Source organism: Fundulus heteroclitus, unplaced genomic scaffold, assembly GCF_011125445.2.
Source record: "Fundulus heteroclitus isolate FHET01 unplaced genomic scaffold, MU-UCD_Fhet_4.1 scaffold_67, whole genome shotgun sequence".
NCBI classification, from domain to species: Eukaryota; Metazoa; Chordata; class Actinopteri; order Cyprinodontiformes; family Fundulidae; genus Fundulus; species Fundulus heteroclitus.
This window is the reverse complement of record NW_023397110.1, coordinates 1,792,863-1,864,951: the sequence shown is the minus strand read 5'-3', so window position 1 is coordinate 1,864,951 and position 72,089 is coordinate 1,792,863. Positions and strand designations below refer to the sequence as shown.

The 72,089-nt window shown below is 40.1% G+C and overlaps 1 pseudogene; it reads left to right on the top strand.

Moving 5' to 3' along the window:
• Positions 1 to 45,722: 45,722 nt before the first annotated feature.
• On the top strand, positions 45,723 to 49,135 carry LOC118561574 (annotated as a pseudogene).
• Positions 49,136 to 72,089: the final 22,954 nt, after the last annotated feature.

Below are 72,089 nucleotides of genomic sequence, written 5' to 3'. Positions count from 1 at the left end.
AAATCCGTAAGAGTCTGGGATAAATTACACTCTGGTAGGGACGAGGTTAAAGCAGCACCATAGGAAAGCCTGGTGGAGCTTGCTACGATGGTGGAGAAGGGAATGGAGGTGGGTTGAATCCAGTCATCAGAGTCCAAACCAGACGCGGCACGCCACCGCTTGCTCGCTGAGCAGAAGGCCGAGACGAGGATGTGGAGTTCTTTTAAGATGAACCCAGGATGCTGATTGGCTTTGAGGCGGAGCAGTTCAAAACTGATTGGCTTGAGTCGGAGGCGGATGAGTCTGATTGATGGAGGTAGGCAATAGAGTTTCTTCAGTCTGATGATGAACCGGCAGAGGAGTGACAGCAGAGGGAGGCTTAAGTAGGGAGGCTGGCAGGTGAAATGAGTCTGACTGATTAAAGACCCACAGGTGTGACCGACTGCAGAGGGAGTAAAGGAAAAGCTAAGTGAGGGGGAGGAGGAGCTGAAAACTAACAAAAAATAAAGTCATATCATAACTAAAACCCTAAAAAGGAGGAAAAACTGAAAACAAATAGTAAACAAAAGCCAAGTCAAAACTAAACCCTGACACTTTTGAAGTATACATTTAAAATGTTCAAACAATGCACTTTGCTACCATGCTAACACAATAAGTTAAAAATGCCAGTATAGAAACACTTGCACATATAACATTAAAATCTTGAATCAAAACCATAACTGTCTCCTTCCACATGGGGTATGGTTTCCAGGGCTGACATTGGTATTTGTGAAGCACTGGTCTCAGGTGACAGACTGGCGACCTGTGCAGGGTGTACCCTGCCTCTAGCCCAGTGTCCGCTGGAGATAGGCACCAGCACCCCGCGACCCCATAGGGATAAAGCGGATCAGAAAATGGATGGATGGATGGATGGTCTCAGGTGCTCCTGCCACTGCTTGATGGATAATGCACAAGGTATCTATTAGAAAGACAGACAAATAACAGCTAGGCCAGAAAATGTAGCATCAGAGAAACATTTAATGATCCATCCAGTGAAAGCAGGAAAAGGCTTCTGTTCCTCAAATGACATGTAATATGGACATGGGGAGGAATTGTATAAATTAACAGATTTAAAAATGAAATGCATTACACAAAGCTGTTTCAGCTTTTCATGAAATTCATTGTTTTGAGTCTATAAAAGCACAGGATAGAGAATCTACTACAAGAGGAAGATGAGGCTCTATAATGGCTCGCTCCTCCTGTCTGGCTGGTTTTGACACGCCTTTCATTTGCTTTCTTATACCCTCACTGCTTTTTTGCCACCTATCTTTCTGTTTGTCACAGATGCATAACTCTAACAATCTATTGTCCATCAGAACCATCTTCAAATATTTATTTTTTCTCAAATAACAAGCTTTCTCTGCACCTCTGTTGTTCATTTTTGGGTGGTTATTTTGACCCCACTTCAATCTTTCTATCAAAAATGTTCTTTACCAGGCACCACAAATCAATTTGACCATCAAAAAAATAAAAGAAAACAATAACATCTGGTGCTGCTGCAATAATTTTCCTGAGGAAATGAGATCCAAATTATAGCAGCATCCCTTTTTCGATGTAACAGCTTGTCGCTTAGACATAGATGGAATTAAAGGATCTGTGTTTAGTAAGGGTGTAGTGAAATCTTGTTGGATGAGATCCCAGAAAATTAAAAATGTCATAATATATTTTTAAAATTGGGTCTGTTTTGAGAAGTGATATTTAGTTCATGTCCACACTTTGTCAAGTAAAGTATTAAGCTATCTTGTGAGACCCTAAAATGAGTGGTTTAAACTCTTCTAGACTCATATAAGTGTAGTCAAAAGGATTTCCTGATTTACTCTGTTGTTGTAACAGGGCTACCTGCTTGATCCTGCCAGTAGCATATGCTTGTCTCAAAGATTAAGCCATGCAAGCCATGCAACTCATTAAATCGCTAATGCTGATTTGATATCGGGACAACAGCATTGTTTTGTTTTGTTTTTTTGTCATTGAGGAAGCCTCTCACACTTTTAAATAATTTGTTTGGGAGTATTTTGAGCACTCAGTGAAAAAAATAAAGATTGCCTTACAAGATAAGAATGATTTCTGAGCACAAAATACAGTTAGTATCTGCTTCTTCGCTTGCTATCGGCACTAGATTAAAGGGTTATTTAACAGTTTGCTAAAGGACATGGGCTGCATTTGACCATCTGGAACAAAGTCTAAGATACTAAGACAAATTTTATTTGAAATTAATAATTGTACACTGAAAATAACTCATTTAAAACAGTTTAGGAAACATGTATTGCATTTATGAAGGGACACAAAGGCAATGTTTTCAGGGCTTTTTGGTAATAGAACCACCTTAGAATTGGAAAACAATAAAACCCAAAATGTACTGTATGAACTCATAAAGTCTAGGACAGGGAACTCTATATTGACTGCAGACTTTTTAAAACACATTCTTTGATTTGCTAAACCTTTTCCCTGTTTATTAAATAAGAAATGGGGATTCTTGGTGATCTCAAAATATCGTGTAATTTTCAACTTATTCTTTGCAAACCCAAAATTCTTTATTGTTTTGTCTTGTGAACTAGCTGGAAGCTATCCTTACATCCCTAATGATTAGCCATTAACAGTTCCACTGGCCTGCCTGTTTTTGCCCACCCTACTCAACTCCTCCCTGCATATTTTCGCTCACTTTAGTAATTCGACCGGCCTAGAAAGCCTCTCTGTCTGCTTAACTGTATGTTGGGAGAGAGACAGAAGTGGAGAGGCAGAGCCATTTAGCTTGTGAACGTCAGGCCTCTCAGTCGAGGGAGCTTCCAGGGTTTCCTCGGGGTCCAAGCTCCGAAAAGTGGCCACAAATGCCAAACTATACCACTGCCCTCTCCAGCTGGAGGATTTCAGACACTATTTAAAAATTTAGATTAGATCTCTTACCTCAATCGTGGCAAGAGCGAGTAAGGAGAACACATTAATAAAAAATATTTTTAACTGCAGTAAAATTACTTTACTGGTTTAATTTCTGGGCTTAATCTCCAGCTAAACCAGGAGAGCAGAGCCTGCTTAAAACGTTTCCCGGGATCAACTGTCTGTAGAGCGCCAGAGCTCAAGAACACTGTGGTTTCGTCCGGGGAATTTTAGACAAGTTTTTAATATTTAAAGCTTTATATTAGATCTTTTGGGTCAGCCATTGCAGGAGTGAGGAGAACAAGTTTGTATTTTAAAAGATTTTGAACAGCACTGATATTTTCTTGTAGGTCTGATTGCGTGCTTTCTACCTCTCTGCAGACGGCTCTGTCAGTGGATGGAGCATGTGGCTTGACCGAGCACAAGCTACTTTCAGTGGTGCAACTTTGAGAAGCTCCCCTGGGTGCTCTGAGTCTTTATAAAGAAAAACCAACCAGCAGCATGGAAAATCTAACAGCTGCTGCCTTCTACCATAAGAGGTGGATGCATGGACATTTCAAAACAGCTTTCAGTGTGAAATGAGAGAAAGCCTCGGAAAATCTACAGATCTGATACAGCACGTCTGGGAAAGTGTCCTTTTTCTTTTTTTTTTTACCCGTCAGGCGTGGTTCATGGTTTGAATATAATAAAATAATATTTCTGATTGACCCATTCTGTTCATAGTGGTCCTTAATATAAATGTCGTCACGCTTCAGTTTACTTGGATATCCTTGGAGAAAACCTTCTCATTTCACTAAAAAGAGGGGTGTTCACTCAAAACTCCTCGAGTCAGCTCACATTGGCTTTTCTCCTCAGCAGAGTCGCAAAAACCCGGGCTGGCCCTGGAAAAAAAACTGCTCCTAAAACATTCAAAAGTGAGCGGCCGTTACTGTCATATCTGGGTTTTGTTTTGGTTTATTTATTATTTGATCAGCTGTTCCTCTCTTCCACCTCAGGTTTTGTTTCTGTTCTGTCTTGTTTTGGATTCTTCAGCTTATGTACTGTTTTAGTTTATCCGGTCTTTGTATTAGTTCTGATCTCCCTTCTGTGCTCTGTTTAGTCTTAGTTTTATCTTCTGTCTTAGGTTTGTTCTTCATGGTTATGTTCTAGGGTTGGTCTAGTGTCTGTTCCTTTCCACGTGTTTTCTGTCAGCTTGTTTCCTCCTGCACCCTCTTCCCTCCTTCTGATTACATCCACCTGTTTCTGGTTAATTGGCTCACTCTCTCTCCTTTGTTCTCCTGCCTTTTTAAGCCTCCCTTCTCTGCCACTTCCCTGCCAGTTCATCGTCAATTCTAGTCATGTCAATTGTGTCTTTCCATGTCAAGTCCCCGGTGAGTTTAAGTTCCACATTTTTTCCTGTAATTTCTACCTCTGGATCATTTAAGTTGCCACCTCCTGGTATGAGTTTTTGAACTGACATTTTTGTATCATTTTTGGATTATGATTTTTGACCACTGTTTTGCCTTAATCTAATCATTAAATCCTGCTTGATCTCAAACCTCTTTGTCTGGTCGAATTCTGGGTCTTCCTGTCTCTGAGCTTCATGACAGTTACGAGCCAGTGGAACTGGCGCTGATGAGTTTTAAGTAACACTGACGTTTTAGTTGAAATGGGTCTGAAACTAGTGTTTGTTGTCGTTATCAGGCATTTTATTTTTATGCCACAACCACATAGTCAGTTACGTGTAGACAATGTTTAATTCCTCTCTGTAGGATTTGTTTTTTCTTTTTATAAATTCTTTATATTGTTTTTTTGTAGCATTAGTGGTTAAAAGTAGGCTGACAGGAAAGGGGTTTGAGAGAGGGGGGAAGACATGCGGCAAAGGATCTCAAGCCGGAACCGAACCTGGGTCAGCCGTGTCGAGGACTAATGCCTCCAGACATGGGTCGTGCTCACTACTCCTGCGCAATCGGAGCATGCCCCAGGATTTGTTTATTCTAATGTAATGCTAAATGTTTACTAACTTCAGTTGACATGCTGAAGATCTTGATAGGTAGTGACTATTTTTCTAAGCTTTTCTTAGTATTTACATAAAGTATTTTTTTATGTAAAGACATAACCAACTAAAGGTAATGTGTTAAAAACAAAGATTTGATGGTTAAATTTACCAACTTTAAATGTGAAGCAAAATGTGAAAAATACTGGCATGCCCGTATCACATTCTTCAACTTTTAAGTAACTTAAAAAATGGTTTCTGATTAATTTCACAGATTACCAGAAGATTGTGGCTATAAAGTTACAAGTGCTTTGCTTTATAAAATATGATGTGTTTACAAAACAACCTAAATATGCTCAAGAAATAAGTGTTTTTATATTATTTATTAATATTCAGCATTTCTTAACAGGCTTTCACATACAGTTTCTGAATTTTACCAAGTCAGCTTAAAGCATTTATGCTTTCAGCAACACAGGTACTGCTAAGATTACAGTTGGCTAGTATATTTTGATTCCTTTTCCAGAATACATATGGATATCTTACAAGCAACGTATATTTGCTCTGCCTTTTCAATAATTTTAAAATAATATAAAGTAAAGATGACTGCCACAATGCATAGCCACAATGTGCATCTGCTTTCACTCAGGTGTTCTAATTGACAAAAAAGCCCAGCAGTGTCTGTTTCCCCTGCCTCAATCTCTTGGATATTTGTTCCCAATCTCTTTCGCAATCTCTGGCCTGCCCATCCATCACACAGGAAGCAAGATGATTGGCTGCATTGGACTCCTTCTCATCACAACATTCTCTGCATGGTAACTGTTACTGAGGAGAGAGAAAATTACCAAACTCACTGAGATACAATTCGCTAAAAATAGCTGCCATCAAAAATCCCTGCTGCTCATTACTACCCGTCTTTGTGTGTTAGAGGTGCACATCGTGCACATGGGTGTGTGGGAATATGTTTATGGGGTAACGAGACAGAATTATGCAGCCTATGACTGTGGGAGTGTAGGGGATGATACATGGCAAGAGAGAAAGGGTGACTGACAGACCAACAGAAACTGTAAATGGCTGATTGATTTTATGATTGATTTACTCCCCCCCTCCCCCAGCCCTGCTGTCTTCAATGAGTAAGCAGCATAAATCAGAGCTGCAAAAAGGTGCATCACTTTGAAAGGTTCTACCAGGCCTTTGGGTATTTCAAGAAAGATAAAGTTACTAACATCTTAGGTAGACCCAACTGCATGGTGGCAAGTCAACTTTAAAAATACACGGATTAAACACAAAGTGTGTCCAAATGTGTGTATGTGAATGTGTGTGAGGAAATAAGAGAGCCCAGGAAGCCAGTGGCCATGAGCTTCTTTGAAGTGCTCATATATACAGATTTGACCTATGGGGCTAAAATTGTATTTTGGTACCCGCATCTGTCGACCTGGAAGGAAAGCTGAAATGTAATATTTCTGAGTATGTGTATGTTGGTGTGTGTGTGCATCCTTGTGGTGTCTGGGTCCAAATTCAACAGCTATGCTTAAAGCTTTTTTTTTTTTTTTTGCTTCAGTTGCTTTCTCAAATACTGAGTAGTAATAATTTCTGAAAATTAGTTTGCTGTTGTAGGAAATAACTCCCCAACTTTGAAGGCCAATGTAATGAAACATGATGCATTCCCTTTTTGATAAAATCTTATTTTATTGTGCAATCATACACTGGTTATCATTGTTATTGATCAGTGGTTTTTGTTACCCTGCAGAGGGGCCTCGAGATGACAAACCAAAAGCAGGGGAAACAAGAAAATGACCCAATGTTACAGGAAAATGGAAGTGCAACGTAAGAACAGCAATTTATTGCATCAAGTAGAAGATATAATTCGCCTTTCTGCTCTTGGAGACACATTGGGAGAAAGAAATGGGAGGATCATATTACACACAAACACAAAACAGATCAAACTAAAATGAGGGTTTTAGCAGGGAATTTGTTTTCCCTCTCTCTCTCTCTGCTTTCTTTTAAGTCTTTTGTGTGAAGTTGTGCACTTTCACAGTTCAGAGAAGCATTGAACATTTCCGAAACAAATGCATACTCAGTATGAGGGATTGCTGCAAAGTAAATGACACAATGAAAGTGCCTGTCCCCTGCCACATCCAGGAGGAGTGAATGTTGCAAATCAATGACTTAATTCAATGTCCTACATTTGTTTAAATAGAAAATGTTTTATCTAATTTGAATAATAAACTGAACTTGACTGCATTGGTTGAAAACTATAATCGATCACAATGTATCCCCCTTACTTGGAATCTGTTAGTAATATATGGTTTGATAAAACATTTTTGTAAAGTGTTTTGTGTCATGTTTTGAACAGGCACCATATAAATAAACTGAATTGTATTGCATTCAACACATAAACAGCAGTGAAATAGAGTTGCTCAAATCAAGTATGTTGTCCTAACATTTCTCATTCCACTTTAGGGAATCTTTGGTGCACAAACACTAATGAACTCTTTTTGTAAATACAATATCAATATATATTGACATGCTGCTTTTGCGTCCTGATATATTCTCCCCTCTCAAAAAAATTATAAACAAATAATCAGCAGAAAATTCTGCCAGCTGGAATCCTCAGTGATTATTTAACTGCTCTGGGCTTAGCTTGGCAGCCTGTGTCGGGAGGGATGAGGGAGGAGAGGAGACGAAAGGGGGAGGAGAACAGAGGAATTAGCTAGGGATGAGTATATGTATGTGTTGTGTCTGTGTAGTGCTGTAGATGGATGTTTATGTGAGCGTTTGAGCTTACATGGATGTGTGCACACATGCTTGTAAATGTTCTAAAAGCAGTAATGTGTGAAAATTCTCTAAGCACATCTATGAGCCGATTTTAGAGTGTCAGATCTGCTTCCCAACCATGAGCAATAGCTCATTCAATCTGGAAAGTGAATAGTGATTTTGACTCTCTAGATCAGGCCCTGGCATGCTGGAATTTATTCTGCTGGAAACTGCTACACATTATGTAGAGTGCAGAGGCACCAGAGGATAAATACAATGCATAATTATCTTTCAGACAAAATTTGATAAGGTTGCAAACTGTACAATTCCTCCAAAATTAAAATCAGACATTTTAACACCTACGTAGATATATTTCTTTGTTCTATTTAGGTATTGTTCATTCATGCATGCTTCCTTTAGTGCAGAAGACTTTTAGGGCCATTCTGGCACTTGAATTTAATACAGTTTATTTTATTTTTTGGTTCCCCTTCACAACACGTCATCTCAAACCACTTTACAAAGTAAATTCTATCAAATCATACAGACAGATAGGTTAAAAGGTTTTCTATTTAGGGAAACCCTGCAAAATGCATCAAGTCGTTGATTTGCAGCATTCACTCCTCCAGGATGAACATGTAGCGACAGTGGACAGTTAATTGCATTGTCTCGTTTACTTTTCAGCAATCCTTCATACTGAGCATGCATTTCTTAAGGAAGTTTTTTAATGCTTTGATCTGTGAAAATGCACTACCTGATATCAAAGACAGACAGGGAGAAAACAAACTCCCTTCTAAAACTCTTATTTTATTTTGATGTGTTTTGTGTAGCTCAGGTTAACCTAAGCCACTCTAAGTTTAAGCTTTAAAAAGTGAATGCTTTAAGCCTGGTCTTTAAAGTACACAGGGTTTCTGTCTCATGGACTAAAACTGGGAGTTGGTTCCACAGAAGATGAGCCTGAAAACTAAAATATCTGCCTCCCATTTTACTTTTAGAAACTCTAGGAACCACCAGTAGACCTGCAGTCTGGGAGAGGAGTGTTATTTTGCATTGAAAAATGTTGCTAAAAGTTATACAAGAAGATACAACAATTAATAATTAATGCATTAAATCTTAAAGAGAAATAAACTAGATAAAATCAGACGAAGTTAGAAACATTTTAATATAAAAGAGAGAGTAGGTTTAAAGTAATTGTTAAAAATAATAAACTGGACTCACAAGTGGTTCAAATAACACAATGAGAAGTAATATTAATAAGTATGTATTATTTATTTAACCAAACTTATTAGTCAAAATGCAGGAGAATGGCAGGCTTTTTAATCAGGTCAGTTTATTGATGTAATCCTGTTTTAAAATGAATTTACAAGAAAATATCACATTTTTATATAAGAATATACAGTTAATTGGATCCATCCATTGTCTATAACCACTTATCTGTGCAGGGTCACTGGGGGTTGGTGCTTATCTCTGGCACTCATTGGGAGAAAGACAGGTTAAACACTGAACAGGTTGACAGTCCATCACAGGGCAACACAGATCAAACAACTATGCAGTCACACACTCATACCTAAGGGAAGTTTTGAAGTAAGGTACCGTTCACATTTGAACTGATATGGTACCATTAATCCGTACCGGTACTTAATGGTATCTATTTTCTTAACTTCGTGTGTTTATGTAGTACAGTAACTTTATTAATATTATCTCTTAAATTTTCAGTTTCTCAATATATAAACTTATTTGGATCTGCTAATGAACTGCATTAAATAATTTATGAATTTTAATACAGACATGAATCCACAGCATATAAACCTATTTTTTTAACAAAAAAACAGTATTCAGTTGCACTCAGTGAACGAGGTGAATTAGGGATTGAAGCTGTGTATGAATAAAATTCAGGGAACTGTTTTAGTGCAATAGTTTGAGAAGAAAAAATATATACAAACATATTTTTCTTTGTAATTCAGGGTGGGATACATTTCCAATGAGGGAACACAGAGAGGCTCTCCTCTCTGCTTTCTTTGCTCTGACTAAAGGCGAGTTAGACAGCATTTGTGGGAAGAGACTCACAGCAGCACTCGGTACTCTCTCAAGACAATAACTGCAGAACAATTAGTGCTTTCATGGGAAGATCTCTTAATTAAACCGATAAGAAAATATCAGTGCCGTTAAAGGTCTTTTAAACTATAAACTTGTTCTCCTTGCTCCCGTAATGGCTGAGCCAAAAGATCTAATATGAAGCTTTAAATATTAACAACTTGTCTAAAATTCGAGGACAACACAACAGTGTTCTTCTTGAGCTCTGGCACTCTACAGACACTTGATCTGGGGAAACGTTTGAAGCAGGCTCTGCTCTCCTGGTTTAGCTGGAGACTAAGCACAGAAATTAAACCAGTGAAGTAATTTTACTGCAGTTAAAAATTATTTTTATTAATGTGTTCTCTTCACTCGCTCGTGCCACAGTTGAGGTAAGAGATCTGATAAGTAACTCGTGATCTGATGATCGTGACCATATGAAGGGAGTTTATTTTTCTATTGATTTTCCAAAACCTGGAAGGACTGTAGAGAAATGTCATTGTTGGATACAAGCTTGTATCCGAGAGGGCTTTACTATGGAATCTGACCAAAGACACCCAAATGTGGTCTCAACATTTCCACTCTTGTAAGGAGCCAACACTTGAACATCCAGACCTGAAACCAGCCACTGCAGCACATCTGTGCAGGTAGGCGACGTTATTTGTCTTTTTCTCAGTAGCTTTAAAACATAATACAACCCATGAGGGGTGTTTATGTGAGTTTCAGTGTTGCATAGCCCACTTATTATTAGCAACATGAGGCTTGTTTTTCTCTAAAGTTGCTTGTAACTTTCTTGATTCAGCATGTGAAGTTTCTTGAGGTTGTGTTTAAATGTGAAGTAGCTTTGTTGGGCTTCGCATTTTTGGCCTTCGCTTGGCGCTGCAGCGTGCTGAGGGCAGTCAGTGAAGTAGTCGATGGTCCATTCAGCCAGATGTTTGTCCACCCCAGCGTCCTCCAGCGCTGGAGAAGTCAAAGAACATGACTCTCACAGCACTCCCGGTGGTCTCCAGGTGGGTGAGCGCCCGCTGCAGCAGGTAGATTATGGCATCCTCTACTCCGATGTTGGGCCGGTAGGCAAACTGCAGCGGGTCACGAGTGGGGCTCACCACGGCGCTCCATGGTCTTCATCAGGTGGGAGGTCACGGTGACTGGTCTGAAGTGGGCCGGTTTCCTGGCATGCAGTGTTTTGGGAACCGGTACCACACAGGAGGTCTTCCACAGGGTGGGCACCACCCCCAGGGGATGCCATCCGGTCCTGAGGCTTTCCTCTGTTTCAGCTTCATCAGCTGACCTCTCACCTGCATTGGTGTGACTGTGAGGGGGGAGGAAGGCAGGACCGAAGGTGTGGATGGGTCGGGGGTTGGTAAGAGTGGTGGCAGGGGGGATGTTAGATCTCTGGAGGGCTGGTGGTTGGAGACGTGTGGAGAGTTGACGGCAGGGAGGGGGCCAGTGTGAGGGGAGTCAAACCGGGTGAAGAACCTGTTTAACTCATCTGCAAACTTGGTGTCACCGTCTGCAGCCCTGCTGGTCCTCTGCCCAAAGCCAGAGATGTTCTTCAGACCTCTCCACACATCTCTGACGTTGTTCTGTGCCAGTTGCTCCTCCATCTTCTTCCCATTGTCCTTCTTTGCCGCCCTGATCCCGCTGAACTCTACGCTGCTCCTCCCTGTCCCGAGTAGAAAGCCCTCTTCTTCTGGTTCAAGAGGACTTTCAGCTCAGGGGTCACCCAGGGGGGGTTCTTTGCAAAGCACCGTAGCCGTCGTGTTGGCACAATGCTCTCCACACAGAAGTTTATGCCAGTGATGCATTCAGTCAGGCTGTTGATGTCATCACCATGAGAGCTTTGGAACATGGTCCAGTCTGTGGTTCTGAAACAGTCCCTCAGTCTCTCACTGGCCTCGTCTGTCCAAACTTTCACTGACTTCTTCTGTGCTATTGTCCTTCTCACCAGTGGAATGTAATGGGGGAGCAGGTAGACAAGATTTAAACCAGTCAAATGATGGTGATGATGGTGATGATGATGATGAATAAGTAATTCATTCTAGGTAAAACCATAATTTTAACTGAAGCAATCCTCCCATAATTGAAATTGATAGAGGGTTCCATCTAACAAGATCATCTTCTATCATCTTTGAAAGAAGGATGTGGTTATGTTCTGTTAAATCCACAAATTTAGACGATACAGTAATACTTAAATATTTAATACTCCCTGACTGTAGTTGTAAATCTAGAGGGTTCTGGAAAGAGCAGTTAATTGACAGTACTGTAGATTTTGACCAATTTACAGAGTCATTTGTGACTTTTGAGAAATATTCTAGTAATCTAATTGCTTGAAAGAAAGAGAGGTATTTGAGTGCTGGAAATAAACTAATACATCATCTCGACAAAGACTTATTTCATGCACAATTTCATGCATTTTACACCTTTAATATCATTGGTTTGTATAATTGTTGCTACTAGTGGTTCAATAAAAATAGCAAACAGTGAGGGGGAAAGTGGGCGTCCGTGCCTGGTGCCCAAAAGCTGCTTGATAGAAATAAAATGATTACATTCACATTTTTCCAACACATCCTAAGACAAATCATGATAAATACTCAACTTTTTCTCGCTGGTGCCAGCTCCATGCACATTCCATCTCACAAACCTTATATTTACCATAGATGTGAGTGAGAAGCTGAAGTTGGAAAGAGCACGTGCAAGTTGCTTGTAATGCTCCAATGGGAGCGTTTTGATGATGGTGTGTTCGTGGTTGTGGAACTTTTCGGCTTCCCCATTACGATGCTATCAAAACACTCGTCCAGGTAGCTGTTAAGGCTGGTCAAGGTCTCCTCATCCAGTGTGCTTTATTTGGAAATATGAAACAATTTTTAACACTTGAACATTACAAAGTTTAAGTTTAAATTATTGGCTTTTTCTTACCTGGGTGGTAATATTGGTCTGATATTATGTTTATACTGCTATTTGTACTTAACTACAGTTCTCGCCAGATCTCAGATACTAACATTATCCCTTTGATAGAGATACCCAAGAGTGTCTGTTTTCTAAATAAATCTTTGCCTCACTTAAACATATAAAAGACAATATAGAAAAAATGTCCTTTCGATGAATGGCATGTCCAAAAACAGGTATTCATTTGCAAACTGACTCACAATTGATCTAAATAATTTAATTACATAATTTCACATGAGTTATTGCCAGAGCCTTGCAAATACAGATGACATCCTGATGGCTTTATTATAGTATATAAACATAATATAATACAATACACACAGCTTTATGAGCATGGAACACTATTTAAACAGTACTGGTCTCAGTCACAAATGGGGAAAAAGGAGACCAAGGGGCTTATTCTACAATGCACTCAGTGTCTACGGATAGACAAGCAAGAAGGGCGACATAAAGGTACACAGACACTCTTGAATAAGCAGATAAAAAATATGAATACTGCAACACTCTTTAAATCTGGCTACTGATTTGATTCCTTTCTGTTTGGTGCATTGTTTTTTCCCTCTCTACTTCCAGCTTTTTAATGAGTTTCTTTATTCTTCATGTTGCTGTCTGACACTGTGCCTTAAGCAACAGTTATCTTTATACTAAAGTACACACTAAAAAGCCAAAGCCCTCAGTCCTTCGTCTCTCCTTTTTTTCTGTGGTTTCTTCGCAAATTGGACGGACACAGGCGTCAACCTGTTCTAAGTACTTAAAGTGATATGTTGCTGCCTCTTCGACTAAGAGGGAATTTTCTTCAACAATCCCTTCTCAGTCAGGCAGTCTGCTCATATTTTCTGACGCCCACTCCACCATCTCTTATATCTCCTTTATCCTTTTTACTCTAATTTTTACTATTCTTCATTTTGTCTTAGTTTTTTGTGCCTGCTTTTCATTCAAATATACTAATTGTAAATTAAACTGGGAAATTCTAGCAAACTAAACTTTTAGGTTTCTTTTCTATCTTTTCAGGCTTTAAGTGCTTGCATACTGCTAGAAGAATATCAAAAAAATACTCCTAGGAGAAGAAAAGCTGAGTGTCAACTCAATATGCCACCAAAGTTAACGAACACTATATACTTTTTTTGTTACACCAATTTTATGTATATATATATATATATATATATATATATATCCGTCCGCCCGTCTTTTTCCGCTTATCCGGGGTCGGGTCGCAGGGGTAGCAGCTTCAGTAGGGAGGCCCAGACGTCCCTCTCCCCGGCCACTTGGGCCAGCTCTTCAGGAGGAACCCCAAGGCGTTCCCAGGCCAGCCGGGAGACATAGTCCCTCCAGCGTGTCCTGAGTCTTCCCCAGGGCCTCCTCCCGGTGGGACGTGCCAGGAACACCTCACTAGGGAGGCGTCCAGGAGGCATCCTGACCAGATGCCCGAGCCACCTCAACTGGCTCCTCTGGACGTGGAGGAGCAGCGGCTCTACTCTGAGTCCTCCCCGGATGACTGAGCTCCTCACCCTATCTCTAAGGGAGAGCCCAGACACACTACGGAGAAAACTCATTTCAGCCGCTTGTATCCGGGATCTCGTTCTTTCGGTCACGACCCAAAGCTCGCGACCATAGATGAGGATAGGAACGTAGATCGACCGGTAAATCGAGAGCTTCGCCTTTTGGCTCAGCTCTCTCTTCACCACAACGGATTGGTGCAGCGTCTGCTGTGAAGCGGGCGCTGTACCAATCCGCCTGTTGATCTCCCGCTCCATCTTTCCCTCATTCGTGAACAATATATATATATATATATATATATATATATATATATATATATATATATATATATATATATATATATATATATTAGGGCTGGGCAAGTTAACGCGTTAATTTCGCGTTAACTCATTAGACTATTAACGGCGATATTTTCTTTAACGCGCGTTTAACGCATGTTGCTCACATGCTTTTATTTTGTGAAGTTCTGTTGCTGCGGTGTAGGGGTTTGAATCAGAACAGTAGGTGGCGATAATGCGCCAATAACCTCGCTGTCAGCCAAGCCTCGGATTCAGAGGAAGAAAAGTGCTGCCCGGAAAAAAACAAAGCCGACATGGGGAAGGCAGTGTTTCCCGCAGGAATTTGCTTAGGCGAGGCGGTGAGTTGGCGGCCGGAACAAGTTTTGTGTGGAGCGGGGGGGTCTGCATCGACGCCGTCTGTGAAGTCGCTTCGCGTTTCAAAGTATCCATGTATTTTTGCCTGTTTTTCCCCAGCCATTCACTATATGCATGCGAGAAAGCAACAACAAAAAACCGTGTGTTAACGTCAAATAAACGCAAGCATATCGGGTTAGCAAGCATTTCAGTTTAAAGTTCTTCCAGCAACGAGTATGACAGAAACAAGTTAGTTGTAACCACTGGTACAAAATGGTAATGCTGCTCCCTGCTGTTACCTCAGAAATTGCCTGTTTTTGGTAGATTTTTTCCCCATAAAGAGAATTCCCTGTCAGTGGCAATAAGCTTTAATTTATTATTATTGCTATTTTTTGTTTGTTTAAGTTGAGCTTTACACTAAATATGTGTTACTGATAAGTGCTACAAATGTTACAACACTTTTGTTCATATGGCAGCAGAACATTAAAATAAAAGTGCTCTTTACACTACTTTTGAATTCATTCTTGGAGTTTGTAAATACAATGCGATTAATCGCGATTTAAATATTTTAATCATTGCGCAGCCCTAATATATATAGTTATGCCAGAAAACTCTTTGAATATGATTATTGGTAATTATAATTTGTTATTATAATTTTAATAATAGGCCATTCAAACTCAAATGGTAGCTATAACAAAATATGGTTCAAATGTTGGTGATCCCAGGGCTATAAGCTTGTAATGATTAATACCAATAATGAATTCATTAATTAGCTGTTATGAACTCATTTATGCTAGGACAATGGGTTTGATCGGTTTCTGACCGATGAGGTTTATCCAGCAAGTGTTGATAACTCAACTGCAATTAGAGTTTAATCCTTACTTCCTTTCCCACCAACCAATGAAAATGTATCTGTATTAATCTCAGGTGTTAACTCAAAAAGAGGTAACTCTGTATCCTGAAAGGCCATGCAAACTCTGGATCGAAATAAACACAAACAATTACTATTCCACACATCATCATTTATTGAACCAAAACAACTTCCTGTCACAGTAATTATTCTAATTCAATAACCTAGGAAACTCTACTCACTACTAAAATGAACGTGCCAAAGAAAAATCAATGAAAATAAACAAGTCAAAAATTTATTAAAATGAGAGGTAGCAAATCTTAGTTCAACTCACAGTTGTTTGAAAATCACATTCAAGACGTCGGTACCTCACGTAGCAGCATTGAAAGACAAAAATAGCTCTGAGAAGAAATGTTCTTCAACACGCTAGCTAACAGCTTAGCTACGCTGCACCTTCCCAAGATGGAGACTAGGACGACTCATAACCTACAACCTTGCGTGATGTGTAAAGGGGGAGGTCTTAATGATGTAATCAGCGCCTACGCTGCTGTGGGGTGTGGCTTGATTAGGGAGGCGATCTAAACTGAACTAAGAATTAAAAGAAAGGTCGCGAGCTTTCAGACAAAGAGATTGGACTGAAGATAAGAAGAAGAAAAGAAAAAAAGGGGGAAAAAGATGGAAAAATCAACCTGCGGCGGGGTCACTTATGAACCACAAATCAAACACAGCCAAAATCACTTACAAAATGCATGCACATACATCAGAAATATCCAGCAGTTAAAACAAAACAATCCCACGGAGTGAACAGCTGTATGTCTTCCCAGTCTGGCGGGGCGCCAAGTAAGAAGAAAAATTGCAATGCACAGCCGTGTTAAATACCTTCATCATAACAACGTTATCTTGTTGTTATGGCCGGTGGCCATTTTGGGCTGCATTGCATGATATATATATATATATATATATATATATATATATATATATATATATAGCAATACCACTCAAATTTCAGGTATTATCTCAGGTTTATTGGCTGCAAACCTAACATTTTTGTGTGCTGAATATGACTTTGTGACGCTAATTTTTTGGTTAGCTGTGCTCAACACTGGGAACATCTATATTAAGTTGTAACCTCAGTAAGTTGTTTAAACTGCTGTCTGTTTTCCGTAACTTAATTACAAAGCAAATATACCTTGGACGTGAATTATAACATACTGAAAAGTCTTGATAGCGGTCACTTTCACTCTCTTACCCTAGCCCCTGGCATCCTGGTAAACCTCCAGTAAGACACTTTCTTTGGTTTAAGTCAGGGGTTCCCAAACTTTTTCAGCCGCGCACCCCCTTCAGTGTCCCAACCGGCTTGGCGCAACCCCCCCCCCCCCCCAAATAAAAAAAAACAGAAAAAATTCTGTTGCAGTTACATCAATTCAACCATCTTAACAAAAGTTGTGGGAATAAAATTAGAACATAATTTGAATTAAACTGCAATAAAGTTGCAACATCCACAACAGAATCCTGAGGCTTTTGCAGGTGCATCAGTGGCTCAGCCTGGAGCGAGAGAAAGAAAGAGACGTATTGCAGCTCTGTGCGTGAAGAGTCAATAAATCGCGGAGGCTGCAGCGGGGTGGGCGAGTCATGCGCGTCAGTGCTGGTAGAGGTTCAGAGTCACCCCAACAGGAGCAGCGCTGGTTGGAGGCGCTGGGCGACCGAAAGTGAGACTGGTCGCTCAATTTAAGCTTTTAAAAACTTTTGGCCCGAATTCAATTGTCCCTCTGACGTACACGACGTGAAGCGAAGAAAGAGTTGGAGAGACATTTGTAAATGGTTTGCAATTCACTCATCTGTTGCCTCCGATTCCCTGGTTTCAGCCAACTATTTGCGAGAATGAATGAAGTAGAGGGCACAAGCTGCTTCTTCTACGCATTGAAGCACAATGCGTAGAAGAAGATAAATTCATATTATAATGAAGTGTAGAACAACACTTTTTAAAATAAACAGATTTTCATGTCAATACATTTTATTTATTTATTAAATTTGCTGTTTTGATTTTTGTTTCCACAAAGGAAATTATTATTTACACGTCTTTATGGTGTGGGGGAAAAAACACTGTCAAACCGCCATTACAGATTTCAGCTCGCGCACCCCCTAGTGGCAGCTCGCGCACCCCCATGGGTGCGCGCACCACACTTTGGGAATCCCTGGTTTAAGTTAAACAATAGTGAGTAGATTTTGGTTAATATATAATGTTCATTATTCTTTTCATGTCATCTTGGTGATCCAAAGCTTTTGTAATGTTTTACATTAAAGGAACAATAAGCAATATTTCAGCACTAGGTAGTGCTTGAGCAATATCTGTAGACCAAAACATGATGCGTGACAAGCCGCACCTCTCTTTTTCTGCACTCACAATGCCACCTGGCCCCTCCTTTCGCTTTTCATGTATCACCTCCTATGCACATATTTGTAAAGGATAATTACACAGCAAAACAGCATAATCTTTCAGAGGAACATGTCTAGTGAAGAAGTAAGTAACTCACAACAATAATGCTGTTTGATGTGCTGGGGGGGGGGCTCTCTGCCAAGTTGCTCCAATGCTGCGATGCTCTTAGGGTGGGATTTTAGGGCAGGGACAGCTAAGCCCAGAGTGGCAACTGTTTACATGTACGTACATACACGAGCAAGCACGCACACACACACACATGCACGGCCTAGCCTGGCAATGTAAACAAGAGACCAGAGAACAACTGGTAAATTCAGTTCTGTAAATACCTATTTTTTAGTTCTTTCTATATAAAATAATAAAATTACACTTATTGCCCCTTTAATTAAAATGTCCATTAGAAAATAAATTCTGAATGCTGAGGAATATAGAGAGATCTCATGCTTTTTCAGTGTGAAAACATGGTTATCTGGGAGGGAAACATGTTTTGATATCAACCAGATCTTGATTGACTAAAAGACTGATTGACAAAATTAAATATATGTTTAACTTACCTAGAACTCTCATGTGGCAGCAATTTATTACCATTACTGGATTGGACATCACATCAATACAGCATGACACACAGGCGCCATTGCTCTCTGTTGACTCAAGCTTGCTGCAGAAGCAGCATCACAACAAGTACACAAAATTGCTTCTTTTAAAATGCCAATTAACTTTTAGAAGAAGAATGACATGTTGCTTTGACAGTTTGACTTGAATGTAATTTAAATCTAATCACTGTTGCCAAGTCTTCTTATTTTAAGCGATAGAGGTGGGCGATACCAGGAATTTTTAATCAATCCGATACCAAGTAAATACAGGATCAGTATCGCCAATATTGATACGATACGATACTGATACATTTTACATTTAAGCTTGTTTTTGTCCCAATCCACCTCTTATATTATATCTTTCAATTCTTATGTAATTTTGTCTGTGTTGTGTGCACTTGCCTGTTGCTTTAATTCTATAAATGTCCCCGTCGTGGGATACATAAAGGATTACCTAATGTTATCTTAAATAACACTTTTTAATGGGATAAATGTACTGGATTCTTTCAAGGTCAGAATTTCAACTTTCTGACTGGGCTCCAGTAACATATGATATATAATATTTACTTTGGAAGTTAATATGAAGTGCTGCTGAAGATGACTACTCTTGTCTACCTGGATATTCTCTGGAGGACTGAAACCCCCTTGTCAGTGACATCTGTCGGTGGGTCTGGGAATGTAGGAGCAATGAGAGAAGTTTCATCTCCTCTATCTGTTTCTGTCGCTCGACATCTTCATGGTTTTTCATGAGCTTATATAAATTTGTTGTGTTTCCACTGCATTTAATCAGCTTTTTACAAACCATACAGCTTGCTTTCATTTACGGTATTAAAATATAGCCAAACGGCGCTACTTTCCCTCTTCATATTTTTCCGCTCCGGCGGTCTCTGTCTCTCTCTCCGAGTCTGAGCAGCAGCATGATTGTTCGTGTTGAGTGGAGAGAGAGCTGAGTGGGTGGGCCAGGCTGAGGCTGCGTGCTGATTAGCTGGTGCCACTGAGCCATGTGACGGTACCAGAGGGGAGGGGGAGCAGTAAAGTGCGGTGACACAGACAGGGAAACTGGTGAATCTGCTACAGTCAGTGCGTGTGGGAGAGATTAAAAAGTATTGATCTTGTTAAACGAATATAGTTCAGTATCAATACCAGCATTGATATTGATAGGATCGATCCTTGGATTGATCCGCCCACCTCTAATAAGCGGCTTTGGGTTTCATCTTTTTCTTACGTTACTTGTAAATTCCATGAGTTGCAGGTTGTATCTTGTTTCAGAAAGTGGACTCTCTTATTTGGGCTCTAAAATAAGTGACGATAAATACAAGTTATAAAGAGATCCTATGAGTTATAAAGAGATCCTACCACACCATAGCCATATGTCTATGGTTCACATACCTGGCCATTGACATACAATAGCTGTGTCTCAATTCGCAGGCTGCGTCCTTCGAAGGACGCATTTTAAGACCAGTGACGTCACAACGATGCGCGGAGGCTGTCCCATTTGGCAAAAATTCTGAGAATGTTTAAAATGCAGCCTTCAAATGCGTCCTCCTTTTCCCCGAATTCTGAGGATGCACCACTACCATCCTTAGTTGCCTCGCCTGCCATAAGATTTCCCGAGGTGCTTTGCTCGCTTTTTAGTGATAGTGAAAGTAGTGATTTAAGTCAGTTATTTACAGGGTTTGTACACATTTAACTATTCAATTCAAATTACTAAAGTTACAAACATAAGCTTATATCAAGTCTTACAAATAAATATAAAATGTTATATTTAAACATATTTGTCAATCTGCTGTCAAGCATTTGTTTAATAACTGGTATATTATGATCAGTAGCAGGCCCCTGGGTGAAAAATAATAGCAGGTAAATGTTACCTCTCCACTGCACTCTCCCAGCCTGAGAAAAATTTGTGGCTGGTTTTGCTGCTGCCAATGCCGTCTAAACCGACTCTCCTTCTCCAAAAACAAGTAAATAAAAAATAAAATAAAATAAAAATTTCCATATCCATTTTTTTGTCGTCTGGCGCTATTTTTCCTAGGCTTAGGGCAGACGTGATGACGTCGTGTCGCAACCAGGAAGTGCTCCAAAGGCTAGACCGTCCCATTTACCAACGGTTTAGGATCCTCCGGAGCATCCTCCGATGGCTGGGTCTTCCTAAGGCTGTGTAGGCTAGGTCCTTCGAAGGACGCAGCCTGCGAATTGAGACACAGCTTATGTCAACATTGTGTCATCCAATATACTTGATGCCTCATTACATGCTGAAGCGCATCCTGCATCGCCGTCGTATTGGCTTGGTATTTTCTACTCTAGGCTCTCATAGGAGCCGACAGGAGTAAATGCAGAGGGAGCAATGATGCCCGTATTTTATGCAGTTTACGGTTGCAATAATCGGCAATAACTGCTGAAAGTAGATTATGCAGTGCCTTTAGCTAAGATTGGTTATGAAAATTAGTTTTTCCGCCCTGAGAACGTTGAAGAAACCCAACCCATAAACCGTACTTTAATGCTTATTAATTTGTTGCCTATGTATTTGACAAACTAAGGCTGAATCACATCGCCAAATGAAGTACCCTGGGGTTAAAGAGTGTCAGCACATGCAAAAAAATGTGTGCAAAGCAGTTATGTTTCAAGCCCCTGACCCAGTTGCAAGCAAATGTAAGACATGACTGACCTGGAAATTAACCCTTTTCAAGTCTTTTAAAAAAAACAACAACCTGTATGCACATTGACATAAACAGCACACAAAAATATGAAAGAATTATTGTTTGCGGTGTGCACACAAAGCTCAGGATTAGATGTGTGTGTGTGTGTGTGTGTGTGTGTGTGTGTGTGTGTGTGTGTGTGTGTGTGTGTGTGTGTGTGTGTGTGTGTGTGTGTGTGTGTTACAGAAAGAAAGAAAGATGGGAAAAATATGAACAATAAATAATGAACAATTAATACGTAATATCATGTCTATCATTGTTTTTTTAAGTATTTTGGCATAAACACATTTGCACATTGTGTAAACATTGCGGAGTGAAGAATCTATGCATACTACATCTGTGCTCCGACCCCTATGGCAGATTTAGGTTTAAAGTGTCTTCATTTTTCCAATATATCTCTTTTGGCTAGACTCATTATTAAGATTTTTGAGTAGTCCAGAAGAGAGTCCTAGCTTGAATCTGCCAGAGAATATGTAAAGGGAGCTCAACATCAGGTTGATGAAAGGTAGTCTTTCTCTAAAATAAAGTTTTAGATGCAGCTCACTGTGGATTGTGTTTTTTTTAGAACAGGTTCGTGGGTACCAAATGTGATCCTTGAGAGCTTCTTGGTGTCCGTGGGCATAATAAATTCCAACTAGCTTAATCGCTGTAGTTCCATGATTGTTTTGAATCAGCAATTGAATGGTCTCTAAGCATCATCAAATTATATCCTTTTGAGTTAATAACAGAATATACTGAGAATTTTTATTGGCTTGTGGTGAATGACGGATGGTTAAAACTCCTAGTGCAATTGTAATTTAGGTTAACGTTTATGTACAAGTGAGTCTTTGACAGATAATGCAAAATAAACTATTAAGTAAAGCTGTAAATAATTTTAAGAAATATATGAAAATACTGTTATGTAACCTGTTCATGCCATAGAAAAAAAAGCTTTCTTCAGTGATGTTGACCTATATTTGCCCCTCTTTTATCCGCCTTCAGCCTCTCCTCTTTTCCTCCTGCCCTTCTTCCTCTTTATTTATTAGTCAGTCAGGAGCCTTTAGGTCAGTATAGTGTGCCTATGTTTCCATTCTTTATTTCCTGGCCTTTCTCCCGCACCCACCTGCCACTCTATCTTTGTAAATCTTTCTCAAGCTGGTCATTTCCGACTTTACTTACTCTATGCAATCAGAACATAATCTCTTCCTCACTCTGACATAATTAGTTGTTGTCTCTGCATCTTTCTGGCTTCCTAGACTGCTGAACTCCTTCGCCTACACCCTTACCAGCACCACAATCCTAATTTGTTTCTCCACTCAATTCGTGCCCCCATAAGCCCCATCTCCCCACACTCTGCACACATTTACCCAAACACACACACACACACACACACACACACACACACACACACACACACACACACACACACTCTTTCTCTGTTGTGTCGATTAGTCATACTTGAAGGCCTGGAGTCTGTTGCTGATGGACATATTTGTCTGTTCAGCAATCTGTTTCTGCGCCAAAAGGGGCATACACATAGCAAAATCCCTGGGTGCACACACTAGGATAGGCACATACTGACATGCACAATCTGTCAATATATATCCTTTACAAAGAGCAATCTGTATCACTAATACCTGAGGTAACTTATTTCGGTTAGCTACCTTTCAGTGTGGGTTTTCTATGCGCTTGCATAACCAACTGATTTCTGACTAACTGACCTAATGTGGTGTTTTAGTTAATAAACATTAAATCCCAATGCCTCATATTCAAAAATAAATTTGTGCCAAATATTTTTTGGTGGCTTTATTACAGAATTCTCTCACAGGTTCAACCTAGGGTGATTAAAAACAACTTAATCATTCATATAATGTCACTTAGATTTTTAAACAGCGGCTAGAATGCCATTTGTATGTTTGCATGATGGTTGGGATGTCATTTTTACGGAAGCGTAATGCTGCCACTGGAAAATATTTTTTTTTGTTACTTATCTTGTATAAACATGACAATTATCTTGTAAAAACGTGATAATTATCTTGTAAAAACGTGATAACTTATCCAGATGGTGGCGCTAGTATGCTTTTAGTCTGACTCATTTAAGACGAAGAAGAAGCATGTGCGTCATCTACTTGGGAACAAAAATAGCAAATTTACGGGAATGGATGAAGTTTTACTTTATGTTCGCAAGTATCCACCTTATTTTCAACGGAAATACAGTGACAGTGAGTGATGGTTTTCCATGCGAGACTTCCGATCCATCACTTCCTGTCACTGGCGAGTCAGCTGGACAGCGACTCATGCAGCTACTTCGTACCAAATTACTCGTCATCATGATTTCATGGAAGGCCAAGATCGTTTGTCCGGTTGGAGGCTGTCATGATAACGGTTGTAGAAGAAAGGTTTATGTGGAGCAGAAGTGTTTTAATCATCGACCGCGTACAAGAGCTGTGGATACCAGGCGCCCTACTTTCTTCACTCCCAGAAGAATGAGATATCCCTCCGCCTGTGGTTAAAAGTTGTAAATTTGAAGAAACCAACAAAACAATGGTATGTTTGTTCTTTTAGTTTCATAGACAAAAGACCGATAGAAGACCACACGATGCCAGAAAAGTGTCTGGGCTACGAAGTTCCATTAAAATCTCCTTGGAGATGTCAAGAGGACAGGAGACACAGGTAAGCTAAGAGATGTTTACAGTGTTTATGTTTGTGTCGCTCTTGATAAAACATATGCTTTCACATTAAGACAGCCGTCTTTTAGCTTTGTTCTGTCTGTCAATTATTATCTGAATATTTTTCATCCCTGCTGGTAGGTTTTTGGGGTTCCGTTTGTAAAGTTATACAATGAAAGATTTACAGCAAAATGTTTAGCCTGTCATATGACATAAAAGGCAGGGTTCATTATTCATATTTTTGTTATTCATAAATCTATAAATAAGTCACAGTTCCAAGCTTAATATTTAGCTCCAAAGTAAACGTCTAGTTTGTAAACTAAACATTTAATTTGGAGTTCAATATTTCATTTGAAAACTAAATGCTTGGTTTGCATCTTAATATATAGCTTACAATCTAAAGTTAGCAGTGTAATTAAGTATTTAGTTTGGAACGGTGTTATACATTTACAAATGTATAACATGGTGAAAATCTGACTTTAAAAACGAAAACCCATTTTTTCCTCTTGTAGAACCCAAACTATTGCTGTTATATCTTGACTGTGTAACCTTACAAATGGCATCCCAGGTACTAGAACAGGCTGTTTGTAAAAACTAGAAGAAATGTGTGATATGAATATTTGAATGAGTATGAGTAATGATGCAGGTGGTGTTCTATTAGCTTGGTGTTAACGTAGTTTTAAGTAGTCTTGATGTTTTATGCTGTTTTCTAAACTGATTGTGGTCTTGTGCAGTCTTGTGTTTGACAGATGACCACCACTGTGATGCAGAGGCTGACCAGACCGCTCCATAATCAGCCACCTATGCAGAAAGATGCGGATTTAAATTTTATTTCTGTTAATAAATTCTTAACCTTGAAGAGAAGTTATCACTCCTTTATTCTATATGTGTGTAGAGTTTGCTGTTAAAAAAGGCCAGTGCTCAAATCACCCTTTCAACTATTGCCAAATATCAGCTGTTTGGGCTGATATTTACTGGACAATACCTAACAGACCAAGAGTTATTTATTAAACATTTAGATAACTTAGAACAGTGCATAATTGCACAACACTATGAACCCTATAGAAATTCTGCTGTAAATGTCAAATAATTTGCAAAATTTAGTCCACCTGTGTGCAGTCATACAGTCTGTGAGTATAAACGCTGCTTTTCTGATAGGCCCCACAGGCTGCAGCACCCCTAAAGCTGTCTACGCTCCATCTTTCAATTCCAAAATTTGCTATGCAGCAATATGAACTGAATGCATGTTGGATCTGTTCATGCACCTAGACAGCCCCACCGCTCTCCCTCTTTTATTTTGAAATACCAGATCCGCTTTACACTTCCTGTGTCTGACTTACTGTCTGGCTCATCTGGTTTTTATGCGTTTTGCTCTATCATCTGTCAAAAATAGTCTCAGTCCTTATTTCTGATGGAGGAGGGTTCTCAGTCATGACACATGGAGCCTTTTGAAAATACACCTTCAACAACTATGGGTTTTATTTGGAACAAAGTATGCACAGATGATGGAGTTTGTGTGAGTGAGGGGTGAGCAAGAGGTATCACACCATACAGACCAAGTAGTTATCCAAAGAAGTCAAGAACAAAGTTGTTGAGACATTGTTGTAGAAAAGTCTTGCATGCAGAAGTTTTATTTTCTCCTAATTGTTGTTTGCTTCACCATCATAAATAATTCATCTTCAAAGTTGTAGGCATTTTCTGTGAATGAAATGGTGCAAACTCTCAAATAGTCTACTCCCATATTGTGAGGGGAGTTGTTGCAAGGGACTGTATTACACAAACAGCTCTAAATGTTTAAGTTGTGTTGCTGAACATGTAAAGCAAGTCAACATTTCTAAGACAGATATGTCAAGCTCAGGCCTAACGGCTATATTCAGCCCATGGTAAAATTGTATCTGGGCTCCATCAGTGAGTTTGACACCCTTGCCCTAATGCACCATCTTCAGATTTAAATGCTAATCTACCTCAAAAAAAATCTCAAGAACTGCAAGGAAGAGGATTGAACATAGTAATGTGCTTACACCACACACCCTCATTGCTGAGTAGTGAAATGTAAGATTTTAGTTGTGGATATCCATTTATTAATGGTTTATACTATTAGTCCTGGTGAAATGTGATGTCAACATTGTGTTTTGCCCTGTCAAAGACAAGAAGATAATTTAATATTTTGCTAGTTTTTAAGTGCATGACATGTCTCTAGATCACCAATCTTTTTGAAACTGAGAGCTACTTCATCGGTACTGTCATATGAAGGGCTACCTGTACTGACCTTTGAACTACAAGAGCCCAAGCTCACCTTAACTTTACATAATATAAATGTTTTAATGCTTTTGTCATTTTAAAATATATGTTAATAGCAACTGAATAAAATAGCATTTTACATGCAGCTCACTGGAGGGTTGTACTATTTTTTTTAATAGGCTTGTGGGCACCACTTATGGTCCTTGGGGGCTACCTGGTGCCCACGGGCACCATGTTGGTTGCCCCTGCTTTAGATATTTAGTTTAATGTCTTTTAAATGTGTTTTAACCAAACAAGGCTCATTATAATTCTACTTTATTTATAGATTTGAAATGAGAATTCAATGCACAACCAACTGCTGCACTTAGAACTGAAAAAGGCAAGATTCAAAACTTCTTTATGGCTATTACTATGTGTTTATTCAGCCCAAATGTATCTCCAGCTGTTTATGTTGGTGAATCTCCTCATAGTATCCTGGCAGACAGTTGGGAGAGAGATGGTTTAGAACAATACTAGGAGGCGGGGAAAAAATGAAGGAAAGTGGAAAATCAAACACTGTAGGTGTGGGTGATGAACATCAGGTATGGTTGTACATCTCCTTCAGTCATTCCCAAGAGAATAGGAGGGACTAGAGAGAGTGAGGAGGAAGAGGTTTGAATGAATCAACATGTTTTTCAGGATGGATGTGAGAAACTGGGACAGTGGTGGCATCACTAATGTCCCTGGGCTCAGTGTGCTACAAACACAGGATTTATACACACAAGTGCAAACAAACATACATTTACAAACCAAGAGATTCTCACGCCCTTAGAGGGAGACCCACGTTCTAAGTGCTTTCAAATGATTGTGTGCAAAATCATCATATGTTACAGTTAGATTTGATAAAAATTACTATTTGCATAACTGCAGTCACACAAGGGCTAATAGAGCTAAGAACATTTAAGTGACTAGATGTCTTGTCTGACTCTCAAACACATACATGCTCTTCAACTTGCCATGAACACAGACAGGAACAATCTTTGCATACTTGATCTGTATCAAACCAACTACTCCTTTGGATGTGAATTGTGACCCACTTTAACTCTTTTCTCCAGGTAACTCCACAGAGTCTCATAGGACTACTGATGCAAACTAATGTTGTTTTTATTACTCATACAGGTATATGCTTAAAAAAAATGAAAAACAGAGGACATGAAGCTGTAGGTTATTAGTTTTTTTTTGTTTGAGTGGCAGACAATATATACCATATAAGTATTGATTGTTTTAGCTCAATTAGAGAGCCAGGCAGCTTTCAAATAGTTCATGCGTAGTTGTGTGTTGGTTTTGCCAAAGCTATGCTGTTGCTCATGTAGTTGGATGATTCAAAGCTTTTTCTGAAAAAAAATGAAAAAAACTTTCCCAAATCTTTCCTTTTAGGTTAAAGTTGGATATTAAGAACAAAAATGAGGGAACATCTTACCCTTTCGGTTTTGAAAAACTTTTAAGTTCCTCATGTTTACTAAATTTATCATTAGTTTTGCTAATCTTTCAAATTATTCAGATTATTGTTTTCTTGTCATAAGAATTACCCTCTTTCAATGATTAGTGTTTAAAATATTTGGTATAGTTTAATGATATCCATAATCCATATAAATACAGATTGTGGAAGAACCACCGTCCTGGTACTATTGGATCTCAGTGCAACATTTGATACTGTCGATCACTCCATCCTGTTAGAGCGTCTTGAAAACTGGGTCGGCCTCTCTGGTACAGCTCTCAACTGGTTTAAATCCTACTTAAAGAACAGGGAGTTTTTTGTATCAGTAGGTAACTTTACATCAAAGACGACAAAAATCACATGTGGGGTTCCCCAAGGGTCCATCCTGAGTCCCCTCCTCTTCAATATCTACATGTTCCCTCTAGCTCAGATCATAAAAAACAACAACATCAGCTACCATAACTATGCAGACGACACACAGCTTTACATCACCATGTCACCAGGTGACTATGAACCAGTTCAGGCACTGAGTAAATGCCTAGAAGAAATCAATGCCTGGATGTGTCAAAACTTTCTTCAATTGAATAAAAACAAAACTGAAGTAATAATCTTTGGACAAATAGAGGAGAGATCAAAAGTTAGCACACAGCGTGAGTCGCTTCAGCTAAGAACCACTGATCAGGCCCGAAATCTGGGTGTAATGATGGACTCAGACCTGAACCTTCAAAAGCATCTAAAAACAATTACGAGGTCGGCTTTCTATCACCTGAGGAACATTTCCAGGATTAAAGGACTAATGTCTCAGAAGGATCTGGAAAAACTAATCCATGCATTTATATTTAGTAGAATTGATTACTGCAATGGTGTTTTCACAGGCCTGCCTGCAAGTGGATCAGACAGCTGCAGCTGATCCAGAACGCTGCTGCCCGCGTCCTCACTAAGACTAAGAAAGTAGAGCACATAACCCCAGTTCTAAAGTCATTACACTGGCTCCCTGTATCTCAGAGAATAGACTTATAAATAAAAATACTTATGTTAGTCTATAAATCCCTAAATGGCTTAGCACCTAAATACATCACAGACTTGTTATCAGTGTATCAACCCTCCAGACCACTAAGGTCTTCTGGCTCCAGTCTGCTCTGCATACCTAGAACACGAACCAAACACGGAGAAGCAGCATTTAGTTCCGATGCTCCACTTATCTGGAACAAACTTCCAGGAAACTGTAAAAGTGTGGAAAGCCTGAGTTCCTTTAAATCAAGATTTGTTTAAAATTGCCTTTGAATGTTCTAGTTAAACCGTTTTACTGTTTTTAATGTTCTTTTTTGTTTCTACATTCTATCCCTACTCGCTTTTGTTTCTATATTTTAATGATGTAAAGCACTTTGCATTGTCTCTGTATTGAATTGTGCTATATAAATAAATTTGCCTTGCCTAGTTGTTTTGTTTTCATTTTTAGTTTCCTCACTTTGTTATTTAGTACTTTGAAGATATTAGTTAAGTAATAAATGTGATTGATTGTGTTGATTATCTTTATAATGTTTTTAGTTTTGAAATATAAATTCTTAAGTTGTAGCTAAGTAAATTCTAAATAATCAGAAATAGACAGATATCTAAATGTGTTTTGTTTTAGTGTGATATAAGTCAGTAGTAAAAGTGTTGAATTAATTCCTTCAATTGATTGTGAGGCTGATTTATATGTATTTATCTATTTGAATGGAGTTTAACTCCAGTACGGTGTACTGTACTAAAACTGAAATGTCATGTTATTCTATCATTCACACGTAAAGTACGATGACCAAAAAAAGGAAAAGTTTATTGGCATGTCAGGAGTGTCACCCTCAGTCAAAATCAGGTCTTTTAGGTGCCTGATTGCATTAAATATGCAAATGCAGCTCATCTGGGGCAAATCCTGTTACACCTGTGAGTCTTTAAAACCTTGCAAAGATAAAATAAAAAAAGTGTAATTTAATGCAATGAACTATCTGAATACACATGATCAAGAGTCACTTTTTAAACTTGCTCTGCATTCTTCTTAAAAAGTTCATGTAGATTTTTTTAAATTAAATGATAAAAAAACTATTGAAGAAAACATGAGGGGGGGGGGGGGGCAACAGTACCTTTAATCCTGCCTTTAGGGCTTTTGGTTTTTACGTCCAGTTAAAGGTAGTCTCTGTGATTTTTCTGGCAGGTCCCCAAGTCTATTTTTGAGTAGCTGTGCATGTGTAAGACTACCTTACCTGGTCTTCTGCTCCTTGGGGGGATTGCATCAAAATTGTTTCCCAAATCCACTCTGGTCCTATTTCTTTCTACTGTTTCTTGTGAATCTCAGCCATGTTCAAAGTACAAAGTGATGGCTTTGTACTTTGTACTTTGTACTCCTGCTTTTAACAACTCCAGGAAGCTGTAGCTTCATGTAATATCTAACACTAGGTCCCTTAATTTTACACTTTTCTTCTTCAGTAATGTGCTGTTATTTTTTGGCATAAACACAAAATATCACAAAAATACTTCAAGTACATTCTACCTGGTTGCTGGAATGAGGTGACCTCTGTTTAAATATGCTATAAATTGTATTTTACGTTGGTTTATGCTTGAAAAGCAATATTTTTTATTTCTATTTAACCATTTTATAGTCAGTTGTAACCTGTTATAATGAAGTTCTGAAACATCTAGTTTGTTGTATTATTCTTTTATTATTAACATTGAACATAATAATCATATCCACATAAATGCATTGCAATTCATTGGTGTCTTGACTCAGATGATCCACCACACACACTAAAATGATATAGATTAGCATGTGTTTTCAGATATTTATCCCATTTAATTATCAAACATTTTACATTTGGTGATTGAAATTATGAGTATTTAACAGAAGTGACTGAAAGTGACAAGAATGGGTAATCCATCCTAATTTATTGACATTTTAGATGTGAAAAAGTAACTGCATAGTTACTTTGACTTGTACCTAGCTTCTTTGATAGTGCAGGAAATGGGTTAGCTGTTCAGGTGCTTTTTGGGAGAAGTAACTATAACTAGATACTTTTACTCCAGAAGAAATAAAGCTAAGCTAATTAGATGTTCAGAAGGCGAAAACTTTATTGAAAAATGCAGAAGGAACTTGAATGCTGTGCGGAGCATGCTTGTCAGAGTTTTAGAATCAGAAATACTTTAATAATCCCAGAGGGAAATTGCTTTTTCAGTACAACCGCCATAACATAACAAACAAACATCACAAACATTTCAGGGGAAGACGATTTAATGAGGCCTTGCTGCCAAGGAACCACAAAAAAGGAAGGTGGGACGGAAAAAAACATAATTCATACTTTATCCTATAACAGGATACAGTTTTAGATATCAAAAACCTCTTGCACAAAAAACACAAATAAGACGAGACACATATACCAGAAGGTAAACGTTTGAGACTAGTCGCGTGAAAGTTCATCAGTTTATATGAGCATCAGTTATGTGTGTCTGTTTGGGTGAAAGTGTTTATATTTCCGTGAACACTCTCCAGAGGCCATTGTCCTTGATTTTATCAGCCAGCCAACAGTTCAGAAAGCATCCACAGATGTCAGCAGGGGAGGAGGTAGTAGGGTACAGTTCTGAGCTCGTTCCTAATAATAAACCACGAGTAGAGAAAGGGAGGCATAGACCAAACAAGCTGCACTGACTGTCCTGTCAGCTTTAAGTCTTTTGCTGGCTCCAAATGGTGAAATCCAATATTCCAAATTGTTGGGCTTTTCCGTGTTTCACTTCCAGATTTTATCCCAAAACTCCACTTGAGTTGAACCACCGAAGCCAGTCTGCGTTCCAGCACATCCAGCTTTTCAGCTCTGCTCCTCCACCTTTCAGAACTGTCCTTTCACCACCTTAGTGAGCACGTCATATGCAGCCGGCAGCCTGATCAAGGCCAAATGGCTAGCAACATCCGCTATATTTGCAAATACATCAAAAATCCACCAGATACAATAAGTAGAAATCCAAGTATACTGAATCCAAACATGTGTAGCTGGGGCACTATGGCCCTGAAGCATGGTGCTGCACACCCTTCCTTGTGCCCATATATGGTAGAGGCTGTGATGGAGCACACCTGGCTGTAATGAGCACCTACATTTAAGAGCAGGTAGCTCACCGAGGAGATCAGATCCTGCTTTGGGGTGCCTGCAGAAGCAGCACCTTTTGAGACTGACTGTCAGAACACCATGGATTGGTTTTACTGCAGAGAAGGTTGACCTGCTACTGTTTCAGCCATTGTTTTAATTACTGTTTCAGTACTGTTTTAGAGTTTTATTTTTACTTTTTAGTAAAAGAAGGGTTTTTATTGTTTAGTTCCCTGGCCTGTTTTTAACCCACCTGGGGATATATGCTGTCCCTGGGTCCTGTGCTGGTTTTATTTAGATTGAGGAGACTAGGGGAAGGGGAGTTTTTCTTTTGTTGTATTCACCAGGGCTTGTGGTGTGAGTGTGCTTTTGTTGGGGGCCACTTGGGTGTATTTAGTTGTATTTTGTCTTTTTCTTTATTATTCCTTCCCAAGCAGTCTAGCTTAATTGGGTTTTAAGTAATTCACAGCTATAAGGATTCCAGGGTCAGCATGGACCCCTATTTTTAAGGTGGATCTTTTATTAGACTAAAACTGACTTGCCCACAGGAACTTTAGAATTTTAATAAAAATGGTATTTTACTTGCAACAGTGCCTCTGACCATTCTTACAAACTTATCTGTGATCTGGTAAAACGAGGTTATCGGCATATAACCAATGGTGCCCAAGGTCACACATGCAAACGTTACAAACGTCCAGGAATGACAAAATGGAAAGACACACCATTTTCCATCCAAGAATATAGGGTGTATTCCACAAAATGGGTAAAATCAGGATCGGACTGGTCCCCCTTTCGTTGCCTACCCGTCGAAAAAAATGTATCAATAGCATTGAGAAACCAGCTTACCAGATCCATGTTTTTCAGAGTTCCGTTAATATGAAGAAAGTGCTCAGAAAGACAAGACATAGCAGCAGAAGCAGGAGAGGGGGAGGGGGGATGAAAGCTGGAGAGGAGAGGAAAACACGGCCGACCTCGAAGAGAGACGGAACAGAATGTTTAAATGAAACTCTAAAGCCCAACCCCCGGCCTCCACTCCACTGGCTTTGGATCGGACAAAAAATAATATTTACATCAACCTCTCCATGCAGACCTGACTATATTTTCATAGAAAATAAAAGTAACCACTAAAACATAAACACATAGTCTTATGGGTATAATTACAGTGCATATTTTATCAAAGAATCCCTTGGTTTTGTTCAGAGCGGGGCCACATACTTTCAAAGGTCAAATTGATCAGTGGAAAGGATTTAAAGTGGGTGGCACCAGATGTAAATAAACAGACAGTACACAAAGACAGTACAAATACAACAAAGACATTCAGTCTTTGTTGTCTACAGGTTAATGTTTCAATCTCTTTTTTAAGTGGTACAGGATCAGGATATAGTTTTCACAAGCCTAGAGTGCCATATTGCAGCTACAGACTGTAATGTCGCAGGATCAGCCAAACTATGAAAGAGTGCAATTTATAGTCTGAAGGAGGGAATTCTGAGGGAATTTCAAGCCAACCTGACTCTTGCCAGATGGATTTCATTCTGCAGAGCTCAATATATCCATTCGGATTGCTCCATTGGAGATGTATTTCAGAAGGAGGGACCTAATCAAAAATCCTTGCATATGACTGGATAAACCACTTATCCGTGATCTTTACTGGCAGACAAATGGAGCCAGTGGAGCCGTTTGGAGGATCAAGCTCTTGTCAAATTGAGTTGGGGGAAGGGCAAAAACATTAGGCCCGTTTACACTACACTTTTTTAACCGAGCCGAGACCAGTCCGAGCCCGGTAACCGAGATAACTCTTGTGTGTAAATGGTTAGCAGACTGAACTGAATCGCGCTAGACATAACCGGACCACGCTAACTGCAGACCAGTTCCTGGGGAGGTCTCGGACTGTTTTTTTTTATTCCGGTTATCTGATAATGAAGAGCGTATGAGCAGACCGCGTCATCCCCTTACAGTCAGCAGACTGTCCGCGGTTTTTCCGGTGTGTCTGGCTGCACGTCCCGATTCACACTTCATTCAGACAAATTTCAGACATGCATGATAATACTAGCTTCCTTACCATGCCACACGATTTCCAGAGATGATTCTGCTTAGCAGCGTGATGAACCTCAGTGTCTGTCGTTGTTTTCTTGCGTCTGTAAATCCTTATTAGACATTTGTTTGCCTTATCCACGTCCCAAACGCCGACTCTGTCTAACCATAACATCCTGAATGTTACGGGCGCCGCCATTTTGATTTGCTTTGTCCCGCCTTCAATCCCAGAGAGCAGCAGTACCGCAGATCGTCACTAGGAGGCGAGGAGCAACCAAGGAACCGGGATAGTGTGGTGTGTAAACGGTCGTCTCGGCTTGGTTAACTGATCCAAGCTCGGACTGGTCTCTACTCGGCTCAGTTTAACAAGGGTAGTGTAAATGGGGCTATTGTTTCCATTAACAGAAGCTTTCAAACCCGTTCTCTGGTGTTCTTTTAAAGAATTGATATTTGGAAGATTGTACTACACTGTTAAAATTGCGGCATCAATGTCAACACTTGCCATTATTGTCTGAGGCATTTAGGCTAACGGACTTTCGGCGCTACCATTAAAAAAACTTTGGCTTTAATTTAGTCGTAATGAGTACACCGGGTAACACAGAAAATAACGTTTTTTATAACCATAAAACTTGAATCACATCGGCAATGACATGTTATCAAAATGCTAGCGGAAGCTACTCAGTTGCTCCATGTGGTTAAAAACACAATGTAACCGCATCACACAGAATTTCCAAAAAAACATTTAATTTTGTGAGTTCAGTTCACTTTGGCCATCCAAGGAAGAAGTTGAAAACAGGGGATAGCTGCTTAGCAGCAGCAGAAATGCGGCTCTGAGCTAGCCGAAACGTGGTCAGGGTAGGCCGGTCCAAGGCCCACTCCAGATCGGCTTTTGCTCCCAGCTTGGGATACTGAGTCCTGTGTTGGCATTTGGCCGCTCCACATTGTGTGAAATCAGCTTCCTGCAACAGCTGATGAGAATAAACAAGGCTGGTTTTGGCATTCTTTACTTCAGCGTCTGGTTGCGCAGAAGTTAAACTGCAAACTTAACTCTGATTCTAATCGGGAGTTTTTCCGATGCCAGTCAGGTCCTCTGGACGAAGACAGATTTCTCCCTCGTGCTGGCTTGTGGGCCTTGGACCCCATGTAAAGATCTGCATGGCTGCTGGTCTCCCCAGCCAGCTTCTCCTCCAGAGCCCGAGGAAGAAAATGAAGAGACTGAAGCCCCATCCACACTACCCTTTTTTAACCAATCCATGCCGAGTTCGGACCGAGCTTGGATCAGTTCTTACAACCATTTACACATCACGCTAGCACGGTTCCTCGCCTCCTAGTGACGATCTATGGTACTACTGCTCTCTAGGATTGAAGGAGGGAATCAAGCAAATAAAAATGGCAGCACCCATAAAATTCAGGAAGTTATGTTTGGTTATAATTGTGATAATTTGTTCTTTGCAGAGAGTCAGGCAAAGAAGGCAACCTTTGGTAATTTTACTTCACAGCATCGGCTTTTGGGTGGATAAGACAAACGATAGTCTAATCAGGGCTTACAGATGCAGGAAACAACAACAGACGATGAGGTTAATCACACTGCTAAGCAGAATCATCACTGGAAATTGTGTGGCACAGTAGGGAAGCTAGTATTTTTATAAATGTCTGAAACTGCGAAATTAGTCAGCTGACATTAAGGAGATGTCTAGGGCTGTGTCTCATTCCGACAACTTCCGTCAGTGCACTGCTAATGTGCACTGACCACTTACTGCCGTAGTGCCCACTTTCGATCGTTAGTAGTGTTCCAAAAGGAACACTTATGTTGAAACGCTTATCGGAAATGACGGGATGACGTGACGAACGCAACACACATGAACGCGAATTGTCAGCCCGCCAAAACTATATGCCGGCGTCTGTTTACAAACACACACGTTCTTTAACCAATCGTTAACACTCACAGCATGTGGAAAATAAATCGCCTCCGACGTCAACGCAGGATCCTCCTACTATTGGCTGAACATGAGGTATGTTCCTGTATTTTGTAAGTGATGCATTAGACGAGAGTGCAATGCCTCGTATTACCACCATTACGTACATTTATATGATTGCGGTGTCGCAGCTCCGGCTGTCTTGGCTGAATTGTCCGCCATTATTTTCAAAATGGGAACATCTTCCCGACGTCCCTAGCCCCTCCCTTTCCGCTTTGTAGTCAAGATGGCGTCCATTTAGTGCGAGTAGGGTCCATCGTTACACACTGCATTTTGTGCCCGTTTTTAGGGGGTCATCCGGGTACCTTCAGTGCACTGACTTTTTGTGTTATCTACACTATATACTTAAAACTAAGTGTTCGAAGTGTAGAAGTAGGCGGAATGAGACAGTCTAGGTCTGCTCATGCGCTCCTTGTTATCAGAGAACCGAGCCACTGAAAAACCGTGCCGAGCCCTACTATCAAACTGGTCTAGATTTAGTGCGGTTCGGTTGTGTCTGGCACGGTTCAGTTTAGTTGCATTCCATTTACACTCGATAGTTATCTCTGTTACCGAGCTCGGACCATTCTCGGCACAGTTAAAAAAGGGTAGTATAAATGGGGCTTGAGTGTGAGTGGTCTAGGCCCCTCATAGCAGGGAATCCGTGCCTTGAGGGGCTGTCTCTGCATGGGTGTGAAATTCCTCTGCTCACAACCCCCTTTTGATTTATCCTCTGGTTATATGTTGCCAATTCAGTCTGATTTTTATTTTCATCATGGCTTTCATAGCACAACATTGCAATCACAAACCCAACCATCTTGTCCACGCTTACAAAACAACTATAATTAATCAGCCACACAACTAATTACCTCTGAATATACAAACTACAGCGTAACATAAAACATACAACATACAGTAAACAAGGTTAATAGTGCCTGTGCCAATTCTGAATTATCTGGGTCATCGCAAGAGTAAACAGGCTTAAATCGGAGGCGACTGGACTTTCGCCTAATACTTTCTGAAATTGTTTTGATTTCCAGAAATCATTAATCCACATTAATGCGGGAATAAGGCTCATCGCACCATTGAAGGATGGCCGAGCAGAACGGCTAAGCTTTATGCTTTAAAACAAGCTCCTTTTGACATGTCTGGAACCGGATGTTAGCAGGAGCTAATAGCATTTTGGCTAGCAGGCATTTGGCGCTAACAAATAAAACTTTAGCTTTATTTTTAGTCATAATACGTGGGCTGGATAATGTAAACATTAATGTCCCATCAATGTATGAAACCTTTGTGGAGATAACCTTTTTTATAACCATAAAAACACTAGTGGTAGTGGCATAAAAACGGAGGTAGCTCATTGCTAGTGAATGCTAGCAATGAGCTACCTCTGTTAGCCCCTTTGTTCAAAGACACCGTGTGCAAACGCATAGCTCTCAACTCTCACGCATTGACCGTGTGACACACGCATTTCACTGACTTCACACGCTCACACGCAACACATGCCATTTTACACGCAAACATGGAATTTCTCACGCATAAAAATCACAAAGCCCCTCTGGGCTGCGGACGACAAAACTCCGCCTACTGCTGAGCTGTTTCGGCTTATTTCCCAGCTTGTGGCCATCAGTAATTCCTGCTGCAGTTCGTGTTAACAGAGCAGCAGGAAGAGTGATCAGAGTTATGAATAATTTTAGTCTTAACAGTGGTGAAAGTGAGCCGGTAAGGTCCTGTACCGCGTACACAGGAGGAGGGGAGGGGGCGGGGTGGAGCTGCTGCGAGATGACCGGTTCATTCAGAACCAGTCATGGCTGCACGCTGATCATAAAAACAGTTCTGCTAACCAGATGCAGCTTAAAACGCCACTTGGTCAGTTTATAAGTTTCGTTTTGATTAATTCTGCATTTTTTAACTACATGCACCGTATTTCTGTGCCTCCACGCTTGCTCCTCTCCCTCCCCTCCTTTCCCTCGGACTCGGAGCAGGTGCTTTCTGGGCGCCCAGAGCGCACTGACGAGAGCAATAGAGATTTGTCTGGTCAGCGCGGCAACTGACTGAGAAACCTGTCGCTGTGAAAGGTGATAATGGTTATAAACTGTAACAGTCTAGAAGTGCATTGAGCTGAAAAGAGGGAGACATCAGCAGCTGGATCGTGCGTAAAGATGCAGCGGGAACCTCTGTGTGCTTTAGTGTTGCTGCTGAGGGGATCATAAAGGCTTGATGAAACTCAGCCTGATTCACCAATCAGGTTATAGATTTACAATGATAAACAACCCATAGATTAATGTGTAACAGTATAATAATTCGGTCAATAATTAAAATCTACTTAATTATTATTATTCAGTATTATTTGAACAATTGTGTATTATTTATGTTTTAATCCATTAACTGAACAATTAATTAAGTATTATTATTATTAAGTATTAATATGTCTCTTTCTCTTTTTAACACAAGTAATACATGTCTACTTCATTGTCTGGTGGGATAAAAATGAGATGGAGTTGACTCCACCGGCTCTTCCAGGGTCCGGTTAGCCCCGCCCCCAAACAAGCCCCGCCCCCAAATTAGCATAATCTCACTCTTAACTTTTGATAAAAGTTGAGAGGTCTGGCAAACGGTTTACAAATATTTCCAAAATTAACCATTTAAACTTTCCCTTTTGGGTCCCTCTGCCAAACCTGTCTTTTGCCTCGTGTCAGTTTTCTCCACTTTGGCCATTCCAGGAAGGAGCACTGAGAAGCAGGGAGAATCGTTGGTTTGTTGTTGGCAGGCTAGCGTTTAGCTCTGCAGCTATGAGCTAACCAACAGCGTTGTTGGGCAGCTTGGGATTCTGCGGCCTAGCAGAAGCACGCATGTGTGGTCGGGATCGATGTCCATTTAATAGTATGATCGGTCAGCTTGTCTGGTGAGGGACGGCATCCACCCTCTCGCGTCTGCTTTCCTGCAACAGCTGACAAAATGTACAAAGCTGTGGTCCACAGCTGGCATCCTGCTGAGAGAAAGGCCATCCTTTATGCCTGTGAGGGTCTCATGTTTGAAGCAGGGTGGAATTCCTTTGTCACCTCTTCCATATTACTGTTCAGAACTCAGTCTGACATTACTATTCATCATGGCGTCATCATAGCACAACAGTGTCTTCTGGGTATCTATATTGATTTGCCTATGTATTCAGGGGACATGAACATCTGGATTTATCAAGGGAACATACATGATGACATGTCTACGTACAATTTAATACCTCTGAATTTTTGTTGTGTGTCACAAGTTTCATGATTTTTTTCCCTACCACCAACTTTTACTGTGGAAGGTGCACACTCTTTTGTACATGAAGTCCCAGGAATGCTAAAGTTAGCATTTGCCTCAAAGCTTTCTATAGTTGCTAAACTAAAAGGCTATGTCACAGTTTTCTTTTATAGTAGCCAGGGCTGCATTTGATTATCAGTAATTAAAAATATAAAATACCTTGATGGAATCTGAATCTGAAGAAATTTCCACATGAAACAATCCAGTTCTAAAACCAATAACCTATCTGTGAAAATCGGTCTTTGTCAATGCATTTTTCATCAATGCATTTTTGGACAAACATAAAATTGGGCATAAACCACAGTGTAAGAAGTAGGGAAATCCAGACAAATTTAGCTTTGAAGTTGATAATGATTATTTTATATATTTTTTGATACTCTAATATGTTAAAATAATAGAAAACCCAAATTCCGTATGCCCCAATTAGGATCGTAGTATTTTCCATAATGTTAAATGTCCCATATGTCCTGGCTCTCTTCTCATCTATGTGTTTTGGTGTCACCCTCTGTACAGTGTATGGTCAGTGAGGAGATGTAGGGACCTGTCCTGGAGGCCTAAAGGGGATGCAGCTGGCAACCTCTCCCATCTGCCCTATTGTCATATTACGCTGATATCTCACCACCTGCTCAGCCAAGTTTAAAACACACACATATCTATCTACACACATTCACACATTGCCACACATAGATTTACACAGGCGCACATAAGCCTGAAGGGCAGAAATGAAATATCCTTTTCATCAGCCTTTCACTAATACCTGGGGTCCAGACCCAGGGACCGTAACCATACATCTGACATGACCCTCAGACACACAGGCATGCCCACTCACTGCCTCACACACAGACACACGCATGCTCACCACCACACAAAAACACACACACACACACACCTCATTTTGTCTTCTGTTTTTAGTTATTTTTTCCTCCCATATTTAAGCATGGCTTTGACTCATGTGTGTAAATATGCATACTTGAATTTTGTAGCTTTGAAGGCAATAATTTTTTTTGTCTATCTCTAGCCACCTCAGTCTTGGCCTCCATACCACAGTGGTAATATAAAACATTAAATCTTCTCATGTGGGTGCATATTTGTGGGTGTATGGTTGTGTGCCACTACAATGTCACTGTATTAACCAGATCAAAAGAACAATGAGTAAATAGGTCAACTAGAAACCCCATAGTGCCAATTTAGAGACTGATGAAAGGCTGTAGGAAGGCATATATTATTATAAACCTTATTAAACGGGCCACTGTCTGTCCCAGAGGCTGCTGCAGTGATGCTGTTAAAATATTATAGATGGAGTCATAATGTGGGCTATGGTCCTCATTATGCACTCGCTGATAAGTAGCCAACATCCTGACACATTTAGGTGTGTTTGATGCTTGTTTCTATTATCATACAGTGTCGTTTCCACTTAATGGTCCCCAAATGCCGCATGCATTTAAACCGTTATTGTCAAAATGCGAGTAAACATGCTTATTATGGAGAGAAAATAAGCTTCCTTTTGTTTGTTCATTAAGCTTAACTGTTTTCATGGGGTTACAAGTGGAGATGAAACTTGTCTAGATACAGCTGCAACATTTTAGTTCCGCGTTCTTGAGTTTGGTAACAAAAGTAATTGCTGAAATCTCCACAGATGGGGTGACAATTCTTGGTCTATTTGAAATTTATGTTTTTTGTACAGATTTTTCTTTGCACTTTTTAATGTAATTTCAGTGGATATGTAGTATACTATAGTGGAAAACTAATTGCAAGTAAGCTAGCGTTGTGACTTATTTTACTTATTTACTTAAAAAGTTAAGCTATTTAAATATCAAATGTATTACCATGATAAAGGAAGAAAACTACTTGTTTAATAATTATTATAACTGATATAGGTTGATATATAATTATATCACCATAACAGCAATATTTTTAAATTAGTAAGAATTTTTAAAAATCCCTTTAAAGGAGAAGTCCGGTCAAAATCAGAATTCAAACTGCTGAAAGTACTTTAAATATAAAACTACTACATACTGTGCAATAAATTATACGTTTATTTAATTAAGAATAATTTTCATTTAATCATGTTTATGTGGAGGAACCCATCTTGGTCAAGAATAGTACTGTCACCTCCCATTTTGTGACGTCACTCAGCGGACCCGCTGTTGAGCAACTACGCACTACTTTCCAAGATGACGACGACTGGAGCTCTGTACAAAGCAGAGAGTGATGAAGTACTTAGTGACAGTGATGGGAGTTCCGTGGAGCTATCATCATCTGATAGCGATATGGATTTTTTCTTGACAGAAACCGGACTTTTGACGGAATCCAGCCGTACCTATTTCCAGTGCAAACTCAGTCGGGCCCCCCAATATACATATATATACACGTGTGTGTGTGTGTGTGTGTGTGTGTGTGTGTGTGTGTGTGTGTGTGTGTGTGTGTGTGTGTGTGTGCGCGTGCGCTCCGCCGCAGCATCACGGCTTTACCGGCGCTGCAGCGGAGGATCGATCGCACTGAAGTGACTTGAGTTATATTTTCCCCCTAGTAAATAGGGCAGGTGGTCATTATTGTATAAATATTAAAATATAAAAGCGTTCCAGCACATGCCGGGCGGAGGGATACCACATCACATGTGGTATCCCTCTGCCCCTCTGGTCGGTAACCATCCCCGCAAATTCTAAATTAAAAATTCTAAATTAAAAAATAACTTACCGAAAATCCTTGCTCTCATGTCATGTTCAAAACATTCTTATTCGAAATGGTCGCTGCATATGACGTGTTTTCTCTCTGGCCAGAAGTTAGATGGCAAATCCTCTCTCTTTAAGTTGGCAATCCAGCGACAGGCCCGGTGACTCATGAATCAGACAGTTGAAATAAGCAATGTTTTTTCTACTTTTACCAGTTGTGTTGGAACATCCAATGGCCATGCCGTGAGCATTGTTGCTGTAACAATAGCTCTTGCGAATGTCAGAGGTGAAGTCCTCTGGAAATCCGAAAAAATTGTTGATGATCGCAGCTATGTAGAACAGACCTATTGACTTTGCTTGGAAAAAGCGGAGAAATGCTGTCGCCGCTCCGCTTTTCCATGTCACAGGATGTGATGTCAGACGACCCTTACTGCCCAAATATGGGCAGTAATGGCCGCCCATATTTGGGCAGTAATGGTCGTTTTTATTTTCCTATTGATTAAAGATAAGTTCATTAAATAACCACAAACGTATTAGTTTTAGTTATAGCTAATGGTCCCCTGATTTTTCCTTGTTGACCGGACTTCCCCTTTAAAACCATATGTCAGTTTTCCAAGTACATCACAGAATATATGCAACCATTTCAAAGGTAGCTAAGGATCTACACAAAATTTCAAACAGTACTCTTGTGTCTCCAATTTTACTTTAAGATCTCAGTTTTGTACACCAAACAATGTGTTAAAACATTATGTCACAGAGCCTTTTACATTCCCTTAGGTATATAGGGATAGTTCTAAGTTAAAATGTACTTATCTAAGTTTAGGGTGTTCATGCAAATACTGAATGGATAAGGATCTTAGATCTTAGATCTTACAATTGGTTTTAGTAATGCAAAAGTTAGGAAATATCATACAACATAGCATAAATTTTCATTGCTATACAAATTAAAATAATTTAAACCTTCCAATTAATCTGGACAAGTGCTTTTAAAATAGTAGGACAAGAGAGAAATGTCAAGGCAGTTTACTAGATAATGTATTCATGTAATTTTTGGCATATTTTCTGCTCGTCTATTTTAGTTCTGTGTATTTTATTGATAAGGTTCATGCCTACCCAAAAGTACGGTGTGCGGTCTTTACTGAGAGAGAACCTGCTGTGTTGCGTTCCATCGTTTGTTTTGACTGCTGGGATGTGTCAGGCTAAAAATCTTTTACACTGTTTTAATTATTATATATTTTATAAGATGGGACGATGTTGAAAAGTTATGCTATAAGAGCGCAAACAATAAGTTTCGTTGTGACCCATTTTGTTGGGCTGGGGGGCATGACTTTTTGTCATTCTTCAAAGGGGTTGCAACAGAAAATATTTGAGAACCACTGCTATATGGCAAGATGGATCTATGCTTCTGTCTTGTTTACTTTCCATTCTGACCCTACCAACTGAATCATGCAATTGAAATCATCTGACTAGGTAACGTTTTTAGAATATGTTATTGTTCGTTTTTGGTGAGCCTGTGTGAAATGTTGCCTGAGATTACTATCTTTAACAAGAGTGGCAACCAGAGTGGTCTGCTGCTGCCATAGCCCATCTGTGTAAAGGTTTGATATGTTGTGCATTAAGAAATTGTTCTCTGTTGTAATGAGTGGCTGTCTGAGCTATTGTTACAATTATCTCAAACCAGCCTGCCTATTCCCCAATGACTTTTGACCAAAAGCAGTTTTAGAAATAATCAAACCAGTCTGTCTGGCATCAACAATCATGTCATATTCAGTGTTGCATATACTTTCTTCCACATGTCTGGTCTGAACTGCAAGAAATCTAGTCCCTGTTTCAATGTTTAGATTCACTGTGTTGCAGCTATGTGATTATCTGATTTATTTGCATTGACAAGAAATGAAATAGGGGTATGTAATAAAATAAAACATATAGAAATGTAAACATACTTTTGTGTAACTTATGCAAAATACTTAATTTTGTCTGCCTGAAAGCCTGCACCTATCAAAGTTAGGAGGGAAGCTGAGGTCAAAGCAACGTTTCAGATGTGTTTAGCAGTTTAACCTTTTTCTGAACACTTTCTCTTAATCACAGCTAAGAACCCCCACCCCTACACACACACAAACACGCGCGAGATGTGTCGCATTCTGCCAGAACATTGCCCTTCCTTCCGCTTGTTCAGAATTGATGTCAGAGTGGAGCTCTCACACCGACCCCTGCCTTAATTGAAGAAAACCAGTGAACAGGTGGACCGGAAAATTAGTCTTTCTTACCAGCCAGGCACAAAATAACACGACAGTATGGTGGTAAGCTTCTAAAAACAAATGCATTTTGCACACATACACACTTAAACAGTTAAGGATTTCCCCTGTGTTGATAGAATGACCGCTTCCTGAACTTTGCTTTACAGAAACAGCTTGATTTGAAACCGCCTTGTTTCAGATTGGTTAAGATTACCAGACTTTATGGTTTGCATTTAGGAACCAGCCTATTAGACATACAGCTCACAAGTCTGTGTTTCTTCAATAGGAAATATATAGTAAGGTTTAAAAATGTGCATTTAGTTCATAGCACTGAACACTAACAGCTTTACAGCAGTTGGTTCTCTTCAAACAAATTAATTTTTAAGTTTTCTATGAAGATTTATTAATAAGCTGCAATGGCTGTTTTCCTGTTCTCTATACTTCCCTCTCTTCCCTTTGCTCCTGCCAGGTGGTGTCACAATGAGGGCGGAGCTGATACACTGCACTACAGGCTCCCCTATCCTTAATTGTTTCATCAAACACTTGCCATTTAAAACAAACAACATTCTCATTCGCAAATGATTGTCAGTTTTGTGTGTGGTAAACAAGTGCTGTTGTTGTTAGATGTTTTCTTTGTCTCAGTTTCACTCATATCTCGATTCATTTTCAGTTTGACCAACACTGACCAATTCTAGCCATCCTCAAACTCAAATAGTTTCCTGATTGGTTAACACACCATAATAAGTGCAACCAGGTCATGCTAATAACAACATTCTTAGTTGTGGTGACCAGTAGTGATGGACGAAAAAGCTAAAGCCATTTTCGGTATCTTTAAGGTCACCTCTTTAATTGTTTTCTTTGTTGTAATGATCCTGCCAGTCCTCTTCCCCGTTTACATGACTTTCACGCTCACTGACAATCAAGATGTTTTGCTAATCTCATTCATGTCTTTCACCTGTTTTAGCTGCTAACTAAGAAGCCACAGACTCCTCACAAGATTATTGAAAGCCATAGGGTGAGTCAAGCATTCTTCCCATCTGTATCATAATGTCAGTTCAGAGATGGGCCTGCAACAGTAGAAATCCACAACCAGCTCATTGATTTTCCATGCATTGACCTGAAGGTGATACTGCAGTCACCAGTCCACTAAGTCCTTTGTCCACCATCTTTACTCTGATCCATTCTTACCCATGATGAGTCCACCAATATCCAAATGAGGCTTTGTAATCATATCATCAGTTGGGTTAACAGTCCTACTGAGATGCAGTAGTATTATTTTGTAATACTGGCTTAAAGGTGCATAGTGCAAGTTTTGAAGTTAAATATAATTTTCTTACCCATACATGCCCTCACAATTGCTCGATGTGTAAAATAAGTTATCCTCTGTTTACCACAGTTGCCTGGGTTGCATTGATCAGTTCATGAGAGAGGGATTCAGAATCCTCTGGGAGTGCACGTGGGTGTTCACCTGGCTGCTTTGTTGCGTCTCCACCATGATCGATGCATTAGAGAGAACACGGGCTATTTTCAATATTTTAGCTTTCCTACCTCAGGGCCCTGTTTTATAAAGATTGGTTGATCTACCCTGAGTAGAAAGCAGCTACTCTGAGTAGGTCTACCTCACTCTGTCATACTCAGCATTTTCGGTTTCAGAACAGGTGATGTCAATCAGGCAACTAAACTCAGTTTCCTATAAACCCTGAGTTGAGCATGAGCATGAAAGAAGCCCTCATCAATGGAACGCAGAGAACGAGATTCACCATGGCAACGGCAAGAAATAAAAATCCTGGAATTACGCATTTCCCACAAATGAATTAGAAATCTAAGACATAAGGAGAATATTAAACCATAACTAAGAAGAAGAAACACTGCTTTACTCCTGAAAAATGCAAGTTAGCAGCAGAGAATTGCTGAAAAAGTCAATGCATGATTGATATGGGTGTTATTTAATGGAAAATTAAACCTGTATTCTCATACTACACCCATTCAACATACAGAAAAGGGGGGCATTGAATATGTATCTAGGTACAACCTGACTGGAATTAAAAGGATGTGGCAGCAAATCAAGATGAAGTATGAAATTACAGTTTAATCAGGTAAGGACCAATTATACGTTTTTCTGATGGGATGGTGTGAGTTATTGAAATATCTGATAGATTCATTCATCTTTTTTGTCAGAATTTGCTTCACCCATCCGTCTAAAGCTGAGTTTACACTGATTATCTTGTAGGTGCCAACCTTACTGTATATCAATCATATAGGCTATATCAACGATTTAGGCTATATGCACACAGCTTCAGTCGCTTCAGCTAAAAACCACAAATCAGGCCCGAAATCTGGGTGTAGTGATGGACTCAGACCTGAACCTTCAAAAGCATCTAAAGACAATTACAAGGTCGGCTTTCTACCACCTGAGGAACATTTCCAGGATTAAAGGACTAATGACTCAGAAGGATCTGGAAAAACTAATCCATGCGTTTATATTTAGTAGAATTGATTACTATAACAGTGTTTTCACAGGTCTGCCTGAAAAGTGGATCAGACAGCTGCAGCTGATCCAGAACGCTGCTGCCCGCATCCTCACTAAGACTAAGAAAGTAGAGCACATCACCCCAGTTCTAAAGTCCTTACACTGGCTCCCTGTATCTCAGAGAATAGACTTTAAAATACTTATGTTAGTCTATAAATCCCTAAATGGCTTAGCACCTAAATACATTACAGACTTGTTATCAGTGTATCAACCCTCCAGACCACTCAGGTCTTCTGGCTCCAGCCTACTCTGCATACCTAGAACCAGAACTAAACAAGGAGAAGCAGCATTCAGTTCCTATGCTCCACTTATCTGGAACAAACTTCCAGAAAACTGTAAAAGTGCGGAAAGCCTGAGTTCCTTTAAATCGAGATTAAAAACACATTTGTTTGAAATTGCCTTTGAATGTTCTAGTTAAACAGTTTTACTGGGGTCGTCACACAACTCATCAGAGAGGCCCATGAGAACAAAGGCGACCTAGCTGTGTTGTGGTTGGACCTGGCTAACGCCTATGGGTCCATACCACACAAGTTGGTTGAGCTTGCTCTCCACCTCCACCATGTTCCCAGTAAGATCAAGGACCTGATCCTGAATTACTACAATGATTTCAGGATGAGAGTTACTTCTGGGTCAGAGACTTCGGACTGGCATCGTATTGGGAAGGGGATAATTACAGGCTGCACCATCTCTGTTGTCCTCTTCTCTTTAGCCATGAACATGGTGGTAAAGTCAGCTGAGGTGGAATGTAGAGGGCCCCTGACCAAGTCAGGTGTGCGACAGCCTCCCATCAGAGCCTACATGGATGACCTGACCGTAACGACTGCGTCAGTCCCAGGGTGCAGGTGGATCCTGCATGGCCTCGAAAAGCTTATCTCCTGGGCAAGAATGAGTTTTAAGCCCTCCAAGTCAAGATCCATGGTCCTGAAGAAGGGGAAGGTGATGGACAAGTTCCGGTTCTCCATCTCAGGAACTGTCATCCCAACCATCACAGAGCAACCCGTGAAGAGCTTGGGGAAACTCTTCGACTCCACCCTGAAGGACTCAGTAGCCATCCAGAAGGCCAGCTTGGAACTTGGAGCCTGGCTTACCAAGGTAGACAAGTCTGGCCTACCCGGTAGGTTTAAAGCCTGGATCTACCAGCACTCAATCCTGCCCCGCATCCTCTGGCCTCTGCTGATTTATGCAGTCCCAATGACAGCAGTGGAGTCCCTAGAGAGGAAGATCAGCAGCTTTCTTCGAAAGTGGCTGGGACTTCCTCGCAGCCTCACCAGCGCTGCCCTGTATGGGACGAGTAACATCCTGCAGCTTCCTCTCAGTGGCCTCACAGAAGAATTCATGGTGGCACGCACCAGAGAAGCGCTGCAGTACAGGGACTCGAAGGACGGCAAAGTTTCAGCAGCTGGCATAGAGGTGAGAACAGGAAGGAAGTGGAAGGCCAGGGAAGCGTTGGAGCTGGCAGAGTCGCGCCTTCGACAGAAGGCACTAGTGGGAACTGTGGCAACAGGCAGAGCAGGCCTAGGATACTTCCCAAAGACCCTCATAAGCCAGTCACGAAGGAAGGAAAGGCACCACCTGATCCAGGAGGAAGTCAGAGCAGGTGTGGAGGAAGAGCGTGTGAGTAGGGCAGTAGGACTACGGCAACAGGGGGCCTGGACAAGGTGGGAGAGCGCTTTACAGCGAAGGATTACCTGGACAAACATCTTGCAGCCAGATTTCCAGCGGGTTCGCTTCCTGGTCCAGGCTGTCTACGATGCCCTGCCAAGCCCAGCAAACCTCCATGTGTGGGGAAAAAGTGAGACCCCTTCCTGCCCGCTATGCTCTGGTAGAGGCTCTTTAGAACACCTCCTTAGCGGCTGCCCGAAGGCTCTGGCAGATGGTCGCTATCGCTGGCGCCATGACCAGGTGCTCAAGGCAGTCGCTGAGAGCGTAGCCTCAGCCATCAACTCCAGCAACAAACAACAGGCTCCAAAGAAGGCAATCTCCTTTGTCAGAGCTGGAGAAAAACCCAGAGCAAACCAACGGGCTACAATAGGCCTGCTCTACACAGCATCTGACTGGCAGCTGCAGGTCGACCTGGGTAAGCAACTAAGGTTCCCCCAGCACATCGCAACAACAACCCTCCGCCCAGATATGATCATGACCTCTCAGTCATCAAAACATCTGATCATACTGGAACTGACAGTGCCCTGGGAAGAAAACATCGAGGAAGCCAATGAGAGGAAGAGGGCTAAATACCAGGAACTGGTGGAGGAGTGCAGGGGGGCAGGCTGGAAGACATTCTATGAGCCTATAGAGGTAGGCTGCAGGGGTTTTGCAGGGAGGTCCCTGTGCAAGGTCCTCAGCCGCCTGGGCATCGTAGGAGCATCTAAGAAGAGGGCCATCAAATCCGCAAGTGAAGCCGCTGAAAAGGCCACTAGGTGGCTTTGGATAAGGAGGGCAGATCCGTGGGCAGCTACTGGGACGCAAGTCGGGGCCTGATCACCCCCGGCTGGGTCGCCTGGGTGAGGGTGTATGATGTTGCGAGACCCGAAACACCCAATGACCCCAGGATACATCACTGATGATGCGTCCCAGTGCATCCATGAGGTGTATCTTGTATAGTACTGTTTTTAATGTTCTTTTTTGTTTCTACATTCTATCCCTACTTGCTTTTATTTCTATATTTTAACCATATAAAGCACTTTGCATTGCCTTTGTACTGAATTGTGCTATATAAATAAATTTGCCTTGCCTTGCCTTCCCTATATTATTATATTAGAGTTAAAGTCTCAAAATTTGATTCAGAAAAAAAAATGCTTTCAATCTGTGTAGTTCTTTTATTAATCTTGTGGGTCTCTGATTGTGGAACACCTTTACACTCTACTATAACTGAGTGCAACAGTAACATTCCTGAGAGCGCCACATACAGTTTCTCAGTCACCTACTTTATTAAAAAGCTGCCTTTGGCATAAAAACTAAGAGCAGCACAAACAAATGGTTCAGAATTGAGAGCGTCCGCTCATTGTGTTGCCAAAGCAATGTGCGGACTGAGAATAGTAAGATAAATGGTTACGCTTGAAAATATATTAATCCGGAAATTATAAGCCATTTAATCGTGGACTGATCAGCCTCTCCTGACAGAGATTGCTGTGGAGTATTTGTGCTTCAGCATACAGGCTCCTCCAGAAAAGGACATGCCCTTTCCCAACACTTCCTTGTGAAGATCTCAGCTCAAAACAAGGAAAAACTCAGTTTGCCCAAACAACTCTGTTCGGTAGAAGGGTTGTTTCACAGACTAATTTGTTGTCATAATTTGACTCAAGGTAAAGGCTTCTGAGCTTTCTGAAACAGAAAAACCAGGGTATGCAGGTTATTTACCCCAGAAATTACTCTGAATATCCACTAACCCAGCTTTCTGAAACGGGGCCCAGAAGACATTGCGCCTGTAAACAAAAGATCTTAGCAGTCGCAGCAGGATATACTTTTCCTTTTCTCCCGTGCACGTTCACAACAATGGTGACGTTTCAATATGTTGCCAGGCAATTTGCAGATGTCTGCATATATCCTAGAACATTGCGTATTTCATGGCGTAGTGCTGTTCTTGCTTTTAATGGGTGTTGCTGTGACTGGCTGTGGCACACTTGACGTCATGTATCTCTGCCTCCTGAAAGACCCACTTCAGATGTTTTTGACAAATAAGCAAAGAACAAGTCATTCTTGTTTCAAGTTAAAGAAAGTCCCTTTAATGTTTTGTGGAAGTGCTTCAACTAATGCTGTTCCTGGTAAATCAATTTTGCAGATCTGATTTAATTTCTGCTGTAAGCTATGCTCCTTTAAGAGAAAATAAACTTACTACAGACAGGTATTTTTCTTTCAGTTGTGTTGCACACTTGAAGAATATGAGACATTGAGCCTTGCATTAGTTGAAAATAACTTTTTTACTTTTTATTTTATGTGGGAATACAGAAAACAGGTACATAAGTCTGACATGCTTCAAATTGCTGGCTGTCGTTGTCTACTGAATAACACATATGCACATAAGTGCATATGTGTTATTGCCTCAATCACCTTAAAAGACAAACACAAACTTATCATCTCTGCACACTCGCATAACTGTATACTAGCATTAAAGCGAGAATACAGACATTAACGAAAGTTAGCTGCAATCGTGCTACAAATGATAACATAGATGTTGAGTTACAAATACACAAATATCACATTTGTCACCTTGAATTATAAAGCTTAATATAACAAAAGCAAAAATGCCTTTTGACAACTTTTTGCCGCTTTATCTCACTTGGGAATACAGAAAATAGGTGCGTATGTCTGACGTGCTTCAGACGGCTAGCTGCCATGTTCTACTGAACTATATATACCCACATGCTTAGAACCCCAGGCTGCCCTCAGTCCCTGTTTGAGGTGACCTTATTGTTATATTTTCCTGTCTGCCAGGATACTACAAGCATTTAAACATACAGTTTAAAGGGAACACTAAATAAATTTGTCCTTGTTATGACAAAAAAATAAATCTTCAGGGGAGGATGTCTCATGTCCCCAAAGTCCCCCATTACTGGTCATCCACACTTGGTTGCAATTCGCTGTGAAATAAACCCCTTCCAACAACAGTTCATCTCATGCCTCCTCAATAACATGTTTAATTGTTGCCAGCTCAGTCCTCAAAATATTCCCTCCCTTTTTAATATTCCACCCCTTACCCATGGAACATTTTGTGGCAAAGTGAGAGCTCATTAAATGAACTCATGATGGGAGAAAGCCAAGTGAGCTGATGACCAGGGTAAAGTCATGTTTTATCAGATATTTCAGCAGCCAAATGCTTCTATCTTGTTAATTTGGATACCACAGAATATTCCTTTACTGCTGTATTTTGGTTTTCCAAGACAATTTAATCAGTCACAGCTTAAATGTTTCTACTTCAAAACAAGCAAAAATACCCTTCTTTGATTAAAAAAAAGCAGGCCATTTTATTGGGCAGCAGGGATTCTGTTTCTGGTCGCCAAACTTGTGGTTTTGTACAGCATTATGATGGAGAGCAGAGGAGGTGATGGACCAGATGTGTTTGCAGCAGCAGATGTGTTAATAGAGAGAAGTAACTGAGATTTTTGTCAGAGAGAAAACAAGGAAGTTTGTAGCCTCTGTTAGCAGGATTGGAGGAGGATTAACAGCTGCTTCGAGTTTCTGATTCATGTGCACTGTCTATCAAATGGATAGTGGGGTTGAACAGGAATTGAGAAACTTTGGCATCGAGAGTTGAAAATATTTCCAAACGCAGGAGATGAACCAATGACCACAATTGGATAGTATTTCTTGGGGCATTTTTAAGAGGAATAAGGTGGCAAGTTTTGGAAAAATTATCAATGATTGTTAGAATCATTGATAATCCACCTGCAGGTGGATCACAGACTTCCTGTCTGACAGGAAGTAGCACATAAAGCTGGGAAAACATGACTCTGACTCACAGCTCATTAAGCACTGGTTCCCCCTAGGGCTGTGTTCTTTCTCCTCTGCTCTTCTCCCTGTACACCAACAGCTGCACCTCCAGTCATCAGTCTGTCAAGCTCCTGAAGTTTGCGGACGACACCACTCTCATCGGACTTATCTCTGATGGTGACGAGTCCGCTTACAGGTGGGAGGCTGACAATCTGGCGATCTGGTGCAGGGAGGACAACCTGGAGCTCAGCGCTGTAAAAACAGTGGAGATGGTTGTGGACTTCAGGAAGAACTCAGCCCCAGATACCCCCATCACCCTCTGTGACTCCACCATCGACACTTTGCAGTCTTTCCGCTTCCTGGGAACTATCATCTCCCAGGACCTAAAGTGGGAGCTGAACATCAACTCCCTCACCAAGAAAGCCCAGCAGAGGATGTACCTCCTACGGCAGCTGAAGAAATTCAACCTGCCAAGGACAATGATGGTGCAGTTCTACTCCTCCATCATTGAGTTCATCCTCACCTCCTCAATCACCATCTGGTACGCTGGTGCCACCGCTAAGGACAAGGGCTGACTGCAGCGTGTCATCCAGTCTGCAGAGAAGGTGATTGGCAGCAATCTTCCATCTCTCCAGGACCTGTACGCCTCCAGGACTCTGAGGCGTGCAGGGAAGATTGTGGCTGATCCCACGCACCCCAGTCACAGTCTATTTCAGTCACTTCCCTCTGGCAGGAGGCTGCGGTCCATCAGGACCAAAACCTCAGGCCATAAGAACAATTTTTTCCCATCTTCTACTGGCCTTATGAACAAGGCCAGGAGCCGCCCGTGAAACTGGACACTGTCTCTCTCCCCCGTTCAGGACTTACGAGCTTCTGCGTTACATTAACACACAGTTTACTGAGTGTATATTGCTTCTGTATATATATCCTTTTTACATTTTATTTTACTGTATTCTTATTTTTTGTCTGCACCATCAACACCAAGTCAAATTCCTTGTAAGTGCAAACCTACTTGGCGATTAAACTTGATTCTGATTCTGAATAATAGTTATACCTTTGTGAACAGGGAGTCTGTTGACAAAATTAAGGGAGATATGAGACAAAGTAGACCAGCAGGATTTGACTTCTAGCTTTAAATTGTGCACAAATGGAACAGGCAAAGGACAGATCACTGACATCTTCATGAATGGACGGTCACCAGAACTCATGGTTGATGAGGGAATTTGTTAGATAAATGTGAATGTAATCATTTTATTTTTATTAAGTTACAGGCATTTGGTTTGTTTTAAGAGTTGGCCTTCAGGGGTGTTCTGTTGTTTTCCAATTCCGACAGGGGAAAACAAATGGTTCTCCCAGATAAGGAATCTCTTGCCTTATCCAGCTGTGCATCTCGCAGGTGACTGATCATCACCCTCAACAAACTTGCTCCCCTATTTGTGTGCAAACCCCCATGTTGTAAACTTTTGACCACTCCTGTCCGTTTTTTCTTTTTTTAAGTTTGATAATAAAGGCAGAGAGAAAGAGATGGCTCGGCGCAGATGATCCCAGACTGTCAGGGAGGGAACTTCTCCGTTTGGTTTCCTCTGCCCTATCCTGCAGGAAAGCCTAAACTTACGTTTGTGTGGTTTTCTTTGTAGGATACTAAGGGGTTATTTATTATAACCCTATCAGAATTGGTACGCCTGGTTCCGGGGTGACAAGAGCACAATTCTCTTGTCACCCTAGAATGTGTTTAGGTCTGATAGAGGAAGGGACAATAGTGCAAGTAGGTGGACTGGTTCTGGGACTGGGTTGATCCCGAAGAGCTTAATTACTTATTTTATTTCCTAGGTGAGAGGTGCAATGGTGCAACTGGGATGAAAGAGGAATTCTGGGTTCTCGCTAAATTCTTTTGGTTAGTTAAAACAGGAGCAATATCTATCTATCTATCTATCTATCTATCTATCTATCTATCTATCTATCTATCTATCTATCTATCTATCTATCTATCTATTTTTTTGTTTGTTTTTACACTTGTAGCGATGGAAGTAATTGGAACACCTGATTTCAATTATTTGGGTGGGTGAGTGAACACTTTTGACAATGTAGTGTATTAGATGTGTAACCAAGCAATTTTAGACCTCTCCCTCTCCATTTTCCCCTATTCTATTCCTCTCCGTATAAACACTAAATTGGTAATCTCGCGAGACTTGCCACAAGATTTTCTCACAAGACTTTCTGTGAGAGTTTTAATAAACATGGCTGCGCACTGTTGTTTTGTATCACATGTGGGGCTGGGACCATAGACATCATATACGTAGACACCTCGTTGGGCGCGTGTTCGTACGTCAACGTCACCACCGTATTGCATGTGGCAGAAGCAAGTTAAGTTATGTCGTAGTGAACCGTTTATATATATATATATATTATATTAGTGCTGTCAAACGATTAAAAATTTTAATCGCGATTAATCGCATAATGTTGATAGTTAACTCGAGATTAATCGCAATTAATCGCATATTTTATCCTTTTATTTCTGAAAGTGTAATAGCCTGTTTGGGCATTTTAATGTGCAATTTTGCAATAAATGACACTAATAAAATACATGCTTGTACAAAACATATTTTTATGTTATTTTTAAAGCACTTTTCAGAATTGGAATGAAAACATCCTGGTGCCAAATGTTAAACTCTGGACTGTAATGGCTAAATGACTAATCATGACGCCCTGATGTTTACACCATGTGTAAACAAATGTGTAAATAAATACCTGTTTTCATGACGAAATATTTTTTTTGCCTCTTAAACAAAGCTAGACATGGTATTATGCATAAACATATAAATTAATAAAAATTGTACATTTCAATAAAGTCATAAGTTTTGTTCATTTCTTCACTCTCTCTCTCTCACACATCTAATTCTGAGCTTTCACACCAACAACAATAACTTCTTTGAATATTTTTGCTTATATCCATATTCATAGAGTTTAAGCCTGGAAAAAGGTTTTAAATTTCCAGGTCATTCCAGTCTTACACTTTGCTTGCAACTGGGTAGGAGCTTAATACCCTGAATGAGTTTAGCAACTGATTAGTAACTCCAGGTCCTTCGTTTGGCAACGTGATTCAGCCTTAGTTTGTCAAATACAGAGAAAACAAATTAATAAGAATTAAAGTACGGTTTATGGGTTGGGTTTCTGCAATTTTATCAACGTGTAAAAGCTCATCTTCAGAACCAATGTCTGATAAAATGGTGATCTGCACCATGTAATCTACTTTCAGCAGTTATCACCGGTTATTGCACCGTAAACTGCAGAAAATACGTGCAGAGTTGCTCTGTCTGCCTTTACTACCGTCGGCTCCTATGGCGGAGGGATAGTTCAGCTGGATACAAAGTGTGGGCAGTGCAGGCAGGTCTCTTAATAAACGCTGTTTCGTCACTTATTTTAGAGCCCAAATAAGCGATTTCACTTTCAGAAACGTGCCCAAAAAAAACCCCGCAACCCGTGACTCATGAAATTTAGAAGCGCTTTTAGAAAAAAGAAGCCCAACGTCGCATGTGTCTGAGGGTAAAAGAAACCCTTCGGGGCGGGTCTGTTTTGCTACAGTTTTCTAGCACTCTTGAATCTACGGAAAGCGCAGAGGGTAAAAGAAACACAGTCCGGAGAGCGCGGCGGGGGAAAAACATTAGGGAACAGTGTGTGTGTTTTGACGCGCGGCGACAAAAAAATTGTCGGCGTTAAAATGGGTTTGCGTTAACGCCGTTAATAACGCGTTTAACTGACAGCACTAATATATATATATATATATATATATATATATATATATATATATATATATATATATATATATATATATATATATATATATTAGGGCTGGGCAAGTTAACGCATTAATTTCGCGTTAACTCATTAGACTATTAACGGCGATATTTTCTTTAACGCGCGTTAACGTATGTTGCTCACATGCTTTTATTTTGTGTAGGTCTGTCCAACTTCCGTTTGTGTGTGCCGCACTTCCGTTTCAGTGCTTCCCTCGGCCAAATAACATTAGTTTGACTGAAATGATCAACTGTCGCGGCAACAGTGTCAAAACTTGCAGAGCAATCGAAGTGGCAGGTCCGGGCCACAGCTTCAAACTATTCATGAGTGAGTGGATGATACAAAGAAGTGGCCTCATATAACGTACGAGGACATTTTAACCTGTTTTGTGTCGTTACTTGGTGCGGATGGCTCTGCTGTGCGTCTTTACCGAAGCGAACCTCCACAGTGAAATAGTTGGATCGGTGTTAATAAATATCAACATGGATGACCTGGTATTCATGGAGGCTGATGTCTGTTCAAGCTAAAACTAGTCCGACGTTCACACTGCTGGATTCTGACTGCATCAATCGGCTCTACGAGACCTCAGAGCGCTCTGATGCTGCGGCTTCAGGGGAAGCCTTCAGTCAGGCTGCGGCGACTTATGGAAGGTTGGCTGATGAATTATCTGATTCAGAAACATACTGGCCGTTGGCTCGTTGTGATTAGATTGCTGGTCAGTTAATTTTGTAATGTTTGGGATTTAACTGATGTTATGAGAGGATATCAAAACATTAGCTTACCTGTCTCCTCTCCTCTTGACGTCTCCGTTTTGTTTTTTTATGGAACTTCGCAGCCCAGACACATTTCTGGCGTCATGTGGTCTTATGTTGGTCTTTTGTCCACAAAATGAAAAAAACATACGGTCGCTTCTGTGGTTTCTTCAGATTTTAAGCTTTTAACCACAGGCGAAGGGATTCCTCATTCTTCGGCTGAGGGTGAATGAAGTAGGGCGCCTCGTATCCACAGCTTTTGTACACGGTCGATGATTAAAACACTCCTGCTTCACGTAAACCTTTCTTTTACACCCGTTACTATGACAACCTCTAACCACACAAATGATCCCGGTCTTCCTCGAAGTCATAATGACGAGTAATTTGAGACGAAGTAGCCGCATGAGCTGCTTCTCAGATAGCTAAACACTGACAGGAAGTGAGCGGGCGGAAGTCTCGCCCAAACAAACGTCAACTCGCTGCCTCCATGTTTCCGTCAAAAATAAGGTGGATATGCACGCGAGAAAGCAACAACAAAAAACCGCGTGTCAACGTCAAATAAACGCAAGCAACGCAAGCATATCGAGTTAGCAAGCATTTCAGTTTAAAGTTCTTCCAGCAACAAATATGACAGAAACAAGTTAGTTGTAACCACTGCCAAGTTAAACTTTGGTATTGAACATAAAATGGTAATGCTGCTCCCTGCGGTTACCTCAGAAATTGCCTGTTTTTGGTAGATTTTTTCCCCATAAAGAGAATTCCCTGTCAGTGGCAATAAGCTTTAAGTTATTATTATTGCTATTTTTTGTTTTACATGTTTAAGTTGAGCTTTACACTAAATATGTGTTACTGATAAGTGCTACAAATGTTACAACACTTTTGTTCATATGGCAGCAGAACATTAAAATAAAGTGCGATTAAATATTTTAATCGTTGCCCAGCCCTAATATATATATATATATATATATATATATATATATATATATATATATATATATATATATATATATATATATATATATATATATGCGCCATCTACAGGTGAAACACAGTTATTACACCCATCATCATTAACTCCTGTTAACAACAAATAAAATAACTACTTATTATAACCCCAGGAACATTTAAAGAAATGCTTGCTCCTTTTTTTATATTGTGGGCACACACCAGTTGGTATCGCATTATATATATATATATATATATATATATATATATATATATATATATATATATATATATATATATATATATATATATATATGTGTGTGTATGTATATCAATCCTGAATATAATATTTATGGTATTCATTGGGAGCATTGTCAATTATGGTGCTAATTATTGGTCATGTTTATACAGGCCAGAGTCCTGTCTTCCCATTTCTTGGGTTGTGAGCTACAAGTAGACCTCGAGCCTGAGCCCTGAAAGAAGAAGCCAACTGCCACTCCCATCAGTGTGGTAGGAGGCAATGCAGCTTGCTTCCCCCTACCCACACCCCATATACTAACATTGCCATATCAAACAATCTCTTTTTGGACAATTATACAGCCTTGTGGGGGCTATACAAACCACAACCCCACTGGGATCTAGTGCCTGTTTGAAATTTTCTTTTGCTTGACTTTAATTAATGTGTTAATTGAAATAATAGGACTGACTTGTCTGTCTTTATCACGACTGTACATATTGTAAATATTTTTTTTCTTTTCAAATTCCCAATATTGGTAAATGGTAAATGTACTTGTATAGCGCTTTAACTAGTCTTGACGACCTCCAAAGTGCTTCACACTACATTCAGTCATTCACCCATTCACACACGCATTCACACCCTGACGGTGGTGAGCTATGTTAGTAGCTACAGCTACCCTGGGGCAGACTGACAGAGGCAAGGCTGCCATGCAGCTCTGACCACCGCCAGCAGGCAATGCGGGTGCCCAAGGACAGAGACAGTCAGTGCGGGGGAATCGAACAGGCAACCCGCCAGTTGCAAGACGAACCCCCTAACCTCTGTGCCACGTCAGTGCTGCACTTAAATACCGTCTGTATCTTATTAAGCACACATTCAACCTTCTCCTAGAGCTGAAGTTGGACCTTCTGATTCTAGCCTTTGTTTTACATACTTGTACATCAACATCTACATAAGATATGCAACAGATGTGTAACCATACATGTTCTTTATCAAAAAAATGTTTTGTACATTTCTATCAATTTGGCATACAAATTAATTGTTTAATGGAGCAATAAGCAAGTACAACACTAGGTGGATATTGAGCACTGTCTGTAGACCAAAACAAGATTTGTGGCAAGCTACGCCTCTCTCTACCTCCAAAATCTAAGCACCACCAGTTATGCCATTCAGTTTTACGTTTTTTTTTGTCAAAAACAGAATGCACCTCTCAAGCGGGCTGCCTTAAACAATACTAAGAGTGTTAGCTGGGCTACTGGCTACTCGCTTCACATAACTCGTGGCCCATTCCTGGTCACGCTCCAACAGTTAACCCACAACTGTAGCATTACTTTGAATCAAATCAGCACAGCAACACAAGTCTAACAACACTGTAACACCAACAAAAAAAAAGCATCTGACTTGATATTATTACTAACTTGTCCGGGAGTAGAAAAGCAAGCTCCAAGTCAAACCAGAGCTGCTTCTGATCTCAAAGTGTTCTCCATCTTTGCCAACAACCGAGTATGGAGTAGGGCTGAACGATTTTGGAAAATAATCTAATTGCGATTTTTTTTTTCTTAATATTGCGATTTAATGCGATTTTTGTCCCCAGTTTAATTTATCATGTGTTTTTAAACATATACAAACAACAAATCAATCTGTTTTCTCGCTGTGCAGATTAGTTGCTAAAACACCCACAGCATCTAAACTCAGAGCAGAAATGATTGCGTTCTGCCTACGATATATTTCAACCAAAATTGCAATTTTGACTTTTCTCTGCATTAACCACAAGCAACAAAAATGGCCTCTAGATAAAGATGTTTGTAAACAAGGACTATTTAAAATAAGAACTTTTAATGTTTCTATTAATCAGAATATTGTTCAAGAGAACAGCTTTTAGTTGATTTGGACATCAATCCTTGTTGAACATAAAGTGCAACCAACAAACAAGTCTATGTATTAAACTGAATGACCTGTACTTAATTGCTATGTATGATTATATAAACTCTAAAACAAGTAATACAATTAGATTATCTCACTGCTGCAACTGTCTTCCCTTCCATGTGGAGGCAAACCCACTTTAAACATTTTACCAACACCTAATGGACGTGTCTAATTCCCTAATTGTTACATAGCCAAAAATTGCAGACTCTGCGATTTTGAAATTGCGTTTTTTTAAATCGCGATTATATTGAAAATGTGATTAATTGTTCAGCCCTAGTATGGAGGTCTCGAGAGCGGCCTTGGCCTCAAAGCCGGTCTCAGTCTTGGTCTCAGCCTCGGAATGCGATGCCCTTGTCTTGGACTCGGGTTTGTACTGTTTTTCAAATGCTAACTCCTTTTGACTTCCATCGCAAATGCACGTCACATCCACTCTGCATTTATGTTGGAAATATTTAGGGACTGATCAATTTATTTATTTATTACGCAGGGAATTTTCACAAAGCGTTTACTTTTACTTTGTTTGCTACATTCAGTTGGCAAACATGCCCACACTTTAAGATTACTTTGGTTATAGGAAAATATCACAGATAACCTCCAAAGACTGAGGGCAATTTATGATGTAAAGTCTAACTCAGTATCTTATACGTGGAGGAAATGGATGGCCCCTTGTTTTCTACCATCAGCAGGCTAGGCTGGCACTAGCAGCCTGCTAAAAGCTCCATGTAAAACAGCATAACAAGCTTTGATTCAAACTTACTAGTTTGAAAATGTAGTGAACACACACACATCGGGATCTGGTGTTGAAAGTAGTGTTGGTGTTGGTTGTCTCATGGCTGCTATCCAGGGTCCATTTGGTGTCTCTTTTTGTTAGCTATAAGATTCAAGCTCCTTGGCTGTAAATCCACATTGTAAAACTAAAAGATTTCTATCTATTGTTCTTTTTCCAGAAGTGCTCAATGTGACAGTTAATGACACAGTACTTTTGGACCATGTTTTTCACATTTTTTAAACAAAAAATGGTAAATGGCTTGTACTTGTATAGCGCTTTAACTAGTCTTGATGACCTCCAAAGCGCTTCACACTACATTCAGTCATTCACCCATTCACACACGCATTCACACCCTGACGGTGGTGAGCTATGTTAGTAGCTACAGCTGCCCTGGGGCAGACTGACAGAGGCGAGGCTGCCATGCACCGGCGCCACCAGGCCCTCTGACCACCGCCAGCAGGCAATGCGGGTGAAGTGTCTTGCCCAAGGACACAACGACAGAGACAGTCAGTGCGGGGGATCGAAAAAAAGAAAAAGAAAATAAAGACGGGGTTGTGAATGAAGCGGTGTAAACGAACATAAGACTGCTTCGCAACGCTCAGGTATACCACAATGCAGTGCAGCTGTTACATCATCCTTTCAAACCCCATTGTTCTTTTGTGGTAATAATGTGCCCTGCTTATCTTCAGGGGAACGCAGCAGTTGCATTTTGTGGAGAAGGAGGGGCTAAGCCCTAAGTGGCTGCTGTTCACATGCACATACATTAACGTGTGAGTGGCCAGCTTTGTATACAAAAGACAGGAGAACAACACAGACAGATGGTGTGTGACATCATACCATATTCCATCTAAAAAGACACCTTTAGCTCCTTACAGAACAGCTTTTTAGTTATTTCTATCTAAAATAATGAAGTTTCACTTATTACGCCTTTACACATGCAAAAAGCATGTCTTAAATTTAAGTGTGGAACTCTAGTTTCAACCGTGCAACTTTTAAATCTACCTCTAAAACCAAACAGAGCATGAGGTCTCCAAGCTATGAATAAAGTTTGCTATTTGGAAACTTCATTATAATTAAACACAAATTTTGCTCTACTCTAAACTTTCCCAACTAAAACAATGTGAAACTAAATGTAAACATCTCTGATATGGAGAAAAATTAGATAAAGTGCAACTCCAGATGTCTGTAGTATTTATCTGTTTATACCAGCTTATTCATGTAGGGTCTCTGAGGGGTTGGTATAAATAAATGTCGGTACAGCAATTTAAAAATTCCAAAACATCACTGACCAATTTGAAATGTTTTTTTTTACTTGTGTATTAATTTTAATAATTACCTAAATAAATCCACATCTCCAGCCACTTGTATACTGAGAACCTGTTTCTTTAAAAATGCTATATCACGTTAATACAATGATTCAGCTGGGGAAAATGCTAACATGCTTGTGCTGAATAAAGCTAAAAAAAAGCACACATTGCTGTTCATTCCTCTTGAATGAAACATATGATAGACTCATTAAACCATGACTTTAAGTACCAGACTGTAATTTTTGACTACCAATACAAACCTGATAATTATCATCTGTGTCTCTGTGTTGGCTCAGTGATGTACTGGCAACTTGGTACAGGATCAGTTTGGCATAGAATATTAAATAGAATTAGTTTTTAAAGAAAACAGTGATATCAGCATTTCATACAATTTGCTTATTTGTTCCTACCAGAGAAGTATCAGTTCGCTTTGCATACAACTTCTTGTCCTCAGTCTACTAGCATTGGAAAAGACACTCACAGTTTAGTTTTAGAGAACCTGTTGAAGAGAATTAGTCATACATGTATGAGACTTAGTCACAGCCATAAACAAATAAGAGGTAGACTGAATACATCTAAGTATGACATGTTTAGTGTATTTTATGTGTGTTCTATTTTTTTTTTCCTCAGCTCATAACAGTTACTGTATTTGAGTTGTGGTTGACGTTGGCGTTTCAGTTAAAAATCTCAACAGCTGTCAGCACGCAGTTATTGCTGTTTCCTTTGATGCCATAATTTTTTTTTTTCTGGACACACATTGCAATTACTTTGTCTATGTTTATCTAGGCTTGCATAATGCCTTACCAAAGTATTCATACCTCTTAAACATTTTAGTTTTGTTACATATTAAACACTGTCTTCAATGTATTTCATTGAGTTTGTTTGTGAAAGATTAACACAAAGTAGTGCAAAACTCTGGAGTTGATGGAAAATGCATTTTAAAGTGAAGTTATTTCAATTGAAACAGGTAATACCACTACATCCATTGTTCACTGAAGCCTCACCAGAAGTGGGATAAGGTATGACTGTCATTCCACATCCATAAGATGAGAAGGTTGATTTAGAAGACAGTTGTACATAAAATTACAGCTGTTCTACCCTAATCCTCTTTGTTGGGATTGAAAATAAGATCTAACTTCTCCTTTTCATGTTCATCCCAAAGTTTTCTTTATTTGTTATACTGAAAGGTCACAGATGTTTGGATACTTGCTATGATGCCCAACACATTTAATGGGCATTGTATTTTCTCTCACAATGGCACCTCTGCTTCTGGAAGCAGTAACAAACCTTGCAATGGTGTCAAACTGACTGAATGCACGGTCTGGAGATATACTCACACATGTTGTGCCTCACATACACTTTTGCACACATTTTCCTCATCAAACTATTACACCTCCACATTGCCGGCTGGCTCCCTGCTGAGCTGCCTTCTGCTCAGCAGACAGATTCTACATGTTTACCAGTAATGGAGCTCAACTGCAATGTATTCATGTCCCTTGGATGAAATAAACTCAGTGTTTCTGTGTGTCTTGGTGTAAGAGTTATGTGTACATATTCAGTAATTCATTTCTCCCAGATGAGATATTTAAAGCTAATGTGCCAATTCCAGTGCAGTCATTCAGAGAGCAGCAAAGCTCTGATGGCCTCCCAGGGCAGAAAGTTATTATCAGCATGCTAAATGGTCCCAGAGAATATGCTAACATTAGCTTGCTCTCTCATGCAGTTATCTCAATGAACAGCAACCATTATTTACCTTGTGATCCAATCAAAGGGTTAGACTAAATAATTATTTATTCATGTGTAAGACAAAAGAGCATGGACAAAGAGTATGGTGGACCAACTCTACCATACTTAAAAATAAATACAGAAATAAATAAATGCTCAATAAATAAATAAGCATGCAATTAATTGCCACCAAAAATAAAATAAACAAATAAATGTAGGTAGAAATAAAATTTTACAGTAAGACATAAATGTTTATATCTCTTTAAATTAGCTTCTTTATTTATTCGCCATTGTAATAATCACCTTATTTATTATCCGTTATAATCTTCAACTTTATTTATTAATTACTTTTTTAAGTATTTATTTATGTTCATGTTATAATATTTTTGTCTGTTTTATTCTCTCTTTGTATTTTACCCTATTTATTTCTTCAATGCTATTTATTTCTGCCTGTTGTTTTTACATTTCTGTATGCATTTCTGCCTCATTATGTAAATGAAGAGGGGCTGTGTCTTTAAGGGGTCAACTTCTGCCCATTGGTTGGTTAGCATTTTACTGCATCGGTCGAATCTACATGGCTTTTCCCCGCCATAAAGCATTGTTTAGTAATATCAAACTCAGCAGGCAGACGTTCAGTGTCCGACCTCTTAAGGGAAGCTGCTAGTAGACTGGAAGAATTAGAACGCTGTATGTTTGGGAACTGAAATGTGTTTCTTGGTCCATTGAACATTTTTTTTTTACTTTTACTTTACTTTTACATAAACAGCTTCCAGTTCGAGACTTCGGTAAAGTTAGAAATATATTCACAGATTCGGCTTTTCCAGATCAATAACTCATCGGCGGATGATTTATTCTACAAAACAGACATCTCCGCAACCCCAGCAAGGCAGACAGTGAGCTACAACCATAGTTTCCTTAAAACGAGTCTCCCATCGTGCTGGGAAAATGTGCTAAACCCTATTTTTTATAGATTTTTTCATTGTTATTATAAGCATATAATAACCAATAACTACACTATAGATTATCGTAGTGCCACCAATTATTTCTGTATTTATTTTTAAATATGGTAGAGTTGGTCCTCTATTACACAGTAAATAGGAATTTCTTTGTGTAAAATGCTATGGGACTAGGAAACCGAAACAGTTAACTACAACTGCCATCTAGTTTTACTGAAACAAGCCTACTGCTTAACTTTTCTTTGTCACAGCTTGTTCCCCTCTCCTGCTGCCTCATAGTTTCCTGTCTGATGCAGGTCATCCATTGTCGGTGAGGCTCCCAAAGGAGTGTGTAACAAGGGGGGAAAACAGAAGGCAATGAGTCTTTTATAAGAGTCAGTCTATTTAAATGTAATAAATAATACGAGAGACATCTAATGCAGCAAAAGACTTAAGATTTCCTGAAATTAACACAAAAATAAATAGTAAATAGAATGCTACCTCTTTGCTGTATGCATATATACATACAGCAAAGTGGTAGCAGATATGTCATTTCATACAGATGTCATTTTACACATTTAAGATGTAAAGACAGGTACTATGATTAACAAAGTCCATACTTTAACACACTTCACATCAGTCATGGTAACAACACTCAGAAGCTTTGCAAATTTACTTGTTTATTCCAAAGATACCATGAGTGTAAAAAAGTATAATTTCTAAAAAAAAAAATAGTTGATAAAATTATGAACTAATCAAGTGAGAAGCAGGACAGTTGTTTGGCTATTACTGTTGTGACTCAAGTAAACCTGTTCTCTTTTCTGGTCTTTCATCAGTATCATACTGTTGTGTATATGCATTTCAATATTTTAGGAAGATACAATGCCTGTTTCAAAAATTGCTGTTTCACCTTTCTATCAATCTCAAATTGCAGTATAGACAATTTTATCCTCATTTAAGCCAGACTGCCATGGATTTTTTTATAGGTATCAAAAGATGTGATGGCTAAGGTGTCATTACTCTAAGAAACAATGCAGATTAGAAGACCCTTTACTTTCCCACACTGGGGAAATTCATATATGCCAGCAGCAAATGGCAAAGTTACTGCATAAGGAAAATATTGTACAGTGATTAAAAAAGATCATACTCAAGCAATTAAATAAGTGTGCAACTGAGTCGGGCGATTTAAAAAAAATTGCAAAATGTATGGGGCTCGAGATAGCACATGATCCTATATTGCATTGTGGCCTGTGGCTGAGAATCCCACAATGCTGTGCGTTTTTTATGTCACCCTTTCAAACCCCATCTGAGTATTTATGGATATATATCAAGATCAGCAGGTTATTTACAAGAAAAAACTGTTCAAAAACAGCAAGGATGTAAAAGTCAAGCTGAGTTTGTTATAACAGGGAGTGTTTTAAAGTGTAACAGCTGCTAGGAGGAAGGACCTGGGATTATACTCTTTCGTACATAGGATGCAGTAGTCGCTTAGTGATGGAGCTCTCCAGCTCTACAACAGCTTCATGTATAGGGTGGAAATGTCCAACAGTGATTTGTGCTAGAGTCCTGTCTCCCACCACTTGCACTGGGTTGAAGAGACATCATACAATATGGCTGGTCTTCCTGATAAGTTTACCTGACCACTCCCTCACAGCTGTAGATAAGCTGCTGTTCCAACAAACTACAACATAGAAGATGGCCAATGCCATTCTTCAGATGTACCCCCTGCACTTTGAAACATCTCTGTCTCCTTAGCAGGCAGAATCTGCTCTGACCCTTCTCTGGATGTTCACCAAGACAAGGCAAGTTTATTTATAAAGCACTTTTCAGTAATGAGACAATTCAAAGTGCTGTACATGAACAAACAAAGAAAGAAATCGTTACAGAGATGGGAAAAATATTGTAGAGGCTAGCGCATTGCATTGGAACTGCAGCAGCAGGTCTGATACAGTATAAAACAATATGGACTACAAACTTCAACATTAACAGTTAAAGGCAACTCTAAACAAATAGGTTTTTTACCCTTCATTAAAAGGAAAGCAGGGTTCAGCAGGGTTTTTACAGTCATTTGAGAGTTTGTTCCAGCTAAATGGAGCATAAAAACGAAATGCTGCTTCTCTGTGTTTGATTGTGGTTCTGTGTATGCAAAGTAGGCTGGAGCCAGAAGACCTTATGTCTATGTGTTGGGTCAGTGCTTGCAAAAACCACCATCAGTTCCTTGATTTCCCCACGTTGGTCAGCAGATCTGCTAACATGACTCCACAAATTCCTGTGTCAACTATCTGTGCTCTGAATGTTCCTCACCTGTGATGAAGGTAACAATGCCAGTCATCAGACAATTTCTGAGGATGTCATCCTGGGGTGTAGACTTATAATTCTGTAGTGTAGAGGGTGAGCAGGAGTGGTGCCAGTACAATTCCCTGTGGGGGGTCCAGACTTTAGACCATCTTTTCAGAGACATGGCCCCATGTCTTCACATAGTGTGGCCAACCAGTCAGGTAGTCCAGTAACCACATTGCCAGCTAGTGGTCCACTCCCGATGGCTCTTGCTTATCCCTCAGATGTCCAGGCTGGATGGAATTAAAAGCACAAGAAAAATAAAAGAACATGATCTTTACTCTGCTTCCAGGCTTTTCCAGGTTTGTCAGCACTTGGTGTCGCAGCTGGATTATGGCATCATCCACACCAAAGCTAGGCTGGTCGGCAAACGGTAGTGGAGCCAATGAGGACCTCAGATGGTTGAGGATACACCTGTTAAGGGTCATCATTAGATGTGATGTTAGTGCTAACAGCCTGTAGCTGTTTAGGTCCTTTGGGTGTGCAGTCTGAGGCACTGGTACCACACAGAAGGTTTTCCACAACTGTCATACTCTTTCCAGCTTCAGACTGCTGTTGAAGAAGTGTCCCATGATGTCACACAGCTGATATGCACACCACCTTAGGAGGCTGGAGCTGATGCCATTCGGACTTGCAACCTTCCTGACCTTGAGTTTCTGGTGGATGTTCCTCACCTGTGTTGTTGAGAAAGACAGTGTGGGGGATGGGTGCTGATTCATGGATTTATCTGAAGCAGTGGGGATTATTGCTTAGAACTGGAAGATATGCTGTTCTGGTTAGAAAGATAGGATGTTGCCCAAGATGAGGGGGTCTCCAGCATGTTAGACTGGGTTGGGGTAAATGGCTTGTACTTGTATGGCGCTTTATCATGCTGATAACAAGTCCAAAGCACTTTACATTACAGTCAGTGATTCACCCATACATTCACACACAGTGGTGAGCTACATTGTAGCCACAGCTGCCTTGGGGCAGTCTGCCATACATCTGCACTTCTTACCACCACCAGACGTAAGGCGGTTACACGACAGGACAACCCGCCGGTTACAGGACAACCACCCTAACTCTTGCGCTACCATTGTTGGTCAAACCTCAGAAAGTTCAGATTCAGTTAATGAACCCACTAAGTCACCTACAGCCTGTGAGTTCTGTTTGTGACCTGTAATTGTTTTCAGGCCTTTCTAAACATCACTGATGTTGTTTTTCAGCAGCTGATCTCCCCTTTTCTTCCTGTAGCTGTTTTTTTCCCAGCTGTGATCTTTTTCCTTAGTTCCTTCTGCACAGCTTTCAGTTCTTTCTTTCCTGACCTGAATGCCCTCTTCTTTTAGTAAAGTAAAGTTTGTATATCAGGGTTTATCCAGGGCTTGTTGTTGGAGACACACCTGAATTTTACAAGGGGCACAGTAGAGTATGCACAGAAATTGATATAGTCCATGATGCATTGTATTATTCCGTCTATATCCTCCATGAGGATAACAGAGTTCATCCCAGGCAAGGGAGCTGGAGCAGTCTCTCAGGGCTTCTTCTACCTCCTCTGACCATTTCCTACTGGCCGTTTTTCAACTGGTTCTGTGTACAGTCCAGAGGTGAACCAGATTATAATCTCTGACCCAGATACAGGACAGGGTGAGAGAAAGGGAGAAAGGACATAACAGTTGATACAGACGGAAAGAACTACATAATGTGTCTGAACATGCAAAATATGTGGTGCAGGTATCACCTTGTCATGCTAAAAGCTTTGGGCTGCTCCACTTGATGTTGGTCTGACCTGCTCTCTGATTTACTAATGTGTATGTGACCACTTTGGGACACTAGACTGTGAATGGAGCTGCTGCCGCTGGTCATTTCACACTTTTGTAGGTTTGTTTTTTGTCATGCCTGCCTTTACTGGGAGTGGAACAGCGCCATCTATTAGGAATGTTTGAAATTGAACAATGCTTTGTAACCAGTAATTAAATATTTCATGTTAACTTTGATTAATATGATGATAGGGTATTGGCATTATGTTTAAAACATTTACTAAAAGTGTAATCACACGTTAAAATGGTTAAAAGGTCCAGCACTAAAAATAAATAAATAAATAAAAATAAAATAAAATAATAACGTTTGTATAACTGGCCATGTTATGTGCTACTATAAGAAAATTCAATAAAAATAATGTTCAAAAAAAAAAAAAAAAGAGGCATGACTATCATGGCAAGGTTCTGTAGGGGCTGTGTTGGGGTTTGAAGATACAAGCAGGATTTCTGATCATCTGGCTTTTTCTTTGCCTATTTAGTCCATAGGAGAAAAAAAAAAAAGGTCCAGCACTAAAACAAAAACATTCAGTAGCCTCAGCAGTCAGAGGGGTAGTGAGGATCAGCCGCTCCCGCCTGTTGTCCTTCTGCAGAAGTCTGTTTTGCTATCAACCCAGCAGTTGAGCCGGTGGGGCCAATGTCTCCCCTAAGCCTCTTCTCCATCCTGCCATTATCCCTGATCTCCCACTACTCCAGTTTGAGCTCCAGAGTGCCTCTTCACCGTACCTCTGTTTTATGGATGATCCCCAAAGAGAGACAGCAGTTTTGGATGCTGGACAGACAGAAGTGCCGCAAGAAGTGACTATGATCCAGCCGTAGCTCCTGGACTCCCAGAACTGGGAGCATTTCTGGAGGATCTGGTGGACCCGCAGGGACGCCGATGCAGTTGTTCAGCTTTCCAAATTCCCTTTTAAGTTGGACAGATAACAAGCAAGCAGATAGAAGCTCCTCCTATTTGATGATGTGGTGATGCGTTGAAGCGAGGAGAAGCACGTTGAAGCAATCAAGGCCATAGCCACCGATTATGTATGCAGAGAGTCAAGTGACCAATGCTACACTATTCAGGTGAAAATTTAGCTGGAATCGTGTTTGGTGTGAAAGCATCATTAGGGACTAGTTGACCCAGATCTGAATTTAATCCCCAAATTATCAGGCCATCATTAGCCATGGAAATAAATACAATTTGATGACCTCATTGCAAAACTATCGTACATCATCATGATGCCGAAGAACAATGTATATTTTACCTATTTAATACCCTTACAGGTGGACAATACCAAACAGGGTTTGAAAAGTGAATTCATAGATGTTAGAAGACTTCATATTGTTCAGAATGAGCTTAATTTATTTATGTAAAATTAATTTAAAGATATTAATATGCATTACAATAATGACAAACAGTGTGACATTAGCTTTAGAAAGCATTATTTGAAGGGGAAAACATCACCTAGAGGCAAAAGTTATTTAATTTCTTGGAACTTGACCAGTGAATACAATAGAAAACCCATTGGAAGAAGATTGATTGGGAATGATTTGCTATGCATTTGAACAAGCTATTAAATAATAAAGTGGCCAATGAGTTTAACTGAGTGACAATAACTGTTTCCATCCAATTCTCATGCAAATTGTGAGTGAACTTTTAACATGTTACTAAAAAAAATGCCAATCAGACATGTTTCCATCTTCTGAGCCACAGCTAGTCTGGCAGAGCTGAGATAAAGGCAACACCTGCTAACGTCTATATACTGACCAAGTAAACTCATGTCTCTCTGAAGAAAAAATCCACTATAACACACACAAGTAACAAATAACACTACTTACCCATCCAGATAATCCACTGGTTACTTCCATGTTGATCTTATAGTTGCAATGGCGTACCGCGCACGTGACGTTACCGACTCAATAGCAACGCCCCTTTTGCCGCTTAGGTAGGGCATACAGGTAGAGAACGCCTGTAGCAACCAGCTATTACACACACAACAGAAGCAGCAATATGACCGACTTTGCGGCCGTTAAACTTTCCCAAGATGATGTTCCAGGCGCACGGATTACTGGTCACACTGTCGAAGAACACACCAACCTCCAGCTCAAACGATGGCTTGAGTGTCGAGGGCTTAAAAAAAACGGAAAACGGGCCAGGTTGATCGAACGGTAAGCTTTGTTTGTCTTTTTTCCTGCGCGGCGGTCATGGCGTCGTCGGACGTTTTTTTGTTTGTAATCACCGTCCAGGGATCGGTATATGTTTAATGTTTGTCTTATTTGAAATGTTTTTGAGTAAGCTATCCTGGTAGCAGGGTATCATGTTAGCGCCTGCAACCATGATAGCCTATATGCTATCATGGTAGAAGACGCTTCATTATTAACATGCCGGCCACCAAAATACTCTTACCTGTTCACTACTTGATGTCGCTGGAATTGGGTCAGGATGTTCTTCGGTTGTGCCCTTTCCTCCAACAAAATGCTTGCTACATATGTACGTGAATTTGGTAACTTTTTCCGGGTTGAACTGATGTGTAGGCTGACCGCACCGGTGTACCCAGCGCACACATTTCTCCTTGGCAGTCTTGAAGAAAACATCCTTCATATGCGGCCGATCAGCGTACCTCGAGTCGCTGTTGCACGTTCCATAGCAACAATGTTTAAAAACCATGGTCTTAGATTTGGAAAAAGCAGTCGTTTACCAAGTAAAACCAAGGGTAACGCACGTCTCTTTTACAGCGACACAGCGGCGGACTATGCAAGCTTGCCCTACTGCGTACCACGTGATGTGACGTCATCATGACGTTACGTTTCTAAAAATAGCTCGCTCACGGTACGCCATTGAGGCCAGAACCGGATACCAATGACTGTACAGCCAGAGCCTAGCTATCGTTGCACAGCACTGCCATCTGCTGGTTGTTCAGTGTAGGGTGTCTTCGCATTCAAATCTAGTGGTATTTATTTGTGGATCTCTGCGTGCAGTAGGAATGTCTCAAAATTACGTCATCGACATAAAAGGAAAAAGGAGATTCACAAATGCAGATTCCACATACAAAGTCAAGCATATTTATTTTCACGTTTATTTATATAAATTTGTTTATTTATTTATATGTCACATTTTTATATTTGTATTTTGTACTTGGATATTTATAAATGTGTGTATATGTATATATATCCTTTTATATTTATTCAAATCTTTTTAAGACAATCCTCACTCCATATCTGGTCAGTCGTTGAAAGTCCCTTACAATATGTAATAACAATCCTTTCTTGAAGAACATATATATATATATATATATATATATATATATATATATATATATATATATATATATATATATATATATATATTGACTCTGTTCACAAACCTTACAGTCTTGCAAGCTCAAAATATCTAGGGTTGTTTATTTCTGATAAAGATAAACTTATACTTGAACTTACGTCATCTTATATTGAGGATTGTCAAGCCTAATTCAGCCATTGTATAGCAAAGGTCTCTAGCTGAGCTGATATTAACTGCACTGCATTTTGGATAATACATCCAGCAGAGTTCGACAAGAAAGAAAGACTGAATGGAATAACAGACACAATTTCATATTCTACTGCACCTGCTCATTGGGTG